The 70,716-nt window shown below is 47.6% G+C and overlaps 4 protein-coding genes across 4 annotated transcripts; all 4 read right to left on the minus strand.

The window, feature by feature from the left end:
• Window positions 1–216: 216 nt before the first annotated feature.
• On the minus strand, window positions 217–21,388 carry myo7ba (myosin VIIBa; the record flags this gene model as incomplete). Its single annotated transcript, XM_084445020.1, has 47 exons — window positions 217–382; window positions 495–614; window positions 871–954; window positions 1,094–1,210; window positions 1,508–1,693; window positions 2,763–2,872; window positions 3,074–3,161; window positions 3,252–3,365; window positions 3,814–3,919; window positions 6,164–6,319; window positions 6,680–6,833; window positions 7,233–7,387; window positions 7,592–7,713; window positions 8,065–8,246; window positions 8,669–8,835; window positions 9,065–9,191; window positions 9,642–9,759; window positions 9,907–10,074; window positions 10,246–10,473; window positions 10,610–10,783; window positions 10,892–11,011; window positions 11,290–11,416; window positions 11,532–11,692; window positions 12,569–12,847; window positions 12,997–13,167; window positions 13,827–14,039; window positions 14,315–14,518; window positions 14,936–15,154; window positions 15,288–15,372; window positions 15,472–15,566; window positions 15,695–15,790; window positions 15,952–16,110; window positions 16,288–16,431; window positions 16,585–16,754; window positions 17,090–17,225; window positions 17,316–17,526; window positions 17,667–17,809; window positions 17,939–18,058; window positions 18,188–18,264; window positions 18,366–18,519; window positions 18,642–18,755; window positions 18,869–19,011; window positions 19,494–19,615; window positions 19,925–20,109; window positions 20,781–20,933; window positions 21,112–21,213; window positions 21,371–21,388. 47 exons carry the CDS (start codon window positions 21,386–21,388, stop codon window positions 290–292), a joined length of 6,690 nt encoding a protein of 2,229 aa, XP_084301146.1. The 3' UTR covers window positions 217–289.
• A 2,958-nt stretch (window positions 21,389–24,346) lies between these two features.
• On the minus strand, window positions 24,347–32,278 carry sap130a (Sin3A-associated protein a). Its single transcript, XM_084443736.1, has 21 exons — window positions 32,205–32,278; window positions 31,386–31,511; window positions 30,954–31,234; window positions 30,696–30,863; window positions 30,471–30,597; window positions 30,241–30,362; window positions 29,898–30,019; window positions 29,554–29,698; window positions 29,359–29,449; window positions 29,135–29,239; window positions 28,752–28,893; window positions 28,401–28,519; window positions 27,630–27,914; window positions 27,363–27,540; window positions 27,141–27,239; window positions 26,580–26,941; window positions 26,198–26,443; window positions 25,826–25,951; window positions 25,438–25,541; window positions 25,086–25,199; window positions 24,347–24,974 (listed from the first exon to the last, which is right to left on the minus strand). The coding sequence occupies exons 2-21, from the start codon at window positions 31,486–31,488 to the stop codon at window positions 24,816–24,818; spliced, it is 3,198 nt and encodes a 1,065-aa protein (XP_084299862.1). The 5' UTR covers window positions 31,489–31,511; window positions 32,205–32,278; the 3' UTR covers window positions 24,347–24,815.
• Window positions 32,279–38,401: 6,123 nt separating this feature from the next.
• Window positions 38,402–47,187, minus strand: amotl2a (angiomotin like 2a). Its single transcript, XM_084444015.1, has 11 exons — window positions 47,046–47,187; window positions 45,439–46,203; window positions 45,048–45,246; window positions 44,252–44,396; window positions 43,988–44,080; window positions 42,128–42,423; window positions 41,825–42,003; window positions 41,610–41,711; window positions 41,304–41,491; window positions 40,795–40,959; window positions 38,402–40,287 (listed from the first exon to the last, which is right to left on the minus strand). The coding sequence occupies exons 2-11, from the start codon at window positions 46,140–46,142 to the stop codon at window positions 40,202–40,204; spliced, it is 2,157 nt and encodes a 718-aa protein (XP_084300141.1). The 5' UTR covers window positions 46,143–46,203; window positions 47,046–47,187; the 3' UTR covers window positions 38,402–40,201.
• A 15,852-nt stretch (window positions 47,188–63,039) lies between these two features.
• On the minus strand, window positions 63,040–70,211 carry cep63 (centrosomal protein 63). The gene is made up of 15 exons (XM_084443930.1): window positions 69,994–70,211; window positions 69,666–69,843; window positions 69,454–69,549; window positions 68,993–69,088; window positions 68,542–68,664; window positions 68,264–68,377; window positions 67,810–68,001; window positions 67,372–67,448; window positions 67,081–67,227; window positions 66,751–66,847; window positions 66,092–66,289; window positions 65,713–65,799; window positions 65,062–65,267; window positions 64,401–64,977; window positions 63,040–64,107 (listed from the first exon to the last, which is right to left on the minus strand). The coding sequence occupies exons 1-15, from the start codon at window positions 70,035–70,037 to the stop codon at window positions 63,892–63,894; spliced, it is 2,448 nt and encodes an 815-aa protein (XP_084300056.1). The 5' UTR covers window positions 70,038–70,211; the 3' UTR covers window positions 63,040–63,891.
• Window positions 70,212–70,716: the final 505 nt, after the last annotated feature.

The following is a 70,716-nucleotide window of genomic DNA, read 5'->3' on the forward strand; positions in this document are numbered from 1 at the left end:
TTAAGTAAGACAAGCAAGGATGGTGACTTCTGCATGTAGTTCACAATTCATTATTTAGACAACAGTAAACCTCATCTGAACAAACAATCACTATAACATCAAGTTAAATGGTATGGATCCACTTTCATCATAAGCAATTTGAGGATAATTTTGTTCTCTGTGATCTTTCAACCTGTATATGTGACAGCTGTGTGTGTATGTGTGTGTGTGTGTGTGTGTGTGTGTGTGTGTGTGTGTTTGTGCTTGCATGCATGCATGCGTGTTTCATGCCATGATCATGCTGAAGGCCTCAGTTGTAGCGTTGGTTCCTGGCCCTCAATGCTTTCCGCTCATTCAGGTACATGTTGACGTAGGAGGTGAGGAGGTCGTCCATTTTATAGCCCTGGCGGACAGATATTGAAAGAAGATGAACAACCTCCCATCTGAATTTTCCTAATAAAACATTGTCAGTCAAGTCTTGTCAAATGCCGTTTCTCTCTTTAGTCATGTCTTACCAGGGAAGTCTCACAGAGGATTTTGCTCCCCTTGACCAGGTTGCCCACCGTCATGTGAAAGTAGGTGCTCCCACTGCACCAGTTAGCTATGCGGTTGTATGGGTGTGTTGCTAGAATATCCTTGGGGAAAGAAGAGATGTCATCAGATTCTGACTCTAGACAGGGTCGCTGTAGCATGAAGAATCCCACAGCCGAGATACATTAACCACCCTCAGGGAGCAGCAGCCCAATGTGCCGCTCCCCTCTGGGATCTGGCCATACTCAGATCTGGCGAGACCAGGGCGCGAACACCGCTATGTATTGATACTTTCATAATGTACATATTGTATGTATTGATACTTTCAGTGTTAAATCTTCTCATTCAAAACTATTTCACCTTCGTTTTCGGATGGATAATTGTGACTCCTTGCTTGCTGATAGCAATTCTCACAATATCTGGAAAGTTTGGGTCCGATGTTTGCTGAAAAAATAGAGCCAAAAATGTAGCTTGTTGAAATGGATTGAGCGATTGTCTGTGTTTTCCCTGTAACTGTGTACGCTGATATTTTGGCAAGGCTCTCTTAGAATATCATTTATGAAAAATCTCAACAGGACTGTACCTTCACTTCGAAGAATGCACAACCAAACGTCGGCCACCTGCAGACCACCTTGAGGAATGCCACCATAGCCTCCTGCACGGTCATCCCAGCCTGCTTGTTGTAGGTAGCAATGATATTCTGAAAAAGGAGATGGAGAGAAATATGAATATCTTATTTTCAGATTCATAAAGAGATAACATAACAGAATCCACCTTCATTAAATAAAAACATTTCATGTGACCCATTCAGACCCTGAAAACATAAAGAGAGTTTGGGGATTACCAGGAGTTCTGGTTAGTGCAGGAAACAGACACTCATTGTGCTGCTGATGGGGGTCCCTCAGCTCTCAATGAGGAAATGTACAGATGCTAGTGATGAGAAAGCCATCCCTGGATCTGAGGCTATAGGAACAAGGAGAGGGGCCCTGTCTCCTACCTTCTTCCACTCATCTGCAGACATGGCCTTCAGTTGGTCACCAGGGACCAGCTCCTTCAGCATCTTGGGGATCATGACGAACTGGGACTTGTCGTTGTTGGCCTTCACTCTGAACAGCAGAGCCCCGATGTTGACCATGTCCTCCTTGGTGCACAGGTGGTAACCTCTCATGTACTTTGGCAACTCCTGGAGGGAAAAGAGAGAGAGGAGGGCTGGTCAAGATCATGGGTCACTGATGCCGATCATATCCATATACAGACAGAAACTGTTTGACTAAACCTAGCCTGGACTATTCTCCATGTTATAGCAGCATGATTGAGGGCCACAGTGAGGCACCTGATGGTTGGGGCTAGGGCCAGGGCTAGGGCAGGGCTAGGGCTAGTGCTAGTCGGCTAGGGCTAGTGAGCCAGGGCTAGGGGGTCAGGGCTAGGGCTAGGGTTGTTATGGCAGCATGACTGAGAGACATAAACCCTTTATACACATAGGTCCCTGTACATTACTGTGATATCCTACCCAGGGCTACTAGTGATTTTCGGCATTCATACATGAGCCAAATGCCACGACATTCCCGTGTTGCGTCTTTACAAACATGCCTATCCCGAGATAGAATGCGCAAGGCATAGTCCAGCAGATGGTCTAGGCCAAGCAATCACAAAGCTTAAATACTATAATGAATAATTTATGCTGAATAACTTAGTTACTGAATAATCAGCCAATTTTGGGTAACATTTAAGAATAACTACCCCTTATAAATAGTTAATAGATCATCCACAAACTGTTAGTTAATGAGTTATTAATGATGTGTTAAATGCTTGTTAATAGTCAGTTAATGATTTACAACTATCCCTTATAAATAGTTAATAGATCATCCACAAACTGTTAGTTAATGATTTATTAATGACTAAATGTTTGTTAATAGTTAATGAACTGTGACTTATAAATAGTTAATAGATCATGAACAAGTGATTAGTAAACTACTTACTAATTACTTATATATAAATATAACACAACATTTATAAGCATTAGCAAATGAGGAATAGTTAAAACTTTAGAATAACGTCCCACTAAGGTCTATAAACTATTGACATGGTATTAACAAATATACTTACTAACCTTAACATAATTGTGACCTTGACACAAGAAATTTGTTGTGCAGATTTCCCTAAAATCCCATTCATACATGCTCCCTAACAGGTCAATTCCCTAGAATTGAATGGAAAAGCATTTATATGTGAATGGGGTTATAGTGAAGCACCTGTGGGTAGTGGAAGATGAGGTCTGCTTCCATGTCTTTCCCTGGGATCACGTTGAACCATAGCTTCCTCATGAAGAACACAAGGTAGACCATGTTCGTGGGTCCTCCAGCTGTCACACACACACACACACACACACACACACACACACACACACACACACACACACACACACACACACAAACACACACATGCACGCACGCACGCACACACTCATATACACAAACACACAGAGGGATTGTTCAGGGGTCAGTTCACTTGGTCATTAGTATTAACCATGACATTCCAATGGCATGATGTAGGCAAATCTTACCATCCTTGACACCCTTGGCTTTCTTAGACCAGTCAGTGATCTGCCTCAGACTGTCAAAAAAGTAGTCTGTTTCATTCAGACTGAGAACCTGATAGGAAGTTTCAAAAAGCAAAATTAGATGTTAGTGACACATGAGACATTTTTCTAAATTTTTACAGTATTCAAAGTAAAATCTGACCTTGTCGGGTGTTTTCACGAAGAGGCTGAAGCCATCTGCTGAGACCAGCATGAGCTTATTGGCGATGGTCTGGACCAGGTCCTTGATCCTGGTGCTGGTCGTCACCTCAAAGACCTGAGGGAAAAAGGGTCAGCATACCGGTCAGCATACCAGTGGACTGAAAACACAGAGGACTATAATACTTGTAGTACAATACAGTATGTACTGTATGTACAGTAAGATGTATGTAAGATACACTGTATGTCTGTGACCTATTCTGAAATGTAGGGTATCTAGAAAGTTCTACATGTAGGGGATCTCCAAGACAGTGTCTGGACTCTTCATCAGGGGCCTTAGTAACTATTTGTTTTGAGGGGCTCCTAATAGATGTTTTATAGATGCTTTTATAGATGCTTAACTAACTACTAACAAACATTCAGCTAACTATCAATGAACCCTAATCCGAACCCTAACCAGATGTATTATCAACAGAGTTGCAGTTGATTGTTTGCTGATTAGGTATGTTAGTTGTTGAGCGTCCGTAGACGATCGATAGGGCCACTCAAAGCATGATCCCTCTTACCTCCTCTGTGTCGTTGGGAAAGTGGACTTTGTGGAAGATCTGGGTGCTGTTCTGCTGGATGGCCTCTACCTCCACCTGGTGAGGAGGAAGTTTCCGGGGTTCCATCCTGCACCACCACCCCACAAACACACAGCACAACTGTTCACAACTATTCAGTTGCACCTGTTATCACAGTAGCTCCTAGTGATAAAGTTATAAAGGCAAATACATCCTTGGGAACCTATGTGAAGAGCATAGCTAGGACTCCACAAGGACCTTTGAAAGACAAGGCCTCAGACCCATTGAGAGTTTCTTTTTCCAAACCATGTGTGTACTGTATGAGTGGTGTGTGTTTATGTGTGTGTGTGTGTGTGTGTGTGTGTGTGTGAGTGTGTGTGTGTGTGTGTGTGTGTGTGTGTGTGTGTGTGTGTGAGAGAGAGAGAGAGAGAGAGAGAGAGAGAGAGAGAGACTCTGGGCCAGGGTGTGTGGGCTACAGCTGGGCACCATTTGCTGCTCTATCTATCAAGATGTCACTGTTCTGGCACAGATCCTCCACTGATCCAGTTATACCAGAGAGGAGGATGGCAGGGCTCTCCGGAGGCCTTCATACCCTCACTTCCCCCTCAACCTGCCTCAGAAACAAACCCAACAGCACAGAAATGCTGTTCACAGGGCTGGCACAGTGCATCTGGAAATTTATTTTTTCTCAAAAATCGACACACAATACCCCATAATGGTGAAATGAAAAAAGGTGTAAAGAATTTTTGCAAATGTATAAAAAATAAAAAATAAATAAAATATCACATGTACATAAGTATTCACTCCCTTTGCTATGACACTCAAAATTGAGCTTAGGTGCATGCTGTTTCCACTCATGGTTTTTTGCTTCCCTCTGGAATGTGTGGGGGTGGGACCTATGCCCACCTCCCCATTGCTCTCTGTGAAGCACATTGTGTTGCCTCTGGGTATGAAATGCGCTATACAAATAAAGTTTGGTTTGATTTGATTTGATCATCCTTGTGATGTTTCTACAACTTGATTGGAGTCCACCTGTGGTAAAGTTAATTGATTGGACATGATTTCGAAAGGCACACACCTGTCTATATAAGCTGACAGTGCATGTCAGAGCAGAAACCAAGCCATGAAGTCAAAGCAATTGTCTGTAGACCTCCGAGACAGGATTGTATCGAGGCACAGATCTGGGGAAGGGTACAAAAAATTCTGCGGCATTGAAGGTCTTGAAGAGCACAGTGGTCTCCATCATTCGTAAATGGAAGAAGTTTGGAACCACCAGGACTCTTCCTAGAGTTGGCCGCCCAGCCAATCTGAGTAGACGGGGGGGAAGGGCCTTGGTCAGGGAGGTGACCAAGAACCCAATGGTCACTCTGACAGAGCTCCAGCCTTCCTCTGTGGAGATGGGAGAACCTTCCAGAAGGACAACCATCTCTGCAGCACTCCACCAATCAGGCCTTTATGGTAGAGTAGCCAGACAGAAGCCTCTCCTCTGTAAGGAGTTTGCCAAAAGGCACCTCAGACCATGAGAAACAAGATCTGGCTGAAACCAAGATTGAACTCTCTGGCCTGATTGCCAAGCGTTACCTCTGGAGGAAACCAGGCACTGCTCATCACCTTTGCTCATACCATCCCTACGTTGAAGTATGGTGGTGACAGGATGTTTCTCAGTGGCAGAAACTGGGAGACTAGTCAGGATAAAAGGAAAGATGAACGGAGCAAAGTACAGAGAGATCCTTGATGAAAACCTGCTCTAGAGCGCTCAGGACCTCAGACTGGGGCGAAGGTTTGCAGTACCCTCAGCACAAAGCCAAGACAACGAAGGAGTGGCTTCAGGACAAGTCTGTGAATGTCCTTGAGTGGCCCAGCCAGAGCCCAGACTTGAACCCGATTGAACATCTAACCTGACAGAGCTTGAGAGGATCTGCAGAGAAGAATGTGAGAAATACTCCAAATACTGGTGTGCCAAGCTTGTAGCGTCATACCCAGGAAGACTTGAAGCTGTAATCGCTGCCAAAGGTGCCTCAACAAAGAGTAAAGAGTACGAATATTGTGATATGTGATATTTCTTTCGTTTTTTTTCTGTATAAATTTGCAAAAATGTCTAAAGCTTTTTCATGTTGTCATTATGGAATATTGTGTGTAGATTTTTGAGGATTTTTTTTTAATCCATTGTGGAATAAGGCTGTAACATAACGCAATGTGGAAAAAGTGAAGAGGTATGACTACTTTCCGGACGCACTGTATTAGCCCAGACTAAATGCTACTTATCTTAAGACAACCCATGGACACGCTGCTCTGAAGCTTTATCTCTTGGTATAATGCCACAGGGTCCAGTACACGAAGGTCATGTGTTCACCTGAGGGAACCCTGTAGCCGCTGCAGACAGTCGGAAGCCAGCGGCTCACGCCGGCGCGACTCCAGGAAGCGCTGGGTGTGTTTGAGCAGGGACTGGCTGGGGGGGAAGAGGCCGCAGCACAGCCACAGCAGCTGCCAGCCCTGCTCCAGGCTGAACCTGGAGGACAGGAGAGAGACACCACAGCAGCATGGGCATTGGGCGAAAGACGGACGGACACAGCTGCTCAACGCAGACACACAGGCACATTTTCTCTTTCATTCATCCTCTAAAAAGATCATTATGAAACCATGATCCGACTGGTAGGACGCATGCCTGTGTAACCTCCCCTTGGTTTATTGCCCTTATTCGCCTTATTCACCTCAGCTGCCATATTGGTCAGTCTGACGTAATGAGGGGTGCGGATGCGGAAGTGCCCGTTGCCTTCAATGTTAAAAGTTTGCTGTAAAAACACCACTTCAAGAACCGAAATAGTCAAAATAGTCACGGCGACGCCATGGATCATGATCTGATCAGTACCTGTTGTTATTGCTGGTCATTTGCTTCATGATCTGGCAGTAGATCTCGTCCCTGAGGGCCTCGTTGTGTGTGGCGGGGCCAAAGATTTGGTCGGTGAGCTCCAGACGGCTCTGCATCTGCTTGGTGGGATAATCTCCCATGTACTTCAGGAGAGGTGGACAACGGTCAAGGAAACGGAACGGACACATGTTCATCTCCAAACGGTCTGGTGGATCGATATTCCCACCAAACCGGCAAGAGGCTCACCGGTCTCTCCCCCCCACACACACACTGTTTTTCCAGGCCGCCTGTTGGGTTGTTTTGGTCTAAACACTGCATAATGTCAATGAGCACCATCTGGTGCCCTGTTGGCTGTGATTGCAAAAATTGCTGAGTAGATGACAATATCAGCATATATGCTATATTCAAAACCTGCAGAGCAGTACTAAGAGAAATGTTGTTTGTTCAGATGTACTTTGAACATCTGGAATGGCCCTATAGACAGTATATACACGCAACGCATCATATCACTATCATCATTATTATTAGTAGAGGCTCAGTGTGCAGAGGATATCAGTGAAGGCCAGGCAGGCTCTGTGGCTGAGCTCGGCGTTGCCTGCCAGTCTCCTCAGCAGGGGCTGCCGGAGGGGCTCCCTGGTGTGGAGCCACAGCCTCTCAGGAGCCGCACCTTTAGAGATCACCTGGCGGTTGACATCCTTAGTGGGCTGCCTGGACACACAAAACAAAACAGAGTTCACACCGCGGTACCAAAGATTAGACCCAACCACGTCCGGAGACAGCTCTTTTACCATGACCAGTTCTGACCAAGCAATCTGATCTGCCTCTTTACGTGTTCTCTTGGTAGTACCAAATATGCACGGTGTTTCTTTTTGACAGACATTCCTTATGGGACAGAGAAGAGGTTCCAGGTACCTAAAGTACTCGAAGGAGTACTCCTTGAGGCTGACGGGGGCCACCCTCTCCACGGTGCCCATCTCTTTCTGGTTATCCAGCATGATGCTCCGTCTCTGGTCAGGAGACAGGTTCAGAAGGCTCTGGAGAGAGGAACCACAAACACACTTCCTCAGGTACTGTAATACTACCCTCACCTGACACCTTCCTCAGGTACTGTAATACTACCCTCACCTGACACCTTCCTCAGGTACTGTAATACTACCCTCACCTGACACCTTCCTGAGGTACTGTAATACTACCCTCACCTGACACCTTCCTCAGGTACTGTAATACTACCCTCACCTGACACCTTCCTAAGGTACTGTAATACTACCCTCACCTGACACCTTCCTAAGGTACTGTAATACTACCCTCACCTGACACCTTCCTAAGGTACTGTATTACTACCCTCACCTGACAGAACATGAATTTGCATGAAGACGGCACTGTACCATGACTTCATTGCTGGGCTTGCTGAGGGTGGGCAGGATGAGGATGCCGTCAGTGGGCACCGCCCCTGTCTGCTTAGTGCGTTCGTTTTGACCCTTGATCCATCCTCGGTCTGAGGAGAAGTCATCATCTTGGATAATGACAATGAGCTCTCCTTTCTTGAACTTCAGGAATGTAGGGTCATCTATATGAGATAATAAACATGAGACAAAATCCATTCAACAGTTTTACTCTCATGAACTAAAAAATAATAATGATGATAATAATAATAATAATAATAATAATAAATTATATTTATAAATCACTTTTCATTGGGAAAACAATCTCAACGTGCTGAAACATTCACAAAGTCAATAAGAAAACGAGTAAATATGATGAAAATTACATCTCCCAGTGTATATGCGTGTGTGCGTGTGTATGTATGTGTGTGTGTGTGTGTGTATGTATGTGTGTGCATGTGTGTGTGTGTGTGTCTGTGTGTGTGTATGTATGTGATGTGTGTGTATGTATGTGTGTGTGTGTGTGTGTGTGTGTGTGTGTGTGTGTGTGTGTGTGTGTGTGTGTGTGTGTGTGACACACGTGTGTGCGTGCGTGTGTGCCTCTGACCTTGGCTACTGGCATCCTGCAGGGCCACAGCATACTGGGAGCGCTCTCTCAGGCCCCCTAGGAACATGTGCACCAGTTCGGCTATGTTCGTCGCCATGGGCCCGCTCAGGGTGAAGTCTCCCTTCAGCGTCAGGAGGGACACAGACTGGCCGAAGGCCTTGGCCTCTCTGGGGGGGCAAAATAGGAGACCGGAGGATCAACAACACAGGGAACAACAATACCATTTAGGAAGGTTAGCATATCAGCTAACTTAAATACCTTCATCATACTGTAAGGTTCACCTTATAATATATGCTAAATGCTATAAGCTAAATGCTCAACCCACTCAACTGCCAACTCCCAATGGCTACGCACACAGAATGATCCCCTGTTTTCAAGGCACATGATTGTCAGTACCTCACAGTGTTGACCCCAGTGACCTCTGGGTAGGAGAGCTGCAGCAGCCTCCTCTCCCGCTCGTCCAGGAACGTGATGCCAGTCCAGTTGATGGCCACGATGAACTTGTTTTTGGGCAGAGGGGGACCTGTGCATATTCATAAACAAGGCAGAATAACAACTCAATAAGTCATGGGACACTGTGTGTGAGATAACGTTCTCATTCAGAGATAAGTGCTCTTTGCACTTCCTGTGTGTATCCTTTAAGCCAGGCTAGAGGGGGAAGTAGAAAGCAGCTCTAATGCCAGCAAGAGGCTGAGTCATTCAACCGTGCTCTCACTCCTTACACAACTAACTATACATGCCAACAGCTTATTTCATCCCCAAGGAGACCAATTCCATAAATGTGGCCAAAGGATGGAGGGGGAAGTGTGTGTGTGTGTGTGGGGGGGGGGGGCACAATTATGAGTGTGGTTTAAAGCCATCAAGCCTGGGCTGAGCTGAGCTGAGTGGAGCTGACTTCCTGTATCTGAGACGACAGTGCTCTCCCAGCAGACCAGGCCAGGTACTGCAGGAGGTGTATTATGAACAGGATCACCTGACAGCTTGGCAACCTCGAAGAACCTGGAGAAGAACATGGGCCACTTCTGCCGGGCGTAGTCCACCACCTCCGCCTTCACGTTGCTAGACTTCTGTCTGGAGTTTATGTACGGGCCCTGATTGAAGGTAAAGAGACAAGGAGAAGGTTTTTATATGGAGTTCACTTCAAGCATCATGCTTTGTGCACAGTGACTCAATGACTACGGTCAGGGCATACACCTACCTCACAATGCTGCACAGCACACAAGAGACTCGTGACTCACCTGGGCATGGGCAGTGCTGACCACCTGCAGCCACTTGTCCTCTGACTTGGCCTCCAGTAGAGTGCTGTTGATACAGTCCTGGACCACGGCCTTGGTGTTCTCAGGGCTGCAGTCTGGCCCATACTGGACATAGTAGTGCTTGGCAGCAAGCTCAACAAAATCATCCTCCTGGACGAAGAGAGAGTGTGAATCGATTATACATCTTACTGATAAGTAGTGAGTTAATCAATAATCAGCTATTTCAATAATCTGTCCAGAAAACGATAATATATTACATTTGATAATGATGTATTGTATATTACAGGAGACCCGGGAGCCGTAACACAGGAAGAGCCTCACCTTTTCACACCGGTACTCTCCGAAACGGAGCCCCCTGATGACCTGCCTGTAGATGAGGTCGGTGCTGACTGAGTCCTCCTTGCAGTCGTGCCAGGGGGTGAAGATCTCCTTGCGGAAGTAGAGTCGCCAGGGAGCGTGCTGCTCCTGCCCTCCCTTCCTCTTTAACTCCTGTTCGCACTGGGAGACGGCGTCCATCACATGCTCACGCCCGTTGCCCAGCGACCACACCTAGGGAAGGGGAGGGAGAGGGGACGAGACATACCTTTACCCCGCCGCAACCACCGCTCTGGGGTTCAGAGGTCAGCGTGGAGGATTGCTGAGCAATAGTACAGTTAGTCCAATTAATCTTCATCCCTTTCGTTACCTTCTCATAAAAGGCCACATAGAGAGAAAAGCCAAAGTTGTCCTTGAGTTTGATCTTCTGGGAGAGAACCTGGCAGATCTCCTTGGAGGTGGTGGCCGAGTCCACAGGCAGACTTATGGTGCGGCCGTCCATCAGGGTCACAGACATCGCAATAGGCTTCTTGGACTTGGTCGCCTAGCAGGACGTGATGATAAGGTTAATGGAGAATTTAAGAACTACACAGTCTGTATATGTATATGGTCAATAGAATCTGCTTGTAGTGCTACTGGTACACATACATACCTGTAGTTCTAACCAGCTTGGAGGCTCTCCACGGACTCCATTCATGACAGTTCGTTTCAGTCTCTCAGCACAATAAGGGGCGTAGCCCACCGGGCCAAAGCGAATGAAACTTTGGAGGAACTGCAGAGTCAAGAAACAGAGAGTGAGTGCTTTTGTAACCTGACAGGGATTGAACTCCAATCAAACCTCACATTTCTACTATACATGTACTTTTTGATCTAAACGAAAAATAAAAAAAGGTCCAAGTCATGCATTGGATAAGCCTGAGAAGGGGTGGGGCTACAGCACCCACTTTGATGAATTTCATTGGATAAGGCTGAGGAGGGGTGGAGCTACAGCACCCACATTGATGAATTTCATTGGATAAGCCTGAGAAGGGGTGGGGCTACAGCACCCACCTTGATGAATTTCGCGGTTGGGGGAAAGATTCCCAGACAGATGGAAAGGAGGATCCAGCCACGGAAGAAGCTGTTGCGGTTTGCGTTCTCCTGCAGCTGCTTGCAGATCTGACAGTAGATCTCATCTCTGTGCAAAACAGGGAAAATAAAAAGATTCAGTAGTAAAAATGTACCTTTTTAGATATATTATTTGGTATCATTATCCATTGTCGAGATGGTGATTCTGCTACTGTAGGTCCTACCTGAGGTCTCTTCTGACGATGGCATATCCCACAATGATGTGGAGTTTTTCAAGAGATGTCATCGGTCGATCCAGGGTGGGTCCCTCTCCAATCATAATTTCATCCTCCTCACTCACAGTCTGCATGGTGGGCAGTTTGGGCGCATCAGCCTGGTCCTCGGGCTGTATGGAACACAATATGTACAGTACAGTAGGTCGATCACAGCAGCCAAATAGATGTAGGTGTACTGAGGTGGAAGAAAAAGACCACAGCAGCACCACTCACTGAATTATCAGGGTAATCTCCAGATGATGAAGCTAACATATTTGTAATGTTTGTTACATAAAGTACATCTAGAATATGTCAGGCCATGATATGATCCCAAAACACACACACAAAAAAAAGAAAATGATGACCATGATAATATAATACATCAAAACTCTATTGGTGTGTGTATCATCATGTGGGGCAACAACTGGACAGCCTGGAGGCTGTGGTGAAGAGGAGGATGAGAGACAAGCTGAAGTCCATGCTGGACAACCTCTCTCATTCCCTCCATGATGAGTTGTAGCAGATGGGGAGCACCTTCAGCCACAGGCTCATCCCACCCAGGTGCAATACTCAGCGGTTCAGGCACTCCTTTGTGCCAGCGGCCATCAGACTCTAACAGTGCCTGAGTGTTCCTGAATGTTGAGAATGTATGTATGTATGTATGTATGTATGTATGTATGTATGTATGTATGTATGTATGTATGTATGTATGTATGTATGTATGTATGTATATTTGGGTATTATTATCTATACAGACTGTATATATGTATGTATGTATATATCCCATATTTATGCATACTGCATTTTTTGTTTGTCACTTGTAATTTAATTTAATCTATTATGTATATTATTTATGTATATTCTCTATCTATTCCACTGTATTTTTTTCCCACTGCTGCTGTACTTTTTTCACTGCTGAAACTCCAAATTTCCCCCATGGCATTATTAAAGTATCGTATTCATCATCAGAAGAAAACATGGTGGACACTGGTCCGTCTGAGCCTGACCTCTTCCGGGATCACAGAAGGCTTTCTGTTCTTTGGGGGCAGTTCTGGGATGGTGGAGATCTTTCTGCTCCTGGTCAGCAGGTCTGTGAAGGTGGAGGACTTCCTATTCCTGACGGCCTCTTGGATCGTGGAAGACTTCCTGTTCAGGATGACCTCGTCAGGGACGGACGAAGCCTTCCTGTTCCTTGTCAGCAGATCTGTGAAGGTGGAGGACTTCCTGGTTTGTGGTGCCCCCTCTGGGATTGTGGAAACCTTTCTATTCTTATTCCTCAGCACCCTCTGCAAAAGAGATAGACAGCTCTATATAGTCCCATGGGAGTGTTGAATAAAACAACAAACTTATAGTATGTCCTGCAAATCTACTAGACTTCATGCAAGGATATTGAAATGAATATGCAGATCAGAATAGAGGGCTTGTGTGTGCTCACCTGATCCAGGCCCACCATGTGGCTGAGCCTCCTGTCCTGTCTGGCGGCCAGGTCCTGCTGCAGGGAGCGGTCAGCCATGGACTCATCCCTCTTGGACCGGACCTGCTGCTGCTTGGGCTCTGGGAGGTCCCCCATGAACCTCAGGATGATCCACCACACCGTCACAGAGGCCTAGAGAAAGGGAAGGGGGGGGGTGGGGGTGGAGTTGAAGGTGACAGAGATAGATAGATAGATAGATAGATAGATAGATAGATAGATAGATAGATAGATAGATAGATAGATACATACATACATACATACATACATACATACATACATAGATAGATAGATAGATAGATAGATAGATAGATAGACAGACAGACAGACAGACAGACAGACAGACAGACAGACAGACAGACAGACAGACAGACAGACAGGTAGATAGATAGATAGATAGATAGATAGATAGACAGACAGACAGACAGACAGACAGACAGACAGACAGGTAGATAGATAGATAGATAGATAGATAGATAGATAGATAGATAGACAGACAGACAGACAGACAGACAGACAGACAGACAGACAGACAGACAGACAGACAGACAGGTAGATAGAGGAGAGGAGAGGAGAGGAGAGAGAGAGAAAAGGGGGGGGGCAAAACATTAGCCTTAAACAGTAGATAGCTTCTATTCTATGAATCATTTGCCACTGTGTTTTAGGGTTGGGGTTAGGGTTAGGATTAGATACATGTAGGGCAAGGGTTAGATAAGGCTAGGGTTAGTGTTAGTTAGAAACGGTTAGAAAAGAGCTAGGTTTAGATCAGATAGAGTGCTGTTGGTGTTAGGTACCAGGACATCCCCCTCGTCCTCGTGGTAGAGGAGGGGCTGGCGGAGTCTCTGCCGGATGTACGTGGACGTGGCTGCGCCCTGGAAGTACATTGAGGCGAACTTGGAGAAGGAGTACTCATCCAGGTCATCGTAGTCCTCCTCTGGGAGGTCCTCCATGATGGGGATGTCATCCAGATCCACTTCCTCAACCCCCATCCTCCTGCTCTCTAAGTCCTGGGGACAGACAGTGTGTCAGGCAGTGCTTTATAGCCTAGTTGTCCACCACTGTAATGATAATGAGGTTATTATAGAAGTTATTGAAGTAATGGAATGATATGAAATGCTACGGTGATAATCAAGTTAATACGATCGTTATCATCAGACAACGTGGCATAGAGGATGTGTGATGCAATCATCACTAGAGTGTGTGACTCAGTGTGTGACTCATCAGCCTGTTGTTCCAACGTCTCAAAAAACATTTCTTTCAACTTATCCGTCAGCTCCCTAACCTCAAATCCCATAGGTGCCTGTCCTTCATGCCCTCCGACCATGTTGGGCAGGAAGTCAAAGATGGTGTCCACCATTTCCTGATCAGTGATGGATGCTGATTGGTTGATGGTCTCTGCCTTCTGCCGTAGAACTTCCTCCAGTCGTCTCTGTCTCTCCAACTTATCTAGCTCCTCCTCTCGCCTCTCTTTGGCAGACAGGAACGCCTAAGAGAGGAATGAGAGTCCATGAGGACAGGAACAGAGCCTACATACATACATACATACATACATACATACATACATACATACATACATACATGCATGCATGCATGCATACATACATACATACATACATACATACATACATACATACATACATACATACATACATACATTCATACATACATACACACACACACACACACACACACACACATACATTCATACATACATACATACATACATACATACATACATACATACATACAGTACACACACACACACACACACACACACACATACATTCATACATACATACAGTACACACACACACACACACACACACACACACACACACACACACACACACACACACACACACACACACACACACACACAGATATAACAGCATATCAAACCTACATCTCTCTTCATCTTCTTGACAGTTTTCCTAGCCAGCATGCCCCTGATGTTGGCCTGTAGCAAAATCACAGCAGCTCTCTTGCGCCTCCAGTCTTTCCTGGCCAGGAGGCCCCGAACCTGGGCCTGGAGAACCAGAGCTGCAGCCCGCCTCTGCTGGTACTGGTGCTGGAGCTGGCGAGCTCGTACCTTCGCCTGCAGACGAGCAAAGCCCAACTGGACCTGGAGAGAAAATGGTGAGCAGGGTGAACTTTCATTTATTTTATCATGTTGAGAAGGATTAGTTAGAATGGGTAAACCATCCTGCATAAATCCTGTAAATTAATGTTCAGTGACCAAATCATGATTCACCCACCACTTTGTACAGTTTTCTGCCTTGGTAGCCTCTCCAGTGTTTCTGAATGGTCAGCGCAGCAGCCTTTTTCCTCAGGAAGCCCCTCCTGCAAGTGACCAACAGGAAATGTGTCACTGGGCTCCCAAAGACACATAGGCCCATGGTATAAAGACCACTGTAAAGCTGTCTTGTCTGTGGACCCTACCTGAACCTGTAGCCTCGCAGCACCCTCTGGATCAGCAAGGCTTTCACATTCAGCTCCTTCATTCTCTCCAGTTCCAGCATGGTGTCATGGTGGTCCTGAGAGGGGGAGAGCAGAGAAAGGTCAGTTTACAATGTAAAGCCAACAACAACAACAACAACAACAACAGCAGCAGCAGTTTGTGAGAAGTCTATTCTTATTGATGGTGCTATATGAACAGAGATACCTTGAGGAATATCTTTGTCTTGCCAGTCTTCCACCAGTCACCCTCTCCCTTGAGAGCCGTCTCGCAAATACTTTCACAGCATTTCTGTGGAGTTTCCTGGTGTAGAAAGAACACACACTCTCAACACAGAAACAAACAACAAAGAAGCAGCAGTGGTTCAGTCAAAAAAAAATGATGCTTCCATTTTTTGTCTGAATTGTATGTTGGCTTACCCAGTGGTATAACAAAACAGGTTTTGACACTTTGACATTTCTCACCGTTTTGGGGTCGCAAAGGGAGGATTTGAGCAGGACGCGGTACCGCTCAAGGAACTCGCTGAAGGTGTAGCGTATGGGATACCCAGCCTTCCGGATCCTGATGGTCTCCATCATCCCTGAGTAGCGCAGCTGACGAATGCACAGCTCTCTGTCAAACAACTGACGTAAATAAAGAGAGACATTGTGAACTATTTGCTAAAGAATCATTTCAAATTGAAATCAACAGTACTAGACGACCATCACAACTTTATGGACTTGTGTTGCAAATAACATTTCATTCCAAGACTCCAACGTTTTCACGGTGTAAGGTAATTCTATTGATACTTCCTGACTAACCATGGGCTTCTTGAAGTCGTTGGGTTTGATGCAGCGTATGAAGTACGGCTGGCAGACAGTCAAAGTCTTCATCAGGGCATCCAGAGACTGGCGGAACTGACCACTCAATGTAGGCACACGCTTCTTAGAAGCATCAGCTACTTGCTAGAGAGAGAGAGAGAGAAAGAAAGAAAGAAAGAGAGACAAGCAAGATGTAGTAAGATGTTAGGTACACAACACATCACTATGAATACTGTTATTATTAATGTAACTGAATATAGGTCTAAGTCTTGCGCTCAAGCTCCAGATCTCACTAACCCTCAGGGAGTTTTTGGGTGTGATCATCATCATCTTGGGGTTGGCACTGCTGGTGTGTATGTTTGAGGTGAGCTCGTTCTTGAAGGCCTGTTTCAGCAACTTGTTGGAGGACGTCTCCACCAGATGGATGAGGTCAGAGCTGAGAGCGTCTCTGTTCTTCTCCAGGAAACCTGAATTCAGGGCCACAGAGGTAGGAAGTGAAAATGTCTTTCCAGTCTAAAACACACATTTTGGAAAATATCTATGTCTAATGTCTGTTACACCTGAAGATCTTCATGATAAAGAACAATTTAATTATTTTTATAGTTATAGTTATTATCTTAGCAAATATCCTAAAATTGCAAATGTAATCCAAAATAGTCTATATAGAGTTCACATCTTTTGCCAACAATGGTTTTACAGATCATTAATTGTTCTAATGGTGAATATGGCATTTTGGAATGAAACCCTGCACTTCACCCCAGACACCAGGACTGTCATAACACATCCTCTTCTCATAGAATACCTTTTGAATCATAGTGAACCACTCCAGCAAAATGTTGAATTCCAAACTGAGTGTCATGGTTGTTCTTGGGCGGTAAGTAGATGTCCCCTTTACCATGGACCTGGTTCATCTTGTTCAGCATGGTGACATCTGTTCCCTAATCACACAAAGAAGAGCATGGTTAAAACCTCCACTCAGTCAGTGTGTCAAGTTTAACTTAGCAGTGCATGATAGGCTGGCTTGCGACCTTAGGGAAGAGGCTCTCTTCATCAATGAGTGCCAGGATGTTGAGGGACTTGATGGCCAACACGTCCAGAGTGCGCTGGTTGTCGTTGTACTCGATGTGCTTCCAGATGATGTTCTCGCGCGCGTACTCTTCCTGCTCCAGCTTGAAGACGTGCTTCACGAAGAACTGCTGCAGCTGCTCGTTGGCAAAGTTTATGCACAGCTGCTCGAAGCTGCACCATAGAGGAAAGGCCGATGCAAGATAAAGAGAACGGTTCACAGATTAGTTCCCTCAGTAACGTCAAACAGACCTGCTATATGACGATGATGACATCTGATGTGTTTTCCCCTTAAAAATGTCAGAAATGCAAACCTGTTCTGTTTGAAGTTCTCAAAGCCAAAGATGTCCAGCAAGCCTATTGACTGCCGAACATATTTGGAGTCCTCAGGTGGGGGCTTGAAGATGGCCGTGTTGATCTTGTCCACGACCCAAATGAACAACCTCCCATAGATGGCCTGGTTGAGAAAAAAGCCTGTAACTACTCAAAGCCTCTAAATCTAGTAGTATCCATTTCTAAAAGTAGTAGTATCCATTAGGAATGTACTCTAAGTCTTTGTAAGAGATACATGTGATCGGTGTACTACCTTGACAAAGGCGTCCCGGCCGTCCATGGCCTGGGCGGAGGTGAGGGCTTTGGTCACACTCTCCCTGGTGGTCATGAAGGATCGCTTGGTCAGACTGCTCTCCAGGGCCTTGGGGTCCACCTGAACACACAGACCAACACCAGCACGGTCAGTCACAGGCTTGGTGGTACAATACAGACTTATAAAAGGCCCATTTCGACTCTTCAGCACCCCAGAAAAGATAGGTGGGAAAAAATGATATATATATACCTCCAGTAGTTTGCTGGCTGTGTTGAAATGAGATGATGAGAGGATTTCACAGGATTCCATATTATTCAATATGGTAGCTGAAATAATGGGTGAAAATTGAGGTTACAGTAGCTCTCCATTTAAGTAGAGAAGTGCAGCTCTTTTTTTTTACCCACGGAAAGAAAATATCATAACTAACCTTCAAAGTCCACGTTGCCCAGGTGAAGAATGGCAGCTAGTAGCTTGGAGATTTCCCACAAGTCATTATCTGAGAACATGAGGATCTTCATGGCGGAGCAGAAGTGAGCGTACTCCATGATGTCATCTCGCCCCTCACAGCTGGTGCACTTTCCCTGTCAACACAATCACACGGCTCTAACAAGCTACAGTACTGATGCATCTCTGGCCTGACCTCCACCCATCTCTATGATTGTAGCCATCATAGGTAAATCAAATACTGGGATTGTGATGGTACCATTGTCAGATAATTGTACTCTGAGGCGTTCCCCAGTGAGAGCATCTTCTTCTGCTCAGCTGACATGCCTATCAACATGTAATAGAAGATGTGGTAGTTTCTCTCCTCTGGGGCCTGCACAACAAGACGCATTACAATATCAGTAATTAAGTTGTACCAATGTAAGTTGAACATTAGGTCAACCATATTTCCATAGAAATGTATAACTGTTGATTGGGGCCCCTTACCTGACGACAGACGCGTGACTTCTCCAGGAGGTACTGGTCTATGCGGGCCCCCTCGATGGCCCCAGCCTTGGTGAAATTGATATCAATGTACTTTCCAAAGCGACTAGAGTTGTCATTGCGAATGGTCTTGGCATTACCAAAGGCTGTCAGAATAGATGTACAGAGCATTCAAAGGAAGTACAAAAATCACACCAAGGTGGTGTAGTAAGCGGTGCTGGAGGTTTATGAGCAATCTCTACTGCCCTCTGCTGGTTGATTGGTGTAAATCTCATGCAACAAACATGAACATGCACACAGACGGATGGACACACGTCACATATAGAAGTGTCTGCACCGCTTAAAAATAACACAAACCATGTTGACTGCAGGTGCAGGTACAGACCCATAGCTACAGTAGCTGTGGTGCAACAGGCATACAGGTACAGTATGTCAGGTATCCCCAATGAGGCCATATTGAATTCTATAACCACACCCCTTGTGCTGAGGCCTAGAAGTCACTAACTCAACTACAATTATGACTGCAACTCATAAGCTGGCCCCAGATAACCAAGGTTCAAATGCAGATAATCCCCAGCCATATTATCAAAGAAGTTGGCCTGTTTTAATGAAGATACAGGTCCCTTACCCTCCAAGATGGGGTTGGCCTCCAGGATCTGCTGCTCAATCCAGCTGTGCTGGCCGCTCACGGCCGCCAGGAACTGTAGCATCAGCTTAGTACTCTCTGTCTTCCCTGCCCCGGACTCCCCACTGCAATGAGAAGACACACACTGCAAATACAGGCGACCCTGTCTTCTGTGGTTTACATCTCTGCTTCTTGGTGATTAAAACATTGCATCTCTTGTGAACGTTTTCATACAGTCCCATTGAACACATTGATTTTGAACTGTTTTGAAAAGTCCCAAAGAAGTCCTGTTGAACTCCAGAGGTTTGTGTCCTGTTTCTCAAATCTAACCTCACATACTACAACACATTCTTGTCACCAGAACGGCCATGTGACAGAGGGGGGGGGGGGGTGGGGGGTGATGAGGGGGGGGGGGGGGGGTTGGATTGGCTGACCTAATGACGCAGCACTGGTCCTTGCGGTTGCGGCGCATGTTGAAGAAGCAGCTGTCGGCAATGGCGAACACGTGTGGCGGCAGCTCTCCCAGCCGGCGGTCGGTGTACAAATGCACCTGCTCGGTGGTGTAGAGCGGCAGCAGCTGGTAGGGGTTGACCGCCACCAGAATGGAGCCTGTGTAGGTCTGAGCACAGAGACGGGTGTTATCTGCCACACTGCAGCACTGGTGGCAAGTGTGTGGGCCTGCAGTCCATCAATAACAGACACATTACTAACACGCTGTCAGCCCTGTGACGTGCGGTTTTGGTAACGGCAGGAGAGGAGTCATGACTGGATATGCATTCAGGGTGACAAAATGTTGGTTCACCATGTTACTATGATTTGTAATGGATTGTGGGGCATAGTATACTGAATATTACATGTTTTATGCCCCCTGTGTGAATATTTGTTTCTGAGCTGTTTCACTGATGTGTTCTGGGGGCTTGGCAGGGAAACAGTGGGATGTTCTCTTCAAACAGAGCCTCATTGGTCTCTATGGAGACAAGCAACACAGTGATAATCTACAGGGCAAAGTCTATTCTTCGACAGGGAACCAATTGACTGAATTGAAAGGAATAGGTTTCGAACTATGCAGCACGCCCAAACAGCCCGCCACAAACATACTTACTGTAGAAATTATCAAGAGAACAACATTTGCTTCATATATTGTAAACGAAGATAAACGGTCTGTTTCCATAAAACAAGGTGATTCCACACTGTGGCACATTTAACAAACCACTGGTATATATTTGATCTTCCCATGCACTGTATACAATATATTGGACTTCAGATCAATTCAAATTAGTAGGGACCTACATAGATGAGGCCTTCCTTGTGGCGCACCAGAAGGTTCCGGAGAAGCCCAGCCTCGTTCAGGTCACCCAACCTGATCATATCTTCTACGCCGTTCAAAGAGGTGGGGTGCATGGGCCGCATGGCGTCCTCTTTCTTCTTGTTGATTTTGTGTTCCTAGTACAAGGATATTGGGAGACGATCAGCATTCACAGCAATAGTAGCTTGTCTTTCATTGAATATGTACTGTGAGACCTGACACTGATATTAAAACCAGCATTTCATTAATAGCACATTTTGAACACAAGTCCCTGTCCCACAACACATTTTATCGATCTCTGATGAAGCACTGTACCTTTCCTTCATCGTCGATCAGCTGCAGCTCTCCCTTGTCTGTCAGCTTGACCTCTGCCCCAATAGGCACCCCGATGCTAGAGTCCACCCAAACGAAATCACCCTGGAGGACAGTACTGGACTCAATAGGGGCATAGTTTTGAAATTCAGATACAGTACATCATAAACATTAATGTCATCCCAGTTCTTGCCTTACAGGTTTCTAAATAAATTACACAACTACAATTTCTGCAAAAATGGTACAAATGTGAGTATCTTACCTTCCTCAAAACCACCATGACTGAAGTCTTGTATCCAGTCTACATATGAGACAGGGAAATGTTATATATAATAATTGTGATATATCTCAGATGAAAATGGCTGCCAGGCCACTCCCTTTACGATAAATACTCACAAAGAAACCTGATGGTTCATGTGATCTGTACTTGAACTAGAGAACACGATTCAGGTTTAAAAAACAATTTTCGTGTACAATTCAAATCATTTAAAGGACACAAACCCCATATGCTCACCCTTGGGAAATGTTACTGTACCATTAAAATGAGTGTGAAGTCATTAAACAGATACATTTGTGTAGATCATGAAACATGTACAGTACAACCACAAATATACATATCAATGTAGACACTCGCAAGGGCGAAAAAACTGGTAGATAAAACTGGATGGCATTATATAGCAATATTATAAGAATCTCAAATCCCTTGTGTTAAACAGATTTGAGATTCTTATAATACTGCTATATACTGTCATCTAGTTTTACCTTCAATTACTTTTTTAGCCCTTGGGGCCTAAAGCTCAATACAAGGCAAACTCAGATAAAACCTTTTTTGTGTTTTTACCTATGGTGTTATTTTCTTTGACAGTCCCCCTGGTCCCCTCGCCAGTGTGAGCTCCAGTCACAGTCACAAGTCGACTCCTGAGTCGCTGTGAACCAGGAAGCTCCGCCAACATAGCACCCATTTATGGCCTTTTGACTTTGCTCCCTCACAGGGCAGAGCCACCCAACCCAGGTCCACCCTGAGAGGTACGGGGTTAGGGCCTGGGGACCAAGTGAGGGAGCTTTCCTGTACATACAAGACTCCCGTCTCCAAGATCACATCTCCAGACTATTATCCCCAACTCTCCATTTAAGCACATCGACTGACGATGACATATTTCAAACCTTCCCTACTGGTGGCTTGTGAAATGGATTTTTAAGCTACCTTTTTCAAGTAATTTAACTAGCATTTGCCTAACCTTTGGACTTTCATATCACTGAGGGGTTATAAACTAAAGCTTTCCTTCCAGCACAAGCATTCCCTCCAGCAATTATGCTGTAAATAACTAGAGGGTGGGCTAAAAATGACCGGCCTATAAAACCACTCTCTAGTAGTGTTGGTAGATTTGTTTACATTACAGGAACTCAGCATGAAACCCATAGCTGTAAATGAAAACAGATCTACTGTATTTCACTGGACACACCATGTATGTGTGAATCTATTCACCTGACAATGTGAGGATGAGTATCCACAAACGGCATATCAATGACCAGATATGGTCATTAAATGGATTTAAGTGGATCAAAAGAATTGAGTACACAAGCGAATCTGGGGAGGCGATATACGGTAGCATGACATCTGTAAACACTAACAGGAAGTGTAGGTGTTGATTAGTACTGGTCTCATAATAGTCAGTCTGTTCTTCACAAGAACTCAACTGATACTGTTATCTTCTGTGCATATTTACTGAGACCACAACCTGTATTCCAGGCACCACCAATACCCATAGCTACATGTCCTAGAGTTACAGCAGATAGAGGGGATGATTCTGCAGTAAACTCAGTCATAACAGGTGTGGAAGTGAGACGCCAACGCCAAGTTTCCTTGACAGTGAGATCATGGTGTACTTACTTCCTTTGCAGATCAATTATGATCAAAATAAACAATGTGCATCGTGGTTGGGGTCAACTCCATTTAAATTCAGTTCAGTAAAGTCAGATCAAATCAAAATGTTAACGATACACAATACATACTGTATTAACCTTCTATTAAAATCAAACAAAAATATTTGAAATGATTCTCATTACTTAAATTATGAGATTGTTATTTCAGTTAAAATTCTGCATTGATGGAATTGAAACTGAATTGACCGCAACCTTGCCATATACAGTACTACACCAATTCAGCACTCCGTGAGGATGAACCGGCACTAGCCCCTAACCCCCCAATCCATGGAACATATCAACCCCCTTGAAGGCCTTTGCTGTATTCATGAATTGACTTGCTTTATTGTAGTTACACAGACAAACAATGTACAATAGCTAGACGTTGCAGAGCCCATTCGTCTCATAAAACATCTTTTCTTTACAGTCTGGAAAATGAAGTGCCACAACACACAGCACAAAATGTTTCATGAAGTACAAAACTTTGAAAAAGCCCCTGTCTATGGCAAAAAAACAAAAACAAAAAACAAATGCACATTTACAGCATTTTACATTTAAACACCAACAGATTCTTGCATTCTAATTACACAAGCACACCCTTTCAAGTACTGCATCTTTTCTTTTAACCAAATAAAATGCACTTCAATCAATCAGTCTGTGATATCCATTGTGATTGCTAGAGAAGCAGTTTTAATGTAAAAGGTATCCCTCCATTCTGGACACGGTATGTTCTCATTATCATACAAATATCTGCAGACACAACACTTTGTGAACAAATGCTTATAGGTAATTCATATCATCGTTCATATTATAATTTCAGTTCTGAGAGGGACCAGAGACTTCTCTATCATCCATAACGCTGTGGAACATCTTTCAAAACTACGACATGCAGCTGATCACTTGCAGCTGATTGTTACATCATTTTACAAATGGGCAAGTAAGTCCACTGGACACATTTTAATCGGGACGAGGTGTTCAAAATAAATACAGGGTAAATAACAAAGGGGAGAAAAATATCAGCTCTATTTACCTTGCCACAGAACTCCTATCTGTGTGATGTTTACATGGATGGTGCACAGTCCAGAGTGAGGGTAGCATTCACACTTTAGGTAGATCACACTTTAGGTAGACCAAGACAATGAAGGCACAGAACTGTGTTAAGGGTCAAATATGTCCCACATTTACCATGTTACTATATATATATATATATATATATAGGATTTGTTTTTCAATTGTTCCTGATCTTTTAACCTACATTGAAATAACCCCCCCCCTCCTCCCCTCCCTCCTCCTCCTCCCCCTCACACAGGCTGAGGTGGGACTGTGTGAGATATAGTTCTGACCAAATGTCTTTTCATTTGACCCTGTGAAAATAAAGAAAAGGCAACAATAGCAAAATAAATTTCAAATAACTACAAATGAAGTCTCCCTTGGGTCATAAAAATAAAACAAATCTAAGGGTTTGGCCAATCAGCCGGTCCAATATCAGCCATGACTCTTCCCACTCTGGCTGAGTATTGTGTCTCCATGGGAAACTGTTCCCAGGGTTACATCTGCCTGTGAACCCCTGGACCCTCCTGCTGCTGTTTCCCGTTTCTGTCCGGTCTCAGGCAGACAGACAGATCGATACGGATGGCGATTGTGCGCAGCAAATCTTAGCACCGAGTTCTGAGCAGCTCTTATCATTCCATCCATCCTCCCGGCCCCCAGCACGAGAGGTCAGGGGGTGATGGAGAGGTCAGGGGGTGATGGTGGTGGCCATTAAGGAGACCCGAGGACCCGCTCTAGGCCCGCTCTTTGCGCTTCAGTTTGGAGGACTTCTTGACAGCCCCGTTCTTGTTGAGCAGCTTCAGGACCTTCTCTTTGTGGTCCAGCACCTTCATCATGGTATCCCGGGCCTCGGTCACCTGGTCCATCACCAGCTTACAGCGCTGCATGTTCCCCTGTGGAGTCACACCAGCACCAACAACTTAGCCAGCTGCACACAGTGGTTAGTGTGTAGATGTGGAGTAGAAGCTCCAGTGTCTAAGCGGAGAGTCTTGGGAGACGGTTACCTGTATGAGCTCATTGATGCGGTGCAGGTCGTCGTCGGCCCCTGCTCTCTTCTTGGGGATCAAGCCCTCCTGGAGCGTGGTGAGGCGGCTGTATACGTCGTGCTCCAGACCCGACTAGGGTCACAGTGACAAGAGGGGGGTCAGGGAGACGAGGGTTAACCGCAAAACACTTTCTTTTAAGGGTTAAACCGACTATGGCAAGACAGGTGTAATCATCTCATCACATTTGTCATGCTCCTTTATCTTTTTCATTAGCGCAGGGAAAATGAAAGATCTGGATCCACAAGGCCTGCCGGGGTGTGTGTGTGTGTGTGACCCCTGGCCTGTCTGCGTCTCCACCTCAAGTACTCACCAGCTGTCTGAGCTGAGCGGCACACAGGTGAATCTTCCAACCCTGTGCTCGGCACGCCACTCCCCTCTGATTGGCCATGTCCTGCAACGAGCCCTTCTTCTCCTCTGAAAAGGCAGCAGGGTTGGTCATTCATTTGTTTGTTTAAAAGGATCCCTGTTAGCCGTTACCTGTGAGCTGCAACTAATCTTCCTGAGGTCCAGACAAAAAATATAAAAGTTGACACTGCCACGACATTGTCTGGGTGGCAAGCAGCTAACTGTTACAGCCAACTGCGGAATAACTTTAACCTTAATGAACAAATTCACCATTCAAGACGTTGAAGAGAGATCAAGATGGATTACCAGGCGAAGAGGCGGTGGTTCTTTTCAGCCAGTGGAAATGTACTGACCTTTGACCCGGATGTCAGTGTGTCTCTGGAAGTGGTGATAGGCAGCTTTCCAAGGGTTGCGGTAGTGACGGAGCAGGGTGACCGGTGGCCGCGGGCGGACTGGCACGTAGCGGACGCCTTCCTCATCTGGGTAGGACCCCACGGACCCACGCACCCGATTAAATAGAGCAGTCACCGGTTTACACAACACCAGTCACAACAGCTGGACTTAAAACTTAAAAGAGTTGCTGATGATCATGTGTGATATTCAGCATCACTGTTCCCTTTCCACCTTTAAATAATCATTTCAACCTTTTGTAAAATGCGCTGGGCACCACGTCGTCCGATGCGCTTTAAGCCGTAATAAACTTGAAAGCCAGAGGATGTACGTACCCACATACTCCCTGGGAGGGGACTCCCTCCTCTCGGCCCGGCCGCTCAGGGTCCTGCCTGTGGCTCTCTCCTCGTCAGTGCTGTTGGTCTCCACCATCTCCGTCTCCTCGGTGGAGATGATGTGCTGCTGCTTACGGGGCTTCTTCCTGGGGGACGCCCCCGGGATCAGGTCTCCTGACGGGGGGGCGTTCAGGGACGAGGCATGGGCGCTGAGGCCTGGGGCTGAGGTCATGGACCCGCTGGACACTTGGGGTTGGGGGGGGGGGGCACAGACATGTTTCAGTTTCATCTCCCTGGCAGCTGTCCATAGGTCAGCTAACCATCTAACCATTTTCGCTTATCTATCAATGTAGCTATGGATGATGGGAGATGTAGTCCATACCTGGCTGAGCGGTGTCCATAGGCTCGACCTCCTGCTTAATCTTCACCTCCGGCAAGGCGGAGCTCCCGGCGCACGCCGCCGTGCTACTGGCTGCCGGCTGCGTGGGGGAGGCGACTGTGTTGGCCATGGAGGCGGGGACGGGGGGGGTGACGGCCATGGCGGCGGGGAGGGCGGAGAGCACCGTGGTGGCCTGCGAGGGGGGCGCAGGGCCCTGGGGGGCCAGCAGGGTGGGGATGGCCTGGGAGAGGTGCTGGACGGGGGAGGACACAGCCTGCTGCTCCCCGCCCTGGGGGGGCAGGGCCTCCACGGTAGCCATCACTGGAGGGGCCATGGACATGTGCACCTCCACTTTGGGTTTCACTCTGAGAGAGAGAGAGAGAGAGAGAGAGAGAGAGAGAGAGAGAGAGATGGAGAGAGAGTGTGTGTGGGGGGGGGGGGAGCAGAAAGAGAAGAGAGAGAACAAGGAAGATAAGGTTCATGTTCTAGATACACAGCATGCGTATTACAACAGGATGTACGGTACTACAACAGTAATACTACAGTAATGCAACATAGCCCCACCCTGCAGGCCGGGGAGATCCTGCTGCTCTCACGCCAGCCTCCACTCTGCCACTGCTCGGCTCGCTGGCCTGGGCTGGTATCAGGTTCTTACGGACACAACTGAAACAAAACACACAAACGACAACATTGGTTATGTTTTAGGTCAACTCTGTGCAAGGCTCAAACCAGTTTATTTCACGCAAGCAACCTTATTTGGCAGTCTGGACTCAAAGCCACGCTAACCTCTCATTGGCAGGCTTCTTGCGGAGGATGCTGGGACGGGGGGAGGAGACCAGTGTGGGGGCTCCGCCCACTCCGCCCTGGGGGTGTGTCTGCACCATGGTGGCGACGGGCTGCGCGCCACTGAACGTGTTGCCGATGGGGCCGGCCACGAACGTGGACCCGTCCGTCAAGACCACACCTGAACAGCACAGAACACACATTCAGTCAAGAGGAAATTCACAACCTTTCATCCAAAATGGCCACTCATTCCTGGCTATTAATGATCACCTGGAGGTTTGGCATCGGACTGCGACTGCTGCTGGGCAGAGATTGGCGCCTGCTGAATCCCCTGTGTGGTGATAGGGGCAGAGGTATGCAGGCTCTGCACTCCGATTGGTGCAGGCTGAATGCCCTGGGCTGTCATTGGTGCAGGCTGGATCCCCTGGGTGCTGATCTGTGCGGACTGCATGCTAATTCTGTCCACAGCCATCAGCATGGGGTTCAGGTGGACAGTAGTGGCTACACCCACTCCAGCAGGGTTGGGCAGTGCCGAGCTGGGGGCTTGGGGGGTCACTGCACACAGAGAAAGATATTATATTGAGACATGTGTACTGCCTGGGTTAAGGATGTGCACGTAGTAGGGATGCACGACATATCAGCAATCATATCGGTATCTGCCGATGACATTTTTTTATATATCCTTATTGGTCTGATGTGCAAAACAGGGCTGATGTGAACAGCCCATAATTATTTCTGTCTAGCTGCGGTTGTGTGTAGTTGTTGAGAGGAAACAATGAGGTCTATGATTTATCGGCTTTTCCAAATATTTTGATAATAGAGACAGTGTTTCCATGTGTTTTTCAGTATGTATAACATTTGATTATCATAGAAGCTTGTTTTTATACAGATCATATCGACATCGCTAAATATAGGTTATCGGCCATGACAGCAATGTTCATATTTGTTATGGGTAAAGGCTGAAATGTTCATATCGGTGCATCCCTAAAACAGTCATCTAGAGATGACGGCCTGACCTTGCGCACAGGTGTGGTTTCTTACCTGGGTACTGGCGGATGGTGGACACAGAGCTGGTGATGGGGGTGTAGGTGTGTGTCAGGGGGTACGGTGACGAGGAGTAGGCGGGCAGGAAGTACTGAAACTGGACCGGCACGGACGGCCTGGAGGGAGGAACGACCAGTCACAGATTATACCCACATTCTTCTCCCAATCTCCTTTCAGTGGTGTGCCGATACAGCGGTAAAGACCCGTGAGTCTTATAATCCCCACCACCGTGGATTAATAATCTGAGTTTTTTTTATAACAATGAAGCTCTATATTAAAAACTATTGAACTCTGAACCCTCACAGAGGTACAGTCACAGCAGCCCTGGGGGAGCAGGCGCCCGCTCACCTGTTGTCACTTCTGGTCTCCATGGCGACGGGGTTGGGGGAGGACCGGTGGCCGGAGATGGAGATGATGTTGGTCCTCTCTCCGGGGTAGTCGGGCTGGACCCGGGGGGAGGTGTGGGCTATGGGCTGGGGGACCACTTTGGCTGTGGGCCAGCAACACACACACACACACACACACACAAACACACACAGACGAGACATTAACAATTTCCCCTTGAGGATGAATAAAGTACCCATCTATTAGATCCATCAATGCCTTTGTCCAAGGGTGTTTCTGCACATCGATGGCATGCCTGTTCTGAATATGAATTACGCTAAATGAGAGGGGTCGCTGCACACTTTGGTGCTGATGTAAAATGTTTCAGTTATTTGGGCTGTTCTCACCAACAGGAATGGCAGAGGTGGTCACCGCTGTAGCATGGGAGGAGTGAGAGGGCATCGTCATGGTGACAATAGTGCTGCTTGTCATCTGGGTGTGTGGTACTGTGCCTAGGAGGAGGAGGAGGAGGAGGAAGAAGAGGAAGAAGAAGAAGAAGAAGAAGAAGCATTAGAGAAAATAAATGTTTGGCTTTCACTTCCCTCACATCTGTCAGAACCGAAGGTTTTACCTGTGGTGGTGGTCGACGGCACAGTGTTGGTGGCAACGATTGGAGCCACTGTAGCTGCAGCCACGGGCGTCACAGTGCTGAAGATAGATTTCTGTGGACAGAAATAGGGGTTCAGTATTTAACAAACCCCAGTTTCCTATGTGATCTGCGGAGTCCCATGGAGGAGCGCTACAGCGAGCTGGCGAGCCCTCTGACCTGAGTCATGTGAGGGGGCTGGGGCTTCTGAGCTCCGATGGCAGGGTGCGAGGGCAGGGTGATGCGCGTGGCCGTGTCGCGGGGAGTCTGGGGCCTCTGGATACTGATGGTGGCCGGAGGTGGGTGGATGGTCAGTCCCGGGCGCCTGAAAAGTTCAGAGTTCGGGGGAAAGACCTCATTTTGCGACCTAGCCATTCATCCAGAGGGAACCTGGATAGCGGAACTCCGGTGGGAACAGATGCCGGTGTTCCAAGCCGGAAGAACACGTGGGTGCCCTTCACTAACGTAAGAGCTGTTCCTCTGTCAGATAAACTCTTAAAAATCCTAGTGAAGGAGCTGCTTACCCGTGCACCATCTCAGAGTGTGTGGCGGTCGGGCTGATCACGGGAGACTGGGTGCGGGTGGCGGAGATGGGGGCCACCACTGTAGGAAGCACGGCTGTGGAGGTGGTGACTGCGGTGCGGGACTGTGGAGACACGGGGGCAGGGAGAGGGCGTTAAAAATCGTCGTCGGGTCAGCAGTTCCCCCGCCCCACATCGTCAGTCTCATTTGGCTTTTTTGATTTATTTACTCTTTGAACTTGTATTATTGTATGCATTGTTAGGCGACCTTGGGTGTCCGGAAAGGCGTCCTCAAATAAAATGTATTATCACAAGGCCGCTCGTGCTGAAACGAGATCTGGGGCACCTGCATGGTCTGGTGGATGATGTGCTGGACCGTGGGCTGGCCAGGCCCGGCGCCCGCCCCTGACGCCGGCCGGAGGACAGTGGGCCCTTTAGAGCTCGACATAACAGCTGCAGCAGCTGCCCCTGGAGGCCACATACAACATCATAGATCAGAAAACAAGGCATAGGAAAAAATAAGGCAAAAGGCTTTTTTTTTGTTTATTAGGGTTCCCTCTCTTAACGGGGTAGTACCTCTTGGTAGGTGGGAGGTGAAGGTCTGTGGGGGTACTGCGGGGGTCCCTATTTGTAAAGCAGGGGCCGCACTCCTGATGATCTGGATGTTAGCGGGCATCAGGTGATGAAGGTTACTGGAGTGTCCCTGGAATTAAAAATGATAAAAAAAAGAGCTCAAACGTTAGCCACCGGAAAAAATCTGATAAAACGCATACAGGCAGAGTCAAGGAACAGAGCAGTCACCTGCTGGCTACTGATGGTTGCCACAGGTATGGAGGGAGTCGGAGCAATGCTACTGTCCAAGGTGACAGTGATGTGTCCGGGCACCTTCGGGGTGTTAGGGAGATGCCCCTGGTTAGAGGCTGGCGCTGGGGCGATGAGGCGACTGGGCATAGGCGACTTCAGGACAGCCTTGAAAAAGTACCCCGAAAAAACGTATATAAACGTTTCAGAGTGGTGATGTTATTTATTGACTAGTAAGGGGAGAAAGCTAAGGCTTACCTTCATTTGCCCCTCGGTGAGCGCCGTGGTCTGGCCTGCCACCTGGGGGAGGTGGATGGGAGCAGCAGACACAGTCACAGGGGGACCAGGCTGGATGGGCACCTGCTGGGGTAGACCTGGAGGCTGCCCATGAGCCTGGATCTGTGGGTAGGGCCTGACCATCACCGGCATCTCCTGCTTGTCTTCCCTGTAGGACAGGACAGCTCCTCCTCCACCACCGCTGGGAGGGTGATCCTGGAGCCCATGATCTGCATCACGGCCACCCTCAGCATCTCCCCCAGCTGAGAAAAATATGATTTTTTAACTATATTTGTCATATAAATAATACTACTTGCTACTGCAATTCTGTCTAACTGTTGGCTAGCTAATGTCGTTCTTGCTGACCAAGTTAACAAGCTAGTAAGGTTAGCTAGCTAGTCAACGGTACTGCACCTGGTAGGTTCGATGACTGGTTCACAGGGACCAGGTTGGACATCTGAGGAGCTCCTCCACCCGTCGCAGGCATGCCATGTCTCGGGAACTGCTGAGAACTCATCTTGTTATTCCACAACCTCTGTCCTAGAGAAGGAAAGACCAGATGACTGATTAGCTGGCTAGCAAGGTACCTAGCTGCTCAGTGAGTGAGTGGTGAATGCACCACTAAGACCGGAGGAGGCGATGCGACCGAGACTGGCAACTTTTCGTGCTGTAGTTTCCCCTTAACGTGACATTTATTTTAATCTCGTTTCGGTTGGATTTGGCATCCACAAGCGTTGCGAATGAGCTGGCATCCAAAGTAACAAGATGATGGTGATAGAAGGGGGTGGTGGTAGCTGGAGAGCTAGTGCTAGCTAACGGTACACATGAGCGAACTGGCTAGCATTAGCATTGAGCTAGCCACTTCAATTGAGATCCGTAGCAAATTAAATTACATTTAGCTAGCTGGCTGGTTAACTAGACTGGTGGAAGATTTGACTAGCATCCGCACATCTCTCTCTAGCGTTTTGACACGTTTGAGAGCAATCGACAGTGTGCTCGCTGCACCCCACACAGAAGCAGCTTGCTGGGGATCTACTAGCTAGCTAGCAATCGGTTAGCTAACGTAGCTAACTAGCTAGCTAGATAAACAATACTGGTGCACAACGCTTGCTAGCTAACTTAATTTCTTGCATTTTTAAAACATGACTATCACGCAGCTGATCGTCGTTTTCACGAGTGTGTATAACTGACACGCTAGACATTTTCACGACAAACTTTAAGAAAATAGAGTACCTTATTCGCAGAGTTACAATTTTTCCATTCGTCTTTTTCTTTTCAACAACACACAGCTAAGCCGGAAGAATGCAGATCTCACAAATGGACCTCCCTGCTTTTCGTCCAATCACTAAAAGGAACTGCAAATCCTCGACCAACCACTGGCAGGGGTTGAACCATGGTGGAAGCAGCTCGGTGATTGGAGCCCAGCAGCTCCTTTTCCGCGCGGGTGGATTCGAGCGGTGGTGGCGGGCCGGCTCGAAATTGTCCTAAGAATTGCAATACCTTCAGGTGGCCACCGGAGAGCAGTAGTAGGCTACCTCATCACATAAACCAGACATGCCACAGCCACAACAGAGGGCTACCAAGCTCTGATCTCAGTATCAGTATCTGCTGAAAGAGTTGGTGTTGATAGTATCATATCAGTTCATATATAAAAGTATACATTTTCAGAGAATTCAAGCTGGGTCATGATATGCTGCAATGTAATGACCAAAATCATAGTTTAGGCTACTCCTGTGGACTGGTTGAAAATTCCATTATCACCGATTTTCACAGTCACTTATGTCAGTTTTTTTTCTAGAAAGCAGACTTGATTTGAGCTTGTTCTCACATTTAGGAGACATTATAAAACATCAACATTTGAGAACACAAAGGTTTATGGCATAATGAGGTACAGATACCCATAGTGAATTTCATCTGATTTCTCAAACAATGCCACAAATGTTTCAGGTTTCCTGTCTGGCTTCAGTCCACATTTCATTCCAAGGGGCTAATTCAATATTTAGATAAGAAATTCCTCTCCAACTTGGAGAGGAGATCTATACTTCACTTTTAAAGCTGACATTCCAAAAATGCTGAGCCCTGGCTCAAATAACTTTTCCAGTGCTATAATGTATGTCTAAATTAATGCCATATACATTCTCTGGATTTGACCCATTAAAACAGCCTGTCTGTGAGAAGATAAAGAATTCTTTCCTGGCACATTTCCCTTGAATCCCCTTCCCTCCCCGATAATACATATGGTTAAATACCAATAAGAACTGTTTGCTTGAGAAACTGTGCTGAAAACATACTGTAGATACTTTATTGATCTGCCCAGGGGGAAATTTGACATTTCAGCAGTTGAAAATTACAGCAAGGCTGGAAAGAAAAGAAACACTAGATACAGGGTAACAAAAAAGACACTCCATCCATATGTACAGTAACTGTTCAGTATAGAATATATTAGGATACTATATATATGTACCTAAATACATTCAGTCAGTATAAATATAACTATACAGGTAGATAAGTCAAGGAGTATGCCTACATACCTAAATACATACATACATACATACATACATACATACATACATACATACATACATACATACATCCTGGCTGTCTAGATATATCTAGTAATACAAAAGTATTCAAATCAAATATGAATTATTAACCATGGGGCCTCCAGGAAAGCAGGACTGACCATTTTGGACATGAAAAGCCTGCTTGCAGAGACGACAGTCCCAGGCGTTTAGCATCAGGTTACTGCCACATTCTAGGGGCCATTACATCACCCGGATACCTTGGATGCTTGGCCCGGCTCTGTGTGTGATCCTGCAGGCCACGGCTATTTTTCCAAGGTGGTATGTGTTATTCCTGTCACTCCGCCTTACGAAAGGTCTCTGTTTGCCCAAAGCATGTGATGGGATTGCTGGTTGAAGAGCTGAAGAGGCTCCTGTGCTTCTGTGCCCTTCATCACAACTAATAAGGCTGCTCTATGTATTTGGCACAGACAACATGTAATATTTGCTGTTAGATACATATAATACTTAAACTCCTTAGTATTTTTCACACCCTCTGAAAGAGGCCATCATTTATATTGTATGACCTCATTCTGTAGCTTGCTGTGGCTAGAATAGGCCTATAGTCTCATGGACACAAGAGCTGGTCTTCAGAGAGAAAAAAGGACGCTCCCAAAGTGCCACACCATTGTGGGAATTCAACCTTTAAACCTCGCAGGCTCCATCCTCCCAAATAGTACAAATTCTTAGGGAGGCTTAGAGGTTCAAGCTTGCTTGGCCCCCAGGAAGAAAAATATACGATAGAACAGTCTCGATGTTGTCTGCAACAAAACACATAAATAACATTCACCCCTCTGACAGAATGTGAGTACAGCATGCCGCCCTTCTGAGTGCATGCCAGTCGTTCCTGAATCCCACAGAGGGCCGACCCATGACGACCAGAGGTCTTTTCATCTGGATAAACATGGGATCATGGAGAGGTTATATAAAAGCTTCCTTCGGGTTTTTGCATGTTGACGTGGGAGCACCATATTTTCCAGCTGTGTCCTTCCACCTGTGTCCTCTCACCTGTGGTCATATACCTTGTGAAATCAACATAGCGAGCACTCCCTGGACATATAATCCCCCATGGTTGAGAAACTAATCTCTGTCATCTTTAGGGAGTGTTGTTTCATAGGAAATATAATTCACAAGTCCAGACGGGAGGACAGACAGGTACATTTCTGGATGAGTCTTTAAATAAAACGACTGGCCTGAAAGTTCATCTCGGTGGCAGAAATAGTAAAGTGCATCACAGCCGCAGGTCCAGTCGATCCCAGCGTAGCTGTGAATGGGTAATGTAATGCAAGGCATGTCAGCTGTAGCATTGCAGATGAGGCCATGTTTATGCACTTATTCTAGGCTACGGGGTCTAATAGGCTATGTATAATAAAGCCCAACATATGACTGGAATTTCTCCTCACACCTACATACCTACTGGTTAATGCCTCACCTTAACGATCTGTTGTTGACTCACGGGGCTTTTGTCTAACACTGGCCTAAATACCACACTCAGCAATACCTCTCTAACGTCACAGCTCAAACGGGATGACTCCCATCGGCAGTCTCAGACACACTAACGGTTTGATTCATGCAACCACTTCCTGTGCCTACTTCTGGCAAGCGGAGGCTCAGTCTGTGAGCCAGCCCTCACAGGACTCCACTCTTCCACTGACTCACTGGAGACTCTAGACAGAATAGTAGAGCCATGATGAATCCATCTCTACTGCAGACAGGGTCATCTGAACTTGACATGACAAATAATGGTTGGGTGCCACTGAAAGCTTCCTGGGAAGATATTAATGGCATTAGATACCATACTAGTTTTCCTGGGGTAAGGGTGAAGACCCTGATGCCTTCACCCCCCTCACTCTCAAATGTGAAAACAGAGAGGAAAGGAGCTTTCGCTCCACCACAATGGCAGACCTAAATTTAGAGGACATTGACCTGATTTATGTGGAAAAGTGAAGGGGGGGGCGGGGTACATTCCATGGCTGCTCCAGGCAGGAAGTTTCGGAATCTCCATGGAAATTAAGACAAAACACAGCACTATTTTTCCAAGTTGTTTTGGGGGCAAAAATGCATCCAAAAGCCAGCAGTGAGGGGCCAATACTTCGCTCACTAGGTGTTCTGGTCTCAAAATCAGCTTGACACACTAAATTTAAGGCAACATAAATGGTCAATTAAGTACACTCAAAACAGATGTTACTTCAGTAGGGGTGAAAATAAGCAGTACTGCAAAAACCGATACTAACAGGCATATTATACACTTGTTGCCAAAAGAATATGATGAATCTTTAGTAATCTTGTATCACATCAGTTATAAATGGCATGTCTCCTTTTTGATCAATCAATATGAGATGGTCTACTGATATTCTATTACTAGAGAACACATACAAAACTCCCCACTATCTACTCTTTGTTATGTCCTAAAAAAAACAGTCACGCGTGATGTCGCACTGATATGATCATAGATAGCTCTGACACAGGTACATGGCGGCCAAACTACCATCATAGTTCTAGGAAAACTCCAGATGTCTCTGGAATGTTCTCTCCGTCACACGGCCCCTGGCCGAGCTGGGGGGCCGAGCTGGGGGTGGAGGTGGGGGGGGGGGGGGGGTGGAGGACGTTCAGCTAGCTGGAGCAAGCACAGCCTGGAATGAGTCCCCTCCTGGGAGGCTGTGGGAGCCTAGGGAACACAGATGTTCAAACTTGGCTCAGCGCTCAGTCACATAATCACAACCTTTCACCTACAGAGTCGCCGGCATCACCCCCGAGGTATGTGTGTGTGTGTGTGTGTGTGTGTGTGTGAGGCCACGGAGGCTCACAAAGTCACTAACACATCAGGTATGATTCCAGTTCATCAATTCACAGAACAGCCAATAGCCCAGGAAGAGGTCTAAAGCCTGGCCATTGAATTCACCTCCACATAGAAAACTGAATCAAACTATTGTACATTTGATTCAAATCTCCCTGCAGTTGACTGTGGAAGATGACGCAGATGAGGTGATGAGCCAAACCATGGAGCATGCTGGGTGACACTTGTCCTGCTTGACAGAGACAAGTGTGAGACATTCAACAGATGCCAGTCTACCCTACAGAGAAAGGTTGCACTGATCTGCCACCAGTAAACCCAGCAGGATAGAGGCTTGTGAGGCATTTATGGAATGCCATCTTACTCCTACCAGAGGGAGCAAGCAAGGCAAAATATTTACACTGAGAGCCAAAGCTGACTGAAAAAACCTTCATTACAACCGCAGCAGGTATATGTCTTTTAGAAAGAGCTGTGCTTGGTTATTGAGGCCAACCAACATACTATGATTGGCTGCCTTCATGACCAATGGTGAAATGTCTACTGAATGGTTGAAATTCTATCATCGTCTCATGGTCTTGACATCTCAAAGACACAGAGAATATTGTAACAAAGACACAGGATGCTAACCGCAAATCTGCTTCAAGTTACCAGTCCATATCAACCATTTTCCATAAGAGACAAGACCAGGGCTTCAAAATGTCAGTCACATTCCAGGGATATTCCAAGAATGTGCTCTGCAGAGAAAGAGGGATTCACTTCCTCAACACAGAGAGGAGGGAGGACACAAAATATGTTCATAGGTTAATTCTGACCATAAATCACACGAGGGTCTTCGTTCCCGAAACTATGCGAAAACAAGAAGTCAGGTAAAAGCTCTGAGTGATGGGCTGGCTGCAGAGCAGTAATGGTGGCCTCATGAGAGCATAATGGACACATGGCTGAATGTTCTAAATGCTCTTGTCTGTGTGGAATGAGTTTCACTGCAGCCCGTTGGGCCTTCTCTGCACCGGGAGGGCACATTCCAAAAATGTTCCTCAATTGCTGAGTTGCTCAACCGTGAGTCACTTTTCAGCTGCGCAGAATGCCGCGGGCGTTCTTCTGAGGTGAGAGGTTTGTTTGAATAAGAATAATGAAAAGCAGACTGTTAGTAATGTTGTACCCAGTCGGGAAAGGTAAAATGGCATGTACCATGCAGATGGCTTGGAGAAAATGTGGAGTATACAAGTCCAGTGCATGCATGCCAGGTGGCAGGGACAATTAGGCCTTTCATTATAGAAGGAATCTAAGCCCCAACTTATAAATCAACTGCATGTCTTCTATCTGAGAGCATGTATGGTCAATTAACCACATTGTTTGTCATAAAGGAATAGATTAGCGAGACGAGCCTCTTCAAACGTTGCTACATTTACCAGCTATGTCTATTGAAAGCCAAAAGTGTTGCGACAGACAGCCCAGCTGAGAGTGAAGAGAGCCTCTTTGTTTTACCATTTGTGGTAAAGAACATACTTTGCATTCACTCTGGGCTCAAGGCTCGATTGGGGCCCTGTATGGAATGTGCCAATGGTGTTTTGTGATGCAGGTTGCTTGCCAACACCACAAGCAGGTGGCAGAGTTGTTTTTCTTCACTCAATGAAGTGGCCTTCTCTCCTGATGAATGGGAGATAGCATGTGTGCTTGCTCATGGACTCTGATAAGAGAGGCTTGTACAAGCTTGCATTTGTAATTTATGTCAGTATGGCAACCCCAGTCCCCCAACCCCCCATCTCATCAGCCTGGCTGATGTGTCAGAGATGTCACTGATAAGTCAGTGTGTGCAAGCTCAGCATACTGTATACAGTACTTTAGTTAGCTTGCTAGTTAGCCAGTTAGTCTCTGTGTTGTTTTTGTTCTGGTCTCTTTTGTCACTATGTAAAGCATCCTTGGGTCTCAAGAAAAGCTCCATATACATATATTCATTATTATTATTATTATTATTAAAAGAAAAACAACAGCAAACGCTTCAAGATATGTATATATTAAAGTCTTTATTCTATTAATGAAATGTTAATGACATTCAAAAATTCCCCATTTTAGAAGTTCACAGCAACATCAAGATGGGTCAACCGACTAGAGCAAGGCCATCTACACAAACCTTGCAGTTTTATATACCGAGTTATAACTTAAAAGTAATGCAAATCTTTGGCATTATGTTCTCATCACTGAATACTAAAAAGAAAAACATAATACAAAATATATTAACTTCTCTTCAGTTCAAAACAACGCTTTATGTAAACCAAATAGTGAAAAGGCATTTAAAAAGCAAATGGTTCTCACACAGATCATTGACCAGCAAATACACTGTGAGAGAAATTACATTAAAAAAGCATTTGAAGAAGGTGAAAGACTGTCGAGTATAGTACAAAAGTAAATCCTCCCACATTCCAGTTCAAAACAGTCATACATACTTCTGCATTTACACAAAGAAGGAACTACATTCAGCAAGTGTTTCCTGATCCTACCCCGTGTGCGGCAAAGTTTAATTTAAGGTTCCATGTAAAAGACATTCTGACCTCAGAAATGTGAGATACTTGGGCAATGAAGAAAATAGCTTACTTCAATGTAACACTTAGCGTCAACGAATAGGATGGAGGATGGGGGCCAAATATGGCTGGCTGTTTCCATGCTGCTGTATATATATCTGTTCATCGACATAGATGCTCATGGTAGAAACCAGCTACCAAGGGCTTAGAAATAAATAGACCCCCAAAAAAGAATTGTGTACAGAATGCAGACCGTTTTAACAGGGGCATGGGGTCAGATTGAAGATAGCCTTTTCCTCAGAGCGGGAGCATTCCACCAGGAAGGAATGTGAGAAGATTAGCTCCAGCTTGTCAGCGGAGGGGAGCGGCATCCTGGGTTGTGGCCGTCTGGGGCCCAAAAAATGATAACCCGGCATCTTAAAAATTAGGCCCATGTGAAACGAAAGCACTTGCCCCTCACAGGCAGTTCTATAAGAGTGGACGTGCCCTCCGAACTCCACCCTGAAAAGGGGGCTTTGAAATCCCCTGTTGAGCTGTGAGCAGGGCCCCAACCGCCTCTTAGAGTGAGAGCACCAACTGCATAGTTAATTTAGGTGGGGAATGCTGTAGTTGGGTTAATCAGTATTTACTCAAGCACACTGTGGAATGGAGTAATCCAAGGACATGGTGCGTAAACAGGGAGAGAGTATACCGCAACTGGCTTCCCTAAGCCAACCCATTAGTTTAACAATAGTGTAGTAGGAAGATGTGTTACCATGGACAGTTTCTGTACTGCATCCGGGAATGTGGGTTATCTGACTTGATACACGGCACTTGCAAAGAAGAGAGGAAACAGTATTGCAGCAGAGGTGTAGAACCAGTGGGAGTGAAGACAGACATTAGACATCTTCCTCTTCTTTCTTAAAAAAGCCAAACAACACTCCACACCAAATATCACATCACACTATGAGCAGCAGTTATAAATATAAATACATTGCTAAAAAAAAGAAAACAAAAAAAACATACATTACATATACACAATACACAATATATGCAGTTACAGTCTGGTGTCTAATCCCATCCAAGTACCTTGAAGGATTTTGACTTGCATCTGACAGACTTGTAAGAGAACATAGCCGACAATATCTCAACTTTTTTCGTGTGCAGGAACACCGAGGGAAAGCTCAGCTCTCCTCTCTGGACTGCTGCACACACTTCTGGATAGTCCTTTCCAGAAATAGTCCTGACTCTCCATGAATATGTCAGTTTGAAGCTCTGTCCGACAAGGACAGATCTCTTCCTCAGAGGTGGGCTGTGAAGGATGGCCTTCCAGTCTTCCACCTTCTTGATAATGTCCACTATGAATCTTGCACCTTGTTAAATAAGGATTTCTACCACTTCTGCGTCAGGGCTGCTGATGTTCTTGTACGTGTTGAGCGGTGCCTTGGGCTGCTCTGAGATATCTGTATTGAAAAAAAGAAAAAGGCCTTATCAGAACGATTTTGTAGGAGTTGCAGTTGAACGACAGTGACATCAAGTTCAGTAGGTCGCAAGGTTAAAGCAAATGAGGCTGCAACATGCACACACGTGCATGTGCTTACACGCATATACACTAACACACGCGCGCGCACACATACACACACAGTCAAGGTTACAAACACACATACACACACACACACACAATCAAGGTTTCACAAACAAAGGTCTACATTGTATGAATGGCTCCATTTACTCTTAGCGGCATAACCCTGGATCTGGTTACTCTTTAACTAGCAGAGATCAAAAGGACGTCCTCCAACATAAATCTGCAACTAAAGATGAAAATCTAAGCCTATTGTGACATCAATGGAGTTGTCATTCATTTGAGTAAGAGAGAGTGTGAGAGAGTGTGTGTGTGAGAGAGAGAGAGAGAGAGAGAGAGAGAGAGACAGAGACAGAGACAGAGACAGAGACAGAGATAGAGTACACACCTGAGACAGGTGCTGAGGTTAGTTCAGGGGCCGCTGGCAGGCTGAGCTCCTCTGGGGCCACATCACACTGGGTGCTGGAGTCCCTGCTCTGGGTCCTGGGGAGGGCGCTGCGGTGGGGGGGCAGCGAGGCCGAGGCAGCCGTCTGGTCATCCGAGAGGCTCTTCCCTACGAGCGCAGACAAAAAGAGGAAGCTGGTTAATTACCGGATCACAAACATCTGCTCGGGGAGAACTGCCTCCCACGCCTATTCTGAGGCTGCTATTCCGGAGCCGGGAGACGGCACGCATTCCGATTTCAAAAAGACGTCTATTTGAGGGACACCCCTCGCGGTTCAGCCGCCATCTCCCTCCCGGGTTTTTTTTAGGGAGCACGCATTCTGCCCGGCGACGCGGGGCCAGCCGCCAGTTGTCGGCCGACAGCCCCGTTTGTCGCTTTAGATCCGACATTCCGCCAGGCGTCTGCGCAGGCCGTGAGTCCCCCCCCCCCCCCTCCGGTGCCCCCATGCTCACCTTTCCCCCGGACGGCGAGGTCCGCGGCGCCGGGGACGGAGCCGGCGGCCACGGTGTTGATAGAGGGTACGGACCGGGCCAGCCTCAGGCCCTGCTGCTCCAGGCGGCCCTGCTCTCGTCTGGAGCGCTGCTGAAGGACCCGGATCACGGCGTCCTTCTCCAGGAGCTGGGCGTGGAGGGCTCGGATTCTACACACACACAGAGAGCAATACAGATTAAGTACACGTGCAGACTCGTCCGGATTGCTACCCGAATACAGTCAGCCGCCGATGTATTTTGCGGAACGTGAGCAGAGAAAGTGTGTACCTGTTCTCCATCTCCTGGTGTCTGTAACTGGACAACGGCAGGTCGTCGTTGAAGCTGTTGTTGGGCGAGTGGCGCGGGGAGTGCTTAATGATGGTTGTATCTCTGTAAAAAGAAATAAAGAAATAAACGAAGTCTGTTAGGACAATGGCCTTCATAATATCCATGTGTTCAATGACGTGACCCTGGGTGACGACACACACACAACACACACACACCTCTGAGCTGCGGCGGTGGCGGCTGCGTCCATGGCGAACTGTCTCATGGTGCTCTCCTCCAGGTACTTTTGCTCCCACCTGGTGATGTCGGCCTCCAGGGCCAGGATCCTCTCTTCCCTCTCCCTCAGCTGCAGAGATGAGGAGCTCCGCTCCGAGGACAGGGGGCTCTGGGACTGCCACTGTAACGGGGTGGGGGCAGTGGTTAGCTCAATTAGCCTAATAATGTAAGCGGGAGTTGTGTTGTAGACTTGGGGGAGAGAGGGGGGTTAGGGGACGCCAAGCTTGTGCGGGTCTCCTTCATACCTGCTGGGCCCTCAGGCTCTTGAGCTCCTGCTCCAGCCGCGTGCGCAGACGCAGCTCCAGGGCCTCCCTCTTCTCGCAGGCGGCCTGCAGCTGGGCCAGCGCGCTCTGCAGACGCTCCACCTTCTCCACGTAGGCCCTCTTCCTCCGCAGCTCCTCCTCCAGCTGCTGGTTGCGGGTCTGCGCCGAGCCCAGCGCCTGCTCCAGCACCTCCCGTCGCCGGAGCCAATCCTCCCCGGAGGAGCGCAGACGCTGCAGCTCCCTCTCCAGGCGCTCGCGTTCCCGCTGCTGCTCCTCGTCTGAGGAGAAGAGAGAGACATGGAGAGGGGGGGGGGGGGGTTAGAAAGGAAATGTGCTGCTTAATAAGGGCAGGTCACATGGCTACTAAAACTAAGGCAAGTTAAAGTTAATGACTCAAGGAGGCAATGAAAACATTTGTCTTCTCAACCCCCTGAGGGATTCTAGTGTGAAGACCACAGGAATGCGGTTACATGACTGGCCTATTCAGATGCTGTTAGAGGGGTCAATCGAGCGGCCACAGAGCTAAAGATCACTAGGGGAACTGTCTTCAAAGTGGGATGTGGAGTGAAACAGGCCGTCAGAGATGTATGAAGGTCTCTGACCTGCGACCTCCTAGTGGGTCACTGTAGAGTTTGCATAAAAACATGTAACCTACGCCGTCATGGTTTGTGCCACATACCATTCGGAACAAACTGCATTCAAACACAAATCGTCCGACTAATTTCATATTATCTTTTCGTACAGCATTACATCTCAGGGATGAGGAAAGGGCTAGTAAGTGAAACAGTTGGTCGCCCTGACCACTTACATCAGGCGCTGATTACTCAACAGCCAGTGACTGTGGGGCGAATGAAGACTTCCTCTTATCCTCTTGTGCTCACAGGCAGAGCTTTGTACTTGGGAAAGCCCTGGAATGCCTCGAAGGCTAAGTAGTAAACAACTAAAGAATGTCCAAAAGACTCTAAACTCCAGAGCTCCCTACTAGTGGGATAACTGCTTTCTGACACATTAACTTCAGTCTCAACAAGCCTATCAACTTCTGTATTTGCGTAAAATGTCCTTGAAATGGGGGGAAGGGCAAACATTCCGATAGGGTAGTGTTAAGCTGTCTGGGCACTGTGATTTGGTTACGCAACTGCAAACTAAGGCTGAGTTGAAGTACTGTAGATAATAAAAAACCACAGACAGCAAGTTCTGAACTTATTCATCACGACTGACCCTGAGGTAAAGAAATGCCCTAACAAGGAGAGCTAGCCAGCCTGGGGTCATCCTGAGTTGGGAGTGGATAGCCCACAGCCGCAGTCTAATTAGTTCCCCTTGAGGAGAGGTCCCAGGCATTGTGCAGCCTGGCAAAGGGGGGAGTTAGGCATTCCCCATGCACAGCACAGCCTGAAATACCTGAAAAAATCCCAGGAATCCAGGCCACATTTACTGCCGCTGTGAATAATGGCTGACGTTCAAGTGCCAAGAGCAGCTCTTAGCATTGGAGCTGGAGAAGATTGAGTTCCCCTAGCAGCTACCCCCCCCCCCCCCACACACACACACACCCCCGGCCCAACTCCCAGCCTCCCACCGCAACACAACAGACCACCTCAATGTGCCATCAAAAATGTCACAGGACAACTCTGCTTCTGGCAGTGTAGATAATGTTTCACAGTGCTGCGTGACTTGTAGAAACAGTTCTCATGATTGGGTCCTAAACTTTTCTCTGCCTCCCTCCTACAGTACAATTCATACAAGCGCTTATGAAAGAAATTCAGCGACCTAATCGATCTTTCCCCTCAACAAAGTTTGAGACATCATTGGTTAAGTTTGTGGTAAATCTAGAGCATCAAAACTTACTTTGTTCGAGGAGTTTGGCAAAAACGTGATGTTTCTGGTCTGCTGATTCAACTTCCTTTGCCACACGCTGTTTGGTAGCAGTGTCAAGACGGTCTGCAATTCAAAGACACAAGATTTTAAAAAATTAAGGATTTCTATTGCTCACCGGGTAAATAAATAACTTGTTTTATCTCAAAGAGTCCTGTAAGCCTTAGTAAAATCAGTTATGAAGTACACCAGTGTGTATGTCCAAGTTATTAAACATAGATGTGAATCAGTCTTTACCCCTCAGGTCTCTGTTGAAGTCATGTAGCCTCTTGATCTCTCCCTCTAGTTTGTTCCTCATCGTCTTCTCCAGGGTCTCTCTCTTGGCAGAGCCTTTCATCAGCGTCTCATAGGCCTCAGATATCCTCTGGATCTCCAGCTCCAGCTAAAAGGAAAACACATTAACTATCTGTAATCATTCTCTCAAAACACACATTACACAGGCATTACTGAGCCTCCCCAGTGTTCAATGAAAGGCTGGTTTATGTAGCAACATCTGAGTGTAGAAGACGAGCCAGACATGAAATGCCTGGCTGGCTTGTTCATTGTGTGTGTGCACCTACAGGGAGATGACTCTCCTGTGAAAACTGGGAATCAACATTCCTCAGCGAACTCTTATGAGTCCCAGGTGTCAGTGCATTCAGCTCCCTTCTTGGAAGTCTGCCATGGTGGCGGGGAGGACAAAGGATCTAGACGCGTTGGTGGCATTCCTATTCACCGAAACGGGAACATTTTGCTTTCAACTGTGTGTGTGTGTGTGTGTGTGTGTGGAGAGTAGACACATAACAGGTAACAGGTAGAGTGTATACGAATACTTCCCACGAATTGAAAGTTGTGAGGTAAACATTTGCTTCCGTGTGATTTGGTTATTCATGTTGTAATTACAAAAAAAAAGTCACCCAGTCACAAATAGCCAGACGGAGGGTTTGTTTTAACTCAACATTAACATACGGAAACAAATAGCTACCGTTGAACAGCCGTTCTCTCTCATTCTCAGCTCTGGCAAACAGAGCATCAAGGGGGGGTTCCTTCTCACCTTCTGCAGCCTGGCTGCCTTCTCGCTGTAGCCCTCCAGCTCCTTCCTCAGCCTCTCATTCTCCCTCACCAGCAGGTCCATCTGAGACGCGGCGTTGCTGCCGGGGTTGCTGGGAGTCGTAGTGAACAACTCTGGGCCAGCAGAGCTCACTGTGGAGTAGAGGCTGTGACGGACCACCTGGGCCTCAACAGGCACAAACCTAAGGAGAGGAGAGGAGATGGAGTCATTCATTAATTTGATGAAACAGATCTACAATACTGAATAAATATTAGTAAGTATAACAAAAGGGATAGCGAGTGTAAACGGGTATGGGTCACTGAGGTCAATCCAATTCATCAGCATCTGCCCTGACTATGGTAGCCTGCTGGCTGGAGGCCCTGAGTGAATTTACCTGTGGTGCTGGGAGTGGAACGGAGGTGGGGGCTCTTTGTAGTACTGTCCATGGCCGTGCTCCTGGGAGTGGCTGAGCATATATCCAGGAGCCCTGACTAAGGGATAGTCCGGAGGAGGGCCTCGCTGGTCTGGGCACTGGAAGGCCCCTGGTCCCTCGTATGCAGCAGGGCCAGCGTAGTTAGCGTAGTTATTGGACAGCTGCGGGTCGCTGTGTGAAGAGCTCATGGGAAGGCCGTTTCTGGGTCCGCTCCTCTCCAGAGAGAGTTGCATGAGGCGCTCGCTGAGGGAGCGGGCGTGCTCCCGCTTCAAGTCCCATTGGCCCTCGCCATGGCTACCCATGACCTCCAGGTCCAGCTGCCCCCTCTGCGAGGCAAGGTACTGGGAGTGGGCCTTGGCCTCCTCATAGGTGGGAAGCTCCTCCCCGTGGAGCTGATACAGGTGACACACGGGGCTCTCTGAGTGCTGGTAGTCCCCCTGGTGCTCCTGGCCTTGGGGCTCCTGACGCGCGGACATCTGGACGAACTGGGTCTCCTCCTGGGTGAGGCTCTCCAGGGAGGAGCGCGGACTGCAGGCACTACCACCGCGCAGCGCCTGTTGCTGGATGGCCAGGAGGCTGCGGGTGTCGGTGGGGTTGCCGTAGCGGAGCTGCTCCTGGATGAGGCGGTGCAGGACCGTGCCGGACGACTCCTCAGCCGTTCTCATCTCAGTGAATGGGCTACGAGTGAAGAGCTGTGTGGGTTTGAATGGGGAGGAGACCGCAGATCTGGTAAAAAAAAAAAGAAGGGGGACATGATCAAAGAATGCACTGTGGATATATCAACATCCGAAAATATTGACATTTTCAAGCTGTTCTGTTCTTAGCTTAGTACTAGTGGAAAGACAATTTTCCTAAAAAAGAAAAATTCCAGTGGTGAGCTTTCCAGTTCAACATGCCTCATGCCTTAGAGCCTATTCCCATAGTAACACCACATTGCTTATAAATACCACTGAAAGTGTTCCTCCAAAGCTCTGAGCTCACAGAAAAAAGGAGTATCACAGCAACATCCATTCCATCTCCACCCACCTAACATTTCATATCATATTATTTCGTAGTGAGAAGACTATCGAGTTGACAATTCCTGGAAACATGTTTTAACGGGTAAGACACTTTAGACATTAGATACCAATATTGCATCAGTAATTTATCGTTGCTAGATTCCATTCCATTGCTTAATCACTATGTAAAATGTGTTCCATGGTCATGAACACGTAGGACGTGTGCAAAGACAAACAATGAGTGTATATTTAAATAGATAAAGAGCCTACTACGGAGACCACAGCATCTAGTATAAAAAGCTTTTCTGGTTCTAAATGAGTATAAATACGAATAAAATGTCTCCAGTGCCAACATAATTGTATTTCAAACAAAGGGACAGACATAATCAATAACAACAAACCACCTAATATTTCTAACTAAAATCCGTAATTTGATGGAAAGGCAATTTATCATGATTTAAGTAGAAATAGCCAAGCTTCGCTGGCAGGATTGAATCCACCGACCATGTGTATAACGTTACCAAACACACACAAAACATTCAAAATAACATCTAGTCAGCTAACACTTACCAATTTATAATTTCATCACGTGCACAATCAAGGACGGTATTTTTTGTTAATGTTGATCAGCTTGACGAAAGTAATCCCAAACGTTTTTTTCGCGTAAAGTGTATGGAGAACCCTGGTTCCTTACTCTCAGCGCACCGTGTGCTTGTGCGCTGGCGACGCTCTTTCAACAGACTGAGCGAGAGGGAGCGAGCTCTGCACTAATAAATAACTGAGGGCCGATTGTTCGCTGTGACTGGAATGCCTGGAATGCTAGGGCCCAAGTCCCTCTGGGATCAAAAGCAGAACCGCGGAGCGCATAGGAATAAAGGGGGCAGGGCAAAAAGAATCTGATTGGGAACTGCACCAGTAGCTCCGGCCAGCCGGTTGCCAGGTTTTGTCTGTAATATCAGTTTCTATATCCATAACATTGAGGAGTGCTGTGTTTAACTTTTAAAGAGAGAGACAATGTTGTGAGACAGATTATTTCTTAAATCCTAATTTTAGTTGCACATAACTCTGGTCATACATTTGCAATATGTCACATCCTTCCCCAGTCTCATGTAGCTACATTACAAGATTCAGTAGGAAACCGTTTATAATATGATAATTATTTGATATTAGGGTGTACTAATATCAAATATTCACACATCTAACATGGATGCAGTACGGACCAACCAGAGATGTGCATCACTCATTACACAGAAGCGTCAAGCATCATTATTCTCATTAAGGGCCTTTTGTTTGCATGTGCCTGGTAAATATTTAAGCCAAGGCCCGTGCCAGTTAATTGCAGAGTGTGTGTCTGTGTGGACACGGAGGGAGAGGGGCTGGGTAGTGGGGGGGCGAGGCACGCTGCCTGCCAGCTGTCCTGGGAGTGAAATCCCCTTCCCCTCCTTAATCAGATCTGTGAGAGATGCATTGTTCTCCACACAGCAGACATGACGAAGACTGCCCTGCCATCTGCTGCATCTCTCCCCTCCATCTCCACCAGCACCAGCAGCCCCAACACTGACCACGCAGACCCAACCTCCTGTCCCAGTCCCAGCCCCAACACTGACCACACAGACCCAACCCCCTGTCCCAGTCCCAGCCCCAACACTGACCACACAGACCCAACTCCCTGTCCCTGTCCCAGCCCCAACACTGACCACACAGACCCAACTCCCTGTCCCTGTCCCAGCCCCAACACTGACCACACAGACCCAACTCCCTGTCCCTTTCCCAGCCCCAACACTGACCACACAGACCCAACTCCCTGTCCCAGCCCCAACACTGACCACGCAGACCCAACCCCCTGTCCCAGTCCCAGCCCCAACACTGACCACACAGACCCAACCCCCTGTCCCAGTCCCAGCCCCAACACTGACCACGCAGACCCAACCCCCTGTCCCAGTCCCAGCCCCAACACTGACCACACAGACCAAACCCCCTGTCCCTGTCCCAGCCCCAACACTGACCACACAGACCCAACTCCCTGTCCCTGTCCCAACACTGACCACACAGACCCAACTCACTGTCCCTGTCCCAGCCCCAACACTGACCACACAGACCCAACTCCCTGTCCCAGTCCCAACACTGACCACACAGACCCAACTGCCTGTCCCAGTCCCAACACTGAACACACAGACCCAACCCCCTGTCCCAGTCCCAGCCCCAACACTGACCACACAGACCCAACTCCCTGTCCCTGTCCCAGCCCCAACACTGACCACACAGACCCAACTCCCTGTCCCAGTCCCAACACTGACCACACAGACCCAACTCCCTGTCCCAACACTGACCACACAGACCCAACTGCCTGTCCCAGTCCCAACACTGACCACACAGATCCAACTCCCTGTCCCAGTCCCAACACTGACCACGCAGACCCAACCCCCTGTCCCAGTCCCAGCCCCAACACTGACCACACAGACCCAACTCCCTGTCCCAGTCCCAGCCCCAACACTGACCACACAGACCCAACTCCCTGTCCCAGTCCCAACACTGACCATGCAGACCCAGCTCTAACCCCCTGGCCTGGCCTGCATTCTTCACATATACTTGGGGGAAATGTGGGATCAGCTGGCCATGGGGGATGGACACGTTGGGGAGAAGTGAGTGACGGTACTATCAAGTTGTACCTGGGGTGGCAAAAGGTTGGCAGGGGTTCCAGCTGGGGAGGCAGAGGTTATCTCCCCCATACACATTTAAACATCAAATATGGCAACTGGGATGGCAAGGCTTTTTCAGGGGCGGCATCTGCCACCCTTTGCCACCCCCTAGAATCACCAGTGAGCAAGGAATACGGAATATGAGTCTTTAGATAATCCTTCTTTGGGCTCTTTTTGGAAAGAGTCGATCACAAAGGTTGTGGATTTGTTGCACTTGTAGAGAGTAGCAAGTCTCCACTTGTCATACAACAAACCAGGGATAGGGTTGGTCTCTGTTTCTCAGACCCCCACATCCTGAAAGTCAAAGTACCTCCTGGTTATTTGCATGGCAGGTGAGGCCCAACTGTTGTGTAAATGACTGGTGTAACTGCCAACAGCTGCTTCAATGGCGGATGTTAACTGTAAACACCACAGTCAGACTAGTTCATAGCACTGATTAGTACCAAAACATATATACTGTATATCATTTACTGGGATGGTTCACACAAAAATATATTATTTTACAATAACTTTTGTTAATAGGAGTCCATGTCATTTCAAAACAATACAGCATCTATTTTCCATGATTTAGCCTATGTGGGAATGATCTGGGAACAATAAAAGCATGTATTGCATTGTATGTCACTGTAACATATCAAAATTAGCTCAGATAAAGCCACCTGACTCTTCCCCTCACCGTGTGGAAAAACACAATGAATGTACTGTGTAATATTGGAGATGATGGGCCCTCAGAACATGTGGATTGGACAAGGCCATCGAACTTGCTAACGATCCTGGCCTGTGAGCACAATGCGGTGTGTGAGCTGGAAGCACTGGGAGGGACCGGCCTTGTTCTGGGAGGTGGGACAGGCTAGGCGCTTCAGCCACGACTCCTTTTGTTTTCCTGCAAAGGAGGAAATGGCTGCATTCCTCACATTACCATGTCCATGGGGGCTGATTGAGCCTCTGGCCTGCCGTTGTCAGGGGAGAGGGGAGGACTACTGGCAGCCGCCGGCGACATTTTCTATGTAATGGGGGCTTTGCCTAATGAACAATACTGCTGCATGCCTGCTCTAATCCATAAGCACAACTCCCTCTTTGAATGGAGACAATAGCTGTAATTTATATATGTTTAAATAGATATGGCACCTGATAAAATAGGTTGTGTAACAGTTTACATGTACACTTTACATGTTGTTCATTTCCTAAGTGTTCACTCCGCCACAGGGAAGGCTGTGATGTACTATAGTGGTATAAACAAGCCATAGCTTACATGCTGGGTTAAGAATGTCCCAACTAGTGAATCCTCCCTATTAAGGTATTTGCAAAAGACACGTAGGGCAATCCATAAGTCTCATGCACAGCATATTAATCATCTGTTACGTACAAAAACAGAAATATGAAACTAATCCACAAATTACTGGATTGCGTCTGCCCATGACTATAACAATATGCATACTCTGTTTTACCCCCCAAGTACAGTTGTAATTGCTTAGATGTGTTTGAAAGCATCTCATTGTTGTGTGAGAGTGGTATGTCTGTTGGTCAACCACTCTGGAAAACTAAACAAATAAAAACCTGCTTTGAGGACACCGTCAAACAGTTGGAGCTGAACAACATTTACACAAGTCAGTTCAACTGACAAGAGGTCTACAACACTTGTCGACACAAGGAATTCCACACTTAACTATAAAGTGCAAACAAGTCATGCAAAGCCTGAAGAGCAAACATGAGACAGCTTTTCTACAGGGGGTCCTCTCTCGATTATAATGTTTACACACAGGGCAGGGATACACATTTGCATCATGGGGTCCTTCACCTAATTTGAGTACCTACTAATTGCTTTGGGCTTGTGCCCCCAACGCTACTATTTGATTACCGTTAGTCAAGTAAATCACTGTCAACCATAATCACGACACCGTATTTGCATTAAACCCAATTTGTCCAGCTCTGTCAGTCACGATGTGGCCCAAGGCTGCCTGTCCACTGGTCTGGCCAGAGGTCAGAGAGCAGCTGCTGTGGTGATAGCCATCTCTGCAGCCGTTTATTACTAGCCTGCAGCAGGCCTCTCATTTGCCTAACCAAATCTGAAATCTCCATCCAGGACAGTGGGCCAAGAGGCTTTGTTGACGGCCAGAGCCAAGGGTCTGGCATGCTCCTCCCACAGCAGCTGCACCTTCTTGGGTTACATTCAACATGTATGATTGTCTGTGACCGTCTTCATAGCCATATGTCACCTCCCAGGCCAGCTCCACTCGGCCATCAGGAGATCACCAGGTGTCTAAAAAGAGCTATGCCTATTTAACAATGATATACCAGTCTTGAATCCAATGTTTATGTTTCCTGAACTGGATGAATGTAAAGTTGGAGTGACTGAGACGGCACATTCTTGATCTAGTTGTAATCCTCTTCAGGGTGATTTAGAATGGTATTCTAGCACAGGAGGACATTGATTAAAAAAAAGAGAAGCAGCTAAAAATAGTCCTAGTCAGCCAGGTGTGCGGTGCATCACAGCCTGAAACCCCCATTCTATGGTTCTCCTCTGACGCATGGTCTCTTAATTGAACACAAAATGTCTCTCTGACAGCAGCCTTCAAAGGCAGTCTACAATTTTCTCTTCTGTCGCACAAAAAACAATAGGAGCTTTGGAGCCAGGAAGAGCATCAGTGTGTCCAGACAAAGAACAAAGACCTGCTCTGTGTCGGAGAGGTGAGGACGACACTGGAGCCCCTTGATGCTGCTGCTGACCAAATGGCATTTCACTGGGGAAAAAAAGTTGTAATCCCCCTTTAATCTGAGAAACGAATCAAAACCATGATTGATACATATGTAAACTGACAACATTTTTATATATAGAAGATAAACTGGCGTTAGGAATACATAAAACATTTAAAGTTTGAAACTGCGGTGGAGAAAACCAGCCTGTATGTTGGAGATCAACAACAGAGTGATTTGATAGCAGGGATAGAAGAGGTTTGCTGTGTCAGGATCCTTTCACTGGCTGCTGAGGGAAAAACATTCCTTGATGGCAGTGTTGCAGAAAAGTATTTTGAGGTTCCAGGCCCAATTTCACCCATTTCAGGAAAAATAAACAAGTTTTGTTTGCCCAAAACAACATTGTTTAGTGATTGAGCTATTCTAAGTTTCAGTCTGTTATGCATTTTTGTTTGTTTTACATAGCCTTTATCTCAAACAATGTTGTGGAAACAAAAATGTCCTCCAAAGTATTGCATTGTGTTTGCAAAAATAAATGAGAGCTTTTTGCTGCTGTAGTTTGGCATTACAGTATTAAAGGATAAAATCTCTCTGTCTGTTGGTTTATTCCTACAAGGACATTTACTAAACAAGTAGTGGAACCAAATTGTACTGTAGGCTGTTTCCCTGACTTCCCCTAAGTTCTATGGATTCAAGCCAGCAGCTGTACAGTATAAATATTTTAAGTAAGGAATTATTTAAGAAAGGAGATGGATGTGTAGTCCACTGAATGGATCCACTGAATGGGTGTTGTATGCATATATATATATATATATATATATATATATATATATATATATATATATATATATATATACAACATCCATTCAGTGCAGTATCAGATAATGTGCTACCAGCCAGGGAACTAGTGTTTGGGGTAAACAAAGGCATATCTCCTGCCTTGGGGTTTACTGGCAGATGCACCTGTCAGTCCCCCCGCCATATGGCACGCCTGCAGAGAGAGCAGAACAAGCTATACACACACACACACACACACACACACACACACACACACACACACACACACACACACACACACACACACACACACACACACACACACCTAAAGCACCACAATACACAGACAAGTATACAGTGCTAACAGACAGTGTATGTACAAGTGCACACATGCGCACACATGCACTCAAGCACACACACACAACCACGCACACCCACGCACACCCACACACACACACACGCACACACACACCATTTCAGTGTTTTCAAAATGGGATAATAAGCATGTAAGTTTAACCTTGTGCTCACCATGTAACCACCACCTGCTCCGCTAGCTGAGGACCTGGGAGGGTTGGCTCTCACTTTCCCCTGTGTGCATTCCTAAGGCCATTATCCACAGAGCAGGTGGGGTGAACCCTTTAATGACGCATCAGCTGCAGTCAATCCAAAGTTCTCAACAAACAGAGAAGAGAAAGAGGACTCCAGCCATACAGACAAGCCCCTAGTGAGAAAAGTATGTGTGTAAATCCAGTCAATCTAACTAAACATTTTGGCTTGCTTCAGAACGATAGACAATACACCAGTGAACAATGGAGCTCAGGTTACACCCATGTGTAGCTCCCCTGTCTGCCCCCATGGCGGCCCTGAGCTCAGGAGCCAGATGGCAGGGTGAGCCACCCCCCCCCCCCATCCCGTGATAAAGACATTTCCCTGGGCCATGCTGACTGGAGCGCCCCTGGCTCTGCTCATCAGCCATTGAAATGAGATGGATGCTTCTCCGCCTGCAGCCTAGTGACAGCACACTCCGCCATAGAGGGGCCAGGTGGCAGACCTCCGGAGGGTGGAGGTGTCGGGGGGGTGAATACCTCTGTCGCCAGATACTGGGAAGCAAGGGTTAAACTGGGAGAAAGGCGGGGGGCGGGGGGCGGGGGGGGGGGGGTCACACAAGGCAAAAAGGAAAGGAAGAGTGAAAACATATAGGAGCAAATTCAGAAATCTTAAGCACACATAGTAGTAACGCTCCGGTTAAATCATTGCCAAATCATGTATGAAATATGACCTCTTGATAATAAAAAGCGTATGTTTATGAATACTTCTCTGTTTATGAATACTTCTCTAAGTCGTACAGCAGTAGTCGGTCTCTCTGTGTGCCTAAGGAGTGGAGTTGTGTTAGCACTAGAAGCTCAACAGGATATCCCTGGGAAAGCTATGTGTAGCTAGTGTTCTGTACAGGGGGCCCAGGCCTGGCCTCTGTCTGTAAAATAACAATGTTGTAACAACATTGTATGAACATGTAAGAAAAACATTGATTTGATGACGCTTTGTGGAGTAGGAGTAATTTTGATAGTACCGGTCCGGTAGATAATGTACACAACTCCCTACTCCACATGTGTCAGAGCCACCCCAGTAATTAGAACCTCATTAAACAAGCACTACTGTAGACCAACTGTGGAAGAGTAGCCTTAAAATGCAACCCTGCTGATTTGTACAGATTCCACTGTAATGACTGAGTCCCAGCCAGCCCTAGCCACCGTGTAGGCCTGGCCCCTGGACTTGCTGTGGGCCCTGGACCTGCCCTGGGCCCTGTGTAGGCCTGACCCCTGGACCTGCCCTAGCCCCTGGACCTGCCGTGGGCCCTGGACCTGCCCTGGGCCCTGTGTAGTCCTGACCCCTGGACCTGCCCTGGGCCCTGTGTAGGCCTGGCCCCTGGACCTGCCCTGGGCCCTGTGTAGGCCTGGCCCCTGGACCTGCCCTGGGCCCTGTGTAGGCCTGGCCCCTGGACCTGCCCTGGACCCTGTGTAGGCCTGGCCCCTGGACCTGCCCTGGGCCCTGTGTAGGCCTGGCCCCTGGACCTGCCCTGGGCGATGTGGCTGGACGGACCCAGCAGTTTGTAAAAGCTTGGACTGACACAGTTTCCCCTGTGCGCCCCCCACCTCTGTCCTGATAGTCTGACTACATGTTTCTGGCAATTTGCTCCCATTGTGCAGCACTTCCTGATAGGAGGTGCCCTGGAAGACTGGGCTCAGTCAACTGCAAAGGAATGCGGATGGGCCTTTTCTAAAATTACGGATGTTTCTTTGGATTTCTGAGGCCAATTCCTGCCATTTTGACAGTGGTGTCTGGGGGTGAGCTTTTCCGGCCGTATACACATAAAGCAGACTGCATAAAGAGCCCAACTTCCTCTTGGCATTTGTTCTACTTCGTGGAATGCAAGGGACAGAGACGTATTTTCTCTAGTAATAAGAGGTTCAAGTTGATCACCTGGCCACATAGACACATTTGCTATTGAGGAATAAACTTCAACCCATACTGAATAGTGAATAGTCTTCAATCATAAAGACTCAAAGTGTCATATTTCTTAATGACACGACAGCAATTACCATTTTGTCAACATGAGGGAAATACACTGTCTTACACGTGGGCTGTTCTAAACCACTGAAGCCGTTACTCTACAATGAGATATGATTCACCTGAACAGCCTCAGTGGAAAATCCCGGATCAAAAAGAGGAACTCGAACAACGAACACTGAATCCGAACCCCATCTGTCAGTCATGTCTTCCCTGCTGCATCTATCCTGACACCTGTCAAAACAACGGGTCAGACAACAAGAGACACAGCCTTCCTGTTTCATCCCCCCTGTTGATATACGAGTCTAGCCTTTCCCCTACACATTCACACTGCTTAGTGGCAGGTTAATATACAACGCCAGCAGACATAATGTAGCCAAGTCATCACACTGTGAGCAGGCAGCTGCAGGTAGTCAGACACACATGCCTGGACTTTCCCTTGCCAAAACCAGAACATCCTCATTCCTCTCCCCACTAATATCTCTCCCATAAAAACACGTGAATACCCTGAGAAAAAAAAACTTTATCCAGTGAAGCCAATCATGAGAGGGAAAACAAACACTACTGACCTCTAGCAGTAGCTGGCATATCATGGTCTGTGGTGCCAGGATGTTTCAGATCCTTACACCCTGACTGTTGTCCGATTTTTCCACAAGTTATTGTGGACAGGATTCTAATTTGGTATATTCCCCTGTGCCATTACCCAGATGAAAGAGGGGTCAGACAGACAGACAGACAGACAGACAGACAGACAGACAAACAGACAGGAAGGCAGGCAGAGAGACCGACAGACCGACCGACCGACCGACCGACTGACCGACCGACCGACCGACCGACCGACCGACCGACCGACAGACAGACAGACAGTCAGACAGACAGACAGACAGACAGACAGAGAGAGAGAGAGAGCTTAATGTGACTGGGGAACGCAGGCCATGTTGTTTACAGAGTTGCTCCAGGGCAGGGGGTATAAGTTTGTCAGCAGCAGTCTTTAGATGACCAGAATTCCATACCAACAGACAGGGGCACACACAGCACCGAGGGGAGGGGTGTGGGTGCAGGTTCAGCTAGGCTCTATGTCTGGTATGATGGCAGGCAGGAGTCTCTGAGATCCATTTACATTACCTCAATGAGGGAATAATATAGTGCATGAGAAGCCACTTTTTTATAGTTATTTTTTTGGAGGGCATTTCCGCATTATTGTATAGGACAGTATGGTGACAGGAAAGGTGGGAGAGAGGAGGTTGGTTGGGTTGGAGAGAAAGAGGGGAGGACATGCAGGAAAGGGCCCAGGCTGGGTTATAACCTGCGCTGCTGTGGTAAGGACGAGCCATTTTACACGCTACGCCCCTTAACTTGGCGAGCCACCGGGGCGCCCCAGGCAGCCACGTTTGGAGAAGACATCCAAGAGGACTGCTGTTCCAGCCAGAGGGTAATGTATGGGTAACTCATGCTAAGGAAAACACTGTCTCTTCCCAAAACACAACGCTGCTTGAAGGGCTCTGGTTCTCCCCAACAAAGACAACGACCTGTTAATATCAATTAAACGGACCCCCATCTCCTCCACTGGAGAAAGCTTAAGCAAACATGGGCAAGGCTGAACAAACACCTCACAACAAGCTCCGGGAACGCTTGGGTGACCCCACCCCCCTCGACCCTCACCCCCACCGTCCTCCACTAGAGACGGAAGAGGGGGTGGGAGACAGAGGAGTGGTCGGCCGGCCAAAATTGAGGAAATCCCGCCCTGGCCACGCCAGACAGAGGTCAGGAAACACTAACGTTTGGACACAGGTCCAGCGCCCGTCAAAGCAGCGCAGCACAAGATGGCGGAGGCTGTGGGGTCGTGAGAGCAGACCTGCGCTCGACTGATAGCGCATCGTCAGGCAGCCGGCGGAGTGTGTGATGACATCCGCAGACCCAGAAAGTCCCAAGGCAGACAGAGGGAGAGGGGGGGGAGATAAGGCACCCCAACAAAACAGCCCCATCACAGGAAGGTCTGTGCATCTCGCCCTGAAACACATGGCCCGAAAACTCACTGATAAGAGGCCATGGGAACCAAGAGGTGAGAAACCAAGAGTGAGAAAGTACTATTCAGAATTCTAATCCTGAATGTTTTGACGGGATTTGCTCTAAATATACACATCAACACTTCACAAAAGGTACCCTACAGTGTATACTCAAATAGTAATGAATACTGTTCCCCATCTAACTATGAACGTTTGCTAAATCTTACAGACTTCATTGGCTTTTAGCACAATATAAACTGAACATGATACCTGTAAACTACTCTATAAAGTACCTGTGTAAACACCACTCTCACACCTATCGACTCCAATCATGCTTGTATAATGCATTCCAAACATTCCCGAGCCTCTCCCTGTGGATTTGTCTGAGGTTAATCTTGGTCATTTCCTTCTTGTAGATCAATGAGATACAGGTATGTGTGACCCCAAATAATCAATTTTCCCATTCCAAACTAAAGATAAGGTAAATTGATATAGTCAGTTACTTCTGTTTTGTAAATGCTATCTATACTGTCGACTATTTGTACTAGCTTAACTTGGAACCATCTTAATGATCAAACAGCGTATAATTTGTCAGATCAAACTGTGTGAACTGCAGCAGTGGCATCCTGCTAATTTATGAGTCAGTCTCCAGGAGGAGTGAGCACCACAGGTGACGACGCTCGTCTCTCTGATCTCCTCAAACACGGACAATTTTATGGCCCGTATAATTAAGGCCTCAAAACACAGCAGTAAGACCAAAGCATACTTACACATTGTGGGGGAAATGGCTAAAACCCCTTAGGCAAATCTCCAAGGGTTTCCAATGTGATTCCAACTAGGAGGAAAGCTTTGAGCAGCAACTAATAAACAGCAGAGATTATGCTGGTGAGTTTTTTTCTAGTATTTTTCTGAGGATGTCTTAGTTGTGCTGTCAGTGAGCACAGGGCAAGCCGTGGCAGGAAATGCTGACTCCAGAGAAAGTTGACTGTTATGAAATTGGAAATGATAAAGGGTGTCTTTACCAACAAATTTCTGAATTAAGAACTTAATAATAAAAACATGCCCGGCTGTTAAATGTCAATACCCCCCAAAATACTGTAAGCCACCATGCCTTTAGGCAATCCATGACAGTATCCCAGCATGCCATGTCACTGACATGTTTACAGTCCTCAGCTTCCATTCTGCCTTATCAGCTTTGGCACATACAGCTCACAAACTTGTAATTCTTCCCTTTTTAATGGCTATTTTGCTTCTACTCAAATGCAGCAGGCTATGCAACAAATTGATTCACCCAACATGTTATTAATAAGGGCCACTGTGCTTTAGCCTTAACTACCTGTACATTTTCATCTCATTTTAGATTAATTGGTCACTCTTGTTCTTCGCTATGAAACCACATTGATTCAGAATGGAAAATACTATTTAAAGAGGATAGTTTATGAAGTGCCCTTAGCATTTAATTATTTGGAATTACTCTGTAGCTCACTCCACAATCTTGCGACACAAAACACTGCACAAAGGTCAGTGTAAACCCTGGCTCGCTGTTACATAAGAGGTGAAAATGCCAGAGGACAGAAAACGAAAGAGAGAGAAAGAGAGGGAGAGAGAGGGGGAGAGACAGAGAAAGAGAGACAGAAAGAGAGAGAGGGGGGAGACAGAGAGAGGGAGACAGAGAAAGAGGGAGGGGGGGACAGAGAGAGGGAGAGACAGAGAGAGAAAGAGAGAGAGGGGGGCAGAGAGAGAGGGAGACAGAGAAAGAGAGAGAGAGGGGGCAGAGGGAGAGAGGGAGAGGGGAAGGGAGAAAGAGAGAGAGGGGGCAGAGAGAGGGAGAGAGGAAGGGAGAAAGAGAGAGAGAGGGGGGCAGAGAGAGAGAGGGAGAGAGGAAGGGAGAAAGAGAGAGAGAGGGGGGCAGAGAGAGAGAGGGAGAGAGGAAGGGAGAAAGAGAGAGAGAGGGGGCAGAGAGAGAGAGGGAGAGAGGAAGGGAGAAAGAGAGAGAGAGGGGGGCAGAGAGAGAGAGGGAGAGAGGAAGGGAGAAAGAGAGAGAGAGGGGGCAGAGAGAGAGAGGGAGAGAGGAAGGGAGAAAGATACATAGAAAGAGAGAGAGAGAGAGGGGGAGAGAGAGAGATTGCGGGGGTCAGCCTAGGATGCCAGTGTTGACAGGACAACTCCAAACTAATTAAGAATGAAGTTCCCAATGGCCGGCCTCGTTAGCAGAGGACAGGGACAGAAACAGAAAGCAGTTTTTATGTAACAGTGTCAGATTCAAAGACCTCCTCCAAAAGGACCCAGCAGATGAAACCAATGGGAAGGTGCTCTACTTTGTACGCTTTGTTGTCAAACTGACATCTCTCGGTATCTGGTATCAAATGATGGCAAATGATACCACTCTCATGCACTTGCGTATATGAGCCGTTTGGTGTCAACTGTCCATATAGGAAATCATTATTGACCTGGAATAGTGATAAGGACGGGGAGGAGCCTATAGAATCCCCTGACCAATGACCCTGACAGGGTGGCAGTGAACCAACAGATCACTCGCCAGCGAGACAGCCTATGAAAACACAAGGTTCCACATGGCTAAGGTCTGGCGGTCAAGAGTCACTGCGTTCTGGCAGCACTCGGGCACAGTCCCAGCCACGCCGCAGCCCCCCCCCCCACTACACACGCAGGCCGATAAGAACGCGCCCCTCTGTCTCTCCAGCATTCCAAGCATCCTGTGGCGGGTGTCTGGAGTGCTGAAGCACAAGGCTGGTCTGGCCAACCTGCTGACCGCCCCCCCCCCCCGCTCCCCGCCCTGTCCTCAGCCTTATGAACAATGAGACATTCCCATCAGACGAGGGGCCGTGGTCGGAGCGGGAAGTGGGACACGGACAGACGCAAGCACGACAGGCATGCTCTCAGAGGGCCCTGCCACGGAATGTGCGATAAAGAATGCATGCAGGCAGCAACAATCGTGGGAAAGTCGCCGGCGTTGCTTATCTCGTTTAGGAATTTCAGGCGTTTGACAGAGAAACATGTCTTTTTTGGTTCAGTGAAGGTGGAAAAAGTATGGGCACACAGAGGCTCATCTCTGTCAGTGAAAACATAAACAGTACTGATAGTGAGGAGTATTTACTTCACAGAGAGATGGCAGCTTTGACAGGCGGCCTATCCTTCAAAAAAAGAGAAAATATCCCTGTCGCTGGGTTATGAAAGGTATGTCAGTTGATTGACAAATTCCTATTGCCCAATAGTCTACATAAAGGACCACCAGAACTAATTATTGCAGGTGTAAAGAACAGAGGCATGCCAAAACCCTGACCACTCCTAGCACCTGCCTCGTGATACGTCCATTTGTTTTGGTTACAACATTCCTTTATCCCTTGGAGCATCAAGGGATGGAGCGTCTTTCCTTCCCATGGTCTGGAATCCCCTGATAGTCTATTAGCACTTCTCTGGCCAGCCCCTAGCCTTAGCCTCATGCAGCTACTAACCCCAGCGCCAAGCCCCAGCCCGTAGGCTCAGCCACTATCCTCAGTCCCAGGCCCAAGCCCTAGCCTCAGCCATTATCCCCAGATATGCCCAATCCCAGGCGTAGCCTCTATCCCCAGCCCCAGCCTCTATCCCAAACCCCAGCCTCTATCCCCAGCCCCTATCCCCAGCTCCAGCATCTACTCAGCTACTTAAGGCCCGTATCTTCTCAGCAGACCTCAGGAGTGGAACATATCTGACCAGCAGGGAAATTACTTGTTTAATCTATCTTCACTCTGCCTGTCCGCATGACTTGTGATCTTGAAGATCGGGAGGACAATCCTTATACTTAAATACCATAGATCCTCCTTCTCCCTCTGTCCAAATGCGGATTACTCATAGTTTAGGAATGTTTCTTTCTTCTGTGAATTCAGCCCACAAAAAAATAGGGCAGTTAAGATGCCCCATAAATGATTTAACGATTGTTCAAGGTATTTCAGGCATCAGCCAAGTATATGAATGTGATGTGGGTGTCCGTCCACAATGCAACTCTGATCTTCATCCATAAAGAAAGAGGCATGCACATTTGCACAAGACAATCGCCTGTACTGACCCACAGGACTGTGTGTTTTGCACACTGTTGTTCTTGGCAGACTAGCTCCAATGTCAGCGTCCACATACTCCAGGGGAGGAAGGTGACACACTCTAGTCAAGCAGGTCTGAGAGGCCTAAAAGTGACTATAAGCTTGTCTGAGAAAGCTGAAGAGATGTGTCTAAGGGACAGGGTTTTCACCTTAGTCCAAATTACCCTGAGTAAGCTCAGCGGGTATGTACTGTAGGACTATTTAACAGAATGTCAAACATTTTCCACTGACGTAAGCAAACTAGCTCCACAGAATGTGAGCTATGAGGCTGGACCTCAGAAACCGCTATGGTGAGTTAGGTGAGACAGTTCACAAACAGCTATGGTATGGTGAGTTAGGTGGTGAGACAGTTCACAAACAGCTATGGTATGGTGAGTTAGGTGGAGACAGGAGCTCAAAAGCAGTATGGTGAGTTAGACACCGAGTTAGGCACTGAGACAGCTCCTCACTCAGTGAATGCAATGCAATCTTTTTTACTTAAAAAAAAAAACAAGTCAGTGAAAAATGCCAGAATCTGCACTTGTGGCATTTTGTCACAAGACTGGTGTGTTAGCTAGGCATTATTCATCATGTTTGCCCTTATGTTCTTTATCATTATCCAACATTTTGGTACACCCCACCACATCCTCAATATCAGTAGCCTACTAGGTTATATCAAGGTAACATGACCACTTGGAACTGCCATTCTCACCCTGAGGATCATTCATTGCTGAGCAGAGGTGGAGGTCATCATAGCGCCCTCTGCTGCTTGTTGTAGGAATGGTAGTTCAGACTACTGAGGACATCATGACTTCCTTGGCCCCTGTTTTAAACACTCTAAAAAGCCTTCTTTCCTCCCTTCCTTGATAAAATCTCATATCTGTCATGTCTGGGTAGGTGACAACGTGTTGCTCTTCAGTTACCAATCCTGTCATATAATAAAGTACCTACCTACCTATATCTGATTTTCCAGGAAGGCAAGGAAAAAGAGAGGTGTTTTTAGATGATGGGGGGGGGGGGGGGGGGAGTGGCAGGTGTGAGTAATTAAATGACTATTTTGTTGGAATTGCAACAAACTGTCCAATCCAGTAGGCTTAATTTTTCTCCTAGCCATAATCTTCCATTAGGTCAACTATATCAATTTGGTTCCCTCCACACAGTTTCCCTCCAAAATATTAATATCAATGTTCAAACAGGCTATGAAGCCAGTCTCTGTCTAATTCTTGTTTTAAAGCATCTTCAAGAACCCCGACAGATGTTGTCCACAGCTGTCGCAGGTTGCTAGACTGTATATTCTTCCTTAAGGTCATACAAATGATGGTCTGCATCTGTATCCCCTCCAAACATGCCCAGGGCACTTCATCAGCTTTCCCGGTCCTTCCTCAGTGAAGGCCCCTCAGAAGAATCTCCACAAATCAAAACCTCCTCTCGCTGCTCCGTAGAGAGTAGAAGGTCTCTCTTGCCAAATTCCTCACGACTGTTTGTTGGGCCTCGCTGAGCCGGTAACCACGGTTACAAAATACCTATCTTTAAAAAAATGCTGGACCAAGGAGCCGGCCAAACATCTTTCCAGGAGTCCTGAATCTAGAGACGGATAGAAAAAAAAAACTAACAAAAAAAACACATTCTTTGAGAAATTGGATTTCAGAATATATTTGGTTCTTTATTTCACATTCCAACACCCAGTCCCTCAAGTCCCGGACCAGGACATCAGTAAAATACAGGCTGTGCTTCTCCCTGGCCAAGTGGCCATTCAGCCTGGCTGAGGCCCAGCGTCCCACATGGATGATATTAACATTCCACCAGCTTTCTCATGATGAACTAGAGGTGGGTGTGAGGTGGGCTGGTGGGCGGGGGGGCATGACAGCATTGGCACAGCGCTCACATTCCTGCAGAGAGACTTTGTTGGACAGGCAGGAGGGGAGGGGGGAGAGAGCTGGAGGGGATTTAGGGGGCAGCCAGCAGGGTGGATGGGAAGGGGATGAGAGCCATGAGCAGAGAAACGGTCCCTCCCCTCTCTCCCTCCCTTCTGTCCTGTGACACACACACACACGCACACGCACACACACACTCACACACAAAACATCAAACTAGGCCTGCATATGTGGCACTGGACGATGGAAACACCAAATGGGCTACATCAGATCTATTCCATAGCAGAGGGCTGATAGCACAAGACCAACACGAACACTCCTCCAATGCAAAAACACTTGGAACCGTGGAAACATATCGCAATTAATTATGAAATCAAGACAATTACGTAGATAAAATTGAACCCAGTCAGAAAGACATATTCTATAAATAAGGAGGACAGGGAGAGGGGATGATACTGAGGGATCTGAACAGTATGAAAGACAATACAATACACGCAAATCCAACCAACCTGGACCGATCCAAAACACACAAACACGGAAAGATGTCGGCTCTCGCATCAGCAGATCCAGACGAGTGGTTGCCGGGCGGTTTCCAGTATTCCAGGTCCTCACCCAGGGAGAGCTCACAGACTGCCCCACCCAAACCCTGCCTAGTGCAAATGGATTACAAGAGTAGTCAATGCTACCTTCCTCATACATAACGTCTGTAGCGTCCCACGACTTGGTCACTGGCCGTTCCCGGGCGCTCTCTGGTCGAGGGGAGGGCCAGAGTCGGGCGCCCCCGCGGCCGCGCCCAGGTACTTGCACACGGTCTTGGCGTTGTCCTCCCTCATGCCCTGGATGTGGGCGTCCAGCCGGAGGAGCAGCTCTTGGGAGCGCACGGCCTCCTCCTCCAGGAAGCGTGAGGCTGCAGAGTCCACCGGAGAGGCTGCACCGAGATCCTGGAGGGGGACGCATCAAACACACCAACACCAACATATATATATATATATATATATATATATATATATATACACCAGGACTACCAGGCTGATTAGCAGCTAATTCCATACTCTTCGCTCATTTTTGGTCATGTATATTCAATGTTTATCAAAGGTGTGTGTATACCGTTAGTGTAGAGCTGTTGGTAAAGAAGAAATGACTGCTGTAAAAGCTACCTCTTCCTGACTAGACTTGCACGGGACCTGAAATGAGATGAGATTAGATAGAGATTTTGAGTGAAGGTGAGTCTCACCATCGGCAGGAACTCCTCGCTGGTCAGCAGGTGCAGAGCGTCCTCAGAGCTGGAGCACTGGCCCTCAGAACCAGGAGCAGGGCCAGAATAAAGACCAGGAGCAGAACCAGGACCAGGAGCAGGGCCAGAATAAAGACCAGGAGCAGAACCAGGACCAGGAGCAGGGCCAGAATAAAGACCAGGAGCAGAACCAGGACCAGGGCCAGAATGAAGACCAGGAGCAGAACCAGGACCAGGAGCCGCAGCAGGGCCAGGACCAGTAGCAGGGCCAGGAGCAGAGCCAGGAGCTTTAGAAGCAGCGTGGGGCACTGCCTCTCTCCCCCTGGCCAGTTTTCTCTCTGCAGTACTGGAAGAGGAGGAGGAGGTGGTGGAGGAGGAGGAGGAGGAGGCGGAGAGCGAGCTGGGCCGGTGGTCCAGGGCTGGGCTCCGGGGCCGGTGCCTGGAGGAGTGGGAGAGCTCCTCCAGTTGCCTGAGAAGCCTCTGGATCTCCCCCTCGTACCGGGAGCTGTTCTCCTGCAGCTTGGCCTCCATGGCCTGGATCTCCTTCCTGTCTTGGAGCTGGGCGCCACCCTCGCTCCTGGGAAGATTACAAATATATTTCTCACCACCGTGCTATAAAACCTGTGTGTGTGTGTGTGTGTGTGTGTGAGCGCGTACCTACCTGTCCTGTGCAGGCGGTGCCTGGCCCGGCCTGTTCTGGCTGTGCTGCAGGGCTCTCTCGTACTTGTCCTGCCAGGTCTGGGCGTTGGCCTCCAGGCGAGCGCGCACCTCGGCCAGCTCCTGCCTCAGCTGCCCGTTCTCCTGCTCCAGGCTGCTCAGCGACGTGACGTAGCTCTCCCTCAAAGACGCCAGAGAGGACTCCGCCTTCTGGGGGAGAGTGATGGGGAGGGGCGGGGTAAGAGAGAGGGAGTGGGAAATGAGTAGTCTTGTCAGACCAACCTGATCTGTTTGTGCCCAAGTGAATTTTACTCGGCCAATCAGCAGTCTTATGAGGTGGCTACGGGCGTGATTTCTGTATGACGACAGCAAGAAGCGACTGGTTGGTTGATCTGATTGGTTGAAGTTAGCCTGTGATAGACAGATGGTTCATCCAATCACCAGCCAAGTATTTTTGAAAGAAACTGCCCTTTTCCAAACGGTTTCCAACAAAGCTTTCCCAGATGGTTGTGTGGAACACACCATCTGGCGCGTCAGGTTAGGAAATAGGAAGCATGAGGATAAATTGAGCAGTCCAGTAAACAGCAACTAAGTGAAATCTGGACACATCTTTACTACGCAACGATTGTAAATCAAATTCGAAAGAAGTCCACACCTTAGGCGACCTGGACTCAACTCTCTCCAGTAGATCGTTCAGGTGCTGGTTCTCAATCTTCAAGGTCTCCAGCTGCACCTGAGTCACCTGCCACCGCCAGAGCAACAGAACCACAGCGTTAGGACACCCAGAACCACAGCATTAGGACACCCAGAACCACAGCGTTAGGACACCCAGAACCACAGCGTTAGGACACCCAGAACCACAGCGTTAGGACACCCAGAACCACAGCGTTAGGATAACCCAGAATCACAGCGTTAGGACACCCAGAACCAAAGCGTTAGGACACCCAGAACCACAGCGTTAGGAGGACACCCAGAACCCCCCAGGCTCCCAGCTGATCACGTCTCCGCCCCGGTTCCGGCCTCGTCGTCCTCACCTTCAGCTCGCCGGTCCGGCGCTCCGCCCGCTCCACCTCGCCGCGCAGCTGGCGCTCCACGCTGGAGGCGGAGCCGCTGAGCATGGCGATGGTGATGTCGCGCTGGTGCAGCTGGCTGGTCAGGTGGGACACCTCCTTCCTCATTCCCTCCACCTCTCCGCTACGCTTCTGCTCCGCCCGCTGAAGCTCCTCGCGCAGCTGGGGGACAGTAAGTAAGGGTCACGGCTAGGGACAATCGGCGCGCTGGGGGAGAAGAGACTGATCGAACGGCCGTGGGAACACACACCGAGCCAAGGGAGGCAGACGGCTCCCAGGAAGAGGGGTCAGTCTTGCTCTCTAAAGCTTAATTCATACTCAGTCGACAAGTGTCGTACGACAACTGTCTGTCGCCAGAAAAAAAATGTTGACCGACATTTAGCATTTATACTTCAGCGAAGTGTCTGATCACCCCCATGGTAACTTGCAGACGTGTGGCTGATTGATCCATGGCAACGAACGCGCCTTCTATCTAGCTATCCAATCACAGCTGTGCGATGAATGTGATGGAGTCTGCGACATTAGAATGTTTGTCCGACATAAAAAAGTGTTGACAATGATGTCATTTCTGTCTGTCGACACTTTCAAAAGTGTCGTATGACGAAGTATAAATTGGCCTTTACCCTTCTGACTTCAGCGGCGGCGCGGCCGCGCTCCTCTCCGCCGATCGCCTGCTCTCTCCTGGACAGCTCTCCTCTCTGCTTCGTCACCGTCTCCAGTCTGGGGGGGCGGGGGGAAGAGCAGAGATCACCATGTTGAATAATACCAGCAGGTTTATCCATCAACCCAAGACAATATACTTTATACTGTACTTGAACAGTACAGTACATAACTCAAATTTGAACAAATTTCAGTGTGATTTCCATTTCAGCTTTACCATTTTAGTATGTTTGTAATTTTAAAAGGGAGTGTTCTAAGGACAGGCCAGTGTGTGTGTAAGTGAAAGCAGTCACCTGTCTCGGAGTCGGGCCACTTCGGTCTTCAGGTGCGCCTCGCACGCCTGGGCAGAGTGCAGCTTGGTCGTGGTCCTCTCCAGGTCCTGGCAGAGGGTTCCGACACCCTCACACGTCCCCTGGGCCCCGAGGCAATCCTCCAGAGAACTGGACAAACACACACACACACAAACATATAAACACACATAAACACACACATAAAAGGTGCACCCGGACAAACAGTACTGGTAAAACTGGTGTATACACACTCACTGTTTCAAGTTCACTTATGAGAGCATCTCCCATACCTACCGGATGACTTGTTCTTTGGCTTGCAGTGCGTGTGTGAGCCTGGACACCTCGTTGTGTAGCCGCTGCAGCTCCCCATCCTGAACAAGCACAAGACCCCCTGCTGTCAGTCAGGCTCTCCCGACGTTCCGTTTGAATCGCACCCGACTTCCCGAACTAAACCACACATTCCGACATTCTCCGATGCTCACTCCGCCGGTCTATTCCTGACTCGGCACGACGGCAGCCCAATAACGTGAGCTGCTCCTGGCAGCGTTGTTCCGGCGTTCGCTGCCAATGACCTGCCCCGATGTGCCAACTGGCCCAGGCTCTCTCCCTCTCTCTCTGCCCCTCCCCCCTTCTGCCCCTCTCTCCCTATCCCTCTCTCTCCCTCTCTCACCCCCTCTGCCACTCTCCACCCTCCCCGGCTTCCTGTCCTCCCAGCCCTGGCCGGGTTCCTACCATTCCGCCGACCTGCTGCTCCCTCTGGGACTCTCCCGGCTGCTCCTGGACCAGGCGGAGGCGCTCCAGCTCCAGCTCCTGGGAGTGCAGGGTGTCCTGAGCCCTCTCCAGCTGAGTACGCAGGCGCTGCTGCAGCTCCGCCCGGCCGGCCCACTCCCCCTGCTCAGGCTCCTGCGGCCAGGCCGGCTGGGACTGTGGCGAGGTGACACGTCACACGCAGTCAAGACGGTGTAACCAAAGTTGCCTTTCACACAACTGCTCGGATCACTCTTGCCCTTGTAAAGGTTCCTTGGTCATAAGGACCACATTTCGTTTTTGTGGTAAGTTACATGTTCAAGTATTTGGGCGAGATTGTTATTTTATGACAATTGGTGTAGGGTAGAGCCCTCTTCCTTAATTGCCATTTGGTGTTATATATACATCGTACAGAGGCTAAAAGGTTATTGTCTGTTACCTTAATGCGAGTGAACTGCTCAGCCAGGCTCTTCCTCTGAGCCTCCAGGGATGCCACCTGTTTCTGGTACTGCACTCTCTGCTGCTCCCACTCTGCTGAGTGCTGGCGAAACTCCTGCAAGACACACACTAGGTCAAGGAGAATGGCAGTACCGCAAATGCCCAGCAGATGGGGCTAAGAGACAGACCTAGGGCTGCACAGCATTTTTTTTTAAACACTGGTCCAGCAGCATGGAACCTTGGAGAACGAAGTGGTAAAGGTGGAGAAACATACTGCACCTCGAGCTTTCCATTGAGGCGGGAGACCTCTGACCGGTCCTCGTCTCGACTCTTCGCTCCCTCGCGGGCCTCCTTCAGCTGCTTACTCTGAAGCTTCTGGTAGCTGCGCTTCAATTTGGACAACTGCAGAGACAAGAGGGTTTGGGACAACAACAGGGTTGGGAGTGAATTATGATGAAATACTATCGCTGCTTATTACTCTCTCCGACCTGCTCTAAAGGTCAAGACAAACAAGCTTATTATTTTGACTCAGACTTGTGTGGTTTTTCAGTTGGTCTCAGAATCAGAATTTGTGTATTGCCATGTAGTTTTGCAACTTTCTAGGAATTTGCGTCGGTCAATGGTGCATAACATGGAGACAGCATTGGACAAGGTGCAGGGATGAGACGGGACAGTGCTAGGACAGGACAGTGTACAGAGCAGTACAAAATATGAATGCAAAATCTCTCACCTCATCGCAAACATGCTGTAGTTGCTCCTCGTACTTGGTAACTAGTTCTTGCCTCCCAGCCTGAACCTCCTCAAGCTGCTCGCGGAGAGACCTAACCTGTGGAGGGGTCAGGGAGCTACTGTGAGCAGGTCTCACAGCCAGGGATATAGTGAGGAGGGTTTACCTCTTAGGCCTACATATTTCACTGGAATTAAAAGTACAACACTGCCATGCTGTTTTTGTTTTTTTAGCACATACTGTAGCAACTTGTCCCAGGCTTCAAACATGCATCTCCATAAGTGCAAGATCTTCATTCAGTCCTAACATGTGCCTTAAAGATAATGTTGTAATTATTTGTTTACCTGTGTTTCTGTTTATTTAGAATTCATGTTTCCAGCTCCACACTTTTAGTTAATGGGAAACACATGCATGAAGCAGAAAAGCTCGCTTCACACACTGCAAAGTCTAAGCAGCTTGTTCACCTGGAACAGTTTCTTCTCCACTACCACTCTCAACATCCGAAAGCCAGACCCCTGGAGGTCTAACAGAGAGAATACAGCTTCTCTCACTCTGAACATCTTTCAGGATCAGGGCAAGGAGTCAGACATCAAGAGTTAAAGGATCGCTGTGCTGATGACAATTACATCACTGCTTAACATAAACAGGAGGGTGGAAGAACGAGAGCTCAATGTACCTCAGAGTTCCTCTGGTCTAGAAGGTTTCTAGCTGACAGGAGTTCCTCTTCACCTCTCTGCAAACGCACCTCCATGGCCCGAATCTCTGCCTCCCACTCATTCTTCTTATGGTTGACCATGATGTCAATCTGCCTCATAAGCTCCTGCAGCTCTGGCTCACACGATGACAGCACAGAGCTACCACACCAAGGAGGAAGAGCATATTCTAAATACTAGCTGCATGACCTAACGTTAGCTAATTTAACTAAGTATTGTGCTTCTAGCTAACGTTAGCTATATCAGGATTATACAGCCAGCATTTACATGTATTATACCAATCTCACTTACCTAACGTCATGGTCTTGTAAAGACCCCAAAAATGCCTGCGCCATCTCCGAATCGAGGGAAAATGTTCCCCACTAGTGCACCACGATTTGATAGTAACGTAGTTACTAACTGCTTGATGATGCTAGCTTCTGCTAACGCTAGCCAGCTAGCTAACGTTAAACTTGTAAGACAGAAGTCATGAAATTAGCTTGAAGCGATCTTACTTCTACTAAATCCAGCGAAAGTTGCTCCTCTATAACATTATATGTCTAGCTAGCTAACTAATTTAACGCGTCACCTTTATTAATCTCCCATGCAACCTAGTTAGCTAACTTTAATGTACCCACCCAGAAAAGGCTAGCATCTCAAGCCACTTGTGTTTACAGTTGTTTTAGCACACAACAGTAATGCGCAGAGCATTGTGGGACTTCTCCATGTACGCCAATTTGAAATTAGCAAGAAGCTAAGAGGCTAGTCGTTGAAGCTAACCAATCTAATATATCTACTAATGCAGTCCACGCACAAACGTATTGTTTCAACGTTGACTATTCGCTTAGCTAAAGTAGATTTCTATTAAATATCAGAGCTGAAGTAAGACTCCTAGTGTGAAGATTGGCAAATTTATAAGTCGGCGACAAGAGAATTTGTGCACGTGGCTCGTTGGTCTAGGGGTATGATTCTCGCTTCGGGTGCGAGAGGTCCCGGGTTCAAATCCCGGACGAGCCCAAAATTTTCAACTTTGAC

This window comes from Borostomias antarcticus (assembly GCF_949987555.1).
Source record: "Borostomias antarcticus genome assembly, chromosome: 10".
Taxonomy (NCBI): Eukaryota; Metazoa; Chordata; class Actinopteri; order Stomiiformes; family Stomiidae; genus Borostomias; species Borostomias antarcticus.

Coding starts and splice junctions, on each gene's coding strand:
- sap130a (XM_084443736.1), bottom strand. CDS start 31,488: ATGAGTTCTCAGCAGTTCCCGAGACATGGCATGCCTGCGACGGGTGGA. Junction 31,235..31,385: donor CCAGTCATCGAACCTACCAG/GTGCAGTACCGT, acceptor TATTTTTCTCAG/CTGGGGGAGATGCTGAGGGT. Junction 25,952..26,197: donor CCCTCCCAGGGAGTATGTGG/GTACGTACATCC, acceptor GGTCCTACCCAG/ATGAGGAAGGCGTCCGCTAC.
- amotl2a (XM_084444015.1), bottom strand. CDS start 46,142: ATGAGAACGGCTGAGGAGTCGTCCGGCACGGTCCTGCACCGCCTCATC. Junction 42,004..42,127: donor AGAGCCTGAGGGCCCAGCAG/GTATGAAGGAGA, acceptor ACCCCGTTACAG/TGGCAGTCCCAGAGCCCCCT. Junction 40,288..40,794: donor AACCTCAGCACCTGTCTCAG/GTGTGTACTCTA, acceptor TTTTCAATACAG/ATATCTCAGAGCAGCCCAAG.
- cep63 (XM_084443930.1), bottom strand. CDS start 70,037: ATGGCGCAGGCATTTTTGGGGTCTTTACAAGACCATGACGTTAG. Junction 68,002..68,263: donor AGCAGTTCACTCGCATTAAG/GTAACAGACAAT, acceptor ACCTCGCCACAG/TCCCAGCCGGCCTGGCCGCA. Junction 66,290..66,750: donor CCGCCGCTGAAGTCAGAAGG/GTAAAGGCCAAT, acceptor ACTGTCCCCCAG/CTGCGCGAGGAGCTTCAGCG.